The 72,089-nt window shown below is 39.3% G+C and overlaps 5 protein-coding genes across 5 annotated transcripts; 2 read left to right on the top strand and 3 right to left on the bottom strand.

Moving 5' to 3' along the window:
* Positions 1-19,175: 19,175 nt before the first annotated feature.
* On the bottom strand, positions 19,176-22,578 carry LOC134383935 (liprin-alpha-1-like). The gene is given in 3 exon segments (XM_063105465.1): positions 19,176-19,385; positions 19,387-21,387; positions 21,658-22,578. Coding segments are annotated over 3 exon segments (3,132 nt in total).
* A 716-nt stretch (positions 22,579-23,294) lies between these two features.
* LOC134384398 (testicular spindle-associated protein SHCBP1L-like) lies at positions 23,295-52,330 on the top strand. Its single transcript, XM_063105922.1, has 7 exons — positions 23,295-23,482; positions 27,179-27,367; positions 32,558-32,663; positions 48,026-48,179; positions 49,375-49,625; positions 50,476-50,598; positions 52,079-52,330. The coding sequence occupies exons 1-7, from the start codon at positions 23,295-23,297 to the stop codon at positions 52,328-52,330; spliced, it is 1,263 nt and encodes a 420-aa protein (XP_062961992.1).
* On the top strand, positions 33,925-36,289 carry LOC134383306 (protein NipSnap homolog 2-like). Its single transcript, XM_063104215.1, has 2 exons — positions 33,925-33,977; positions 35,764-36,289. Exons 1-2 carry the CDS (start codon positions 33,925-33,927, stop codon positions 36,287-36,289), a joined length of 579 nt encoding a protein of 192 aa, XP_062960285.1.
* On the bottom strand, positions 44,260-46,652 carry LOC134384734 (polyadenylate-binding protein 1-like). Its single transcript, XM_063106440.1, has one exon. The coding sequence runs from the start codon at positions 46,635-46,637 to the stop codon at positions 44,727-44,729; it is 1,911 nt and encodes a 636-aa protein (XP_062962510.1). The 5' UTR covers positions 46,638-46,652; the 3' UTR covers positions 44,260-44,726.
* A 9,847-nt stretch (positions 52,331-62,177) lies between the features above and the next one.
* LOC134384397 (ATP-dependent RNA helicase A-like) lies at positions 62,178-70,441 on the bottom strand. Its single transcript, XM_063105921.1, has 7 exons — positions 70,319-70,441; positions 69,096-69,309; positions 68,943-69,014; positions 66,175-66,404; positions 65,891-66,006; positions 64,856-65,056; positions 62,178-62,571 (listed from the first exon to the last, which is right to left on the bottom strand). The coding sequence occupies exons 1-7, from the start codon at positions 70,439-70,441 to the stop codon at positions 62,187-62,189; spliced, it is 1,341 nt and encodes a 446-aa protein (XP_062961991.1). The 3' UTR covers positions 62,178-62,186.
* Between the last annotated feature and the right edge of the window lie 1,648 nt (positions 70,442-72,089).

Here is a 72,089-nt window from a genome sequence, read left to right as displayed (position 1 = left end):
ATAAATTCAAATAAAATTACATGCAAACTTGAAAGCAAGCATATACAACATATAATAGTTTTCAGATCATTTAACTACTGTAGAGTGAAGTGAAAAAAATATGATTAAAGTCAATATAGCTAGTAGATATCACTGATGCTTGTTCTACCTTCTTAGTCCAATATTTATGAAACCCTGAAAAATCCAAAACCAATAACTAAAATGCAGAAATAATTTGGTCAAGAGTATCCCAATCAGAATTTAATTTATAGTAACAAAGAGTCTTTCACAAAGAGAGAGAGAGAGAAAGTGACAGAGAAAGAGACAAAGAAAAAAGGAAAAGAGGAGGGAAAAAGTAGGTACTTCTCACCAACCAACTAAATTAAAAAAGAAAATGCCCTTAAAGGATAAAATCAGATAATACCCAGAATGCTCTAAAAAAGTTCAGCTTTCTTTTTTTCTTTTCTTTCTTTCTTTCTTTCTTTCTTTTTTTTTTTTGGACATACCCAGACGTCCTTTTTGCTTATTCCAATTTTCGTTACTATAGATTCTTTGAATCCAGTGAAAAATAAACATAGTCACCATGTAATTCATAATATCTATAATACTTAGTTACTTACAGTGAAGGCTAAACATGAGCATTTTTTTTTGTGGGGTCTCTGAAGACATCTATTATTTGTCTTGGGTCTACTCATCACAGTAGCACATAGTTTGGAAGAAAATTATAGATGATCAAATATAGTTGTTTAATAAATTAATAAGCATACTTATTCCTGTTAAAATTTATCCTCAATGTAATTCTTTTTTCCTGCTTGTTCAAAAGTAGAGTAAACAGCCCAACTTCCCTAAAAATACAAAATACTTTTTTGGGCTCTATGTATTTGATTCATCAATAAATTTTGTTTTTGTCTTTGTATTGTGTTGTTTTTAACTGATGACACAATAAGTAGTATCATCACTTAAATGTTTTGAATTAATTTTAATGTTAGCACAATTTGAACCTAACATCTTGTGAACCTTGAAGCCAACATGTGACTTTTACATTTCCAAAGACTTACTTCTTGTAACACAGATCATATTCCAACGTGTTTTATCATAATAAAGCCTCCATTAAAAAAGTATATATAGGTTTATCCGGTAGATAATATTATCCCCAAATTTTTGTCCTAGGTGTCTTTCATAAGTATTCAATCAAATACACCTTTAGATCATAGTGAAATAAAAATGGATCTAAACAAACTAGTATTTCTGTTTGGAAACATTCTAGTAACCAATCTTCTGTGTGGAAGCAATCTAGCATCTAATCTTTAATTATGAAGAAACTGCTGTCACATCTAATCTGTTTTGTACATCTTGCCTTACTGGAACATCCGCTGCCAGTACCTAATGCATTGCTCTCCACACAATCTATACTTGAATGCTTATAAATGTAAAACATCGCAAAATGCTTCATTTAAAAAAAAAAGAAAGAAAGAAAGAAAAAAGAAATTGTATTTTCCCCACCATGTTGTTGCCATTAAGTTAAAGGTGTTGAGAAAAAAATAAGCCTAGCCTTAAGCACTGGAAATCTTTCATAATTCTCTGATAAACATGAATGAAATAAATCTCCAGTTTCATTTTTTCAGCTCTAAATTAGGTTTTAGTTCCTAATCTAATTTAACATTCTATTTCAGTAGAAATTTTCAAGATAACATTTCAACTCTCCACTTCACTTAGTCTATCAAGCCCTATCTTATCTTTTTTAGCAAACACCAGACCTATTTAAGTACATGAAAATTAAATCAAGCACAATAATCTTTTCATTTTGCTGCATGTCTGCATGACAGCATCACTCAGTAAGGACTTAGAAATTCTGGTCATGCAGTTTGTGCGCTTGTAATATGAAGTTAAACTCATATTCAGGGAATGTTTTGATATAGGGAATCTGGCTATGGTTTTAAGGACAGCTCCAAAATTAACCTTCCAAGAATATTGTAATTTCATTTATATTTCCTAAATATTCATTTATTTCTCCCTTCCCCTTTATTGAAGAAAAATACTCTATTTGTCTAAAACATGAACTCAAAATTCATATGTTGACATATGCTTTGTCTCAATTAATATGTATCAAAACTCTAAATATATTTCTTTTATTTTTCCAAGAGTTGCACACATTTGTAAATATGATTGAATTTTTTTCATTGTTTGATTTATAATTGTAGCATAATTATACTGTACACTGTACATTTGTCAATTTTATTTTAAAAGATTTTTCTCTACTCTAGTGTGTACAGTATTGATGAGAAAATAACTCTGGTGTAAGGGGTTAATTTTCCTCTCCAGCATTCCCAATACAGGTGAGTCATATTGATCTATGCTTGCTTGACTAAGCAGAGACTTCATCAGCCAGAAATTTATATCACATGCAAGTGACAGGAGGACATGAGTAGGAAATGTAAGTCATTCATTGTAGTAAAAGTAAGCTGACCAGATTGTATCGTACACACTCACCTGCTATATTTTCTGTTCCCTAGACAGCAGGAATTCTCTGCCTAATCTCAAAACCAAACTTCCAAACTCTCATTTAACTTTAGTTCCTTTTTATATTTTTTAAAATATTGTTTTTCAGAGTCAATAACTGTTGAATTTAACCAAGAAATACAAGTGATCTAGAATAAGCTGTGTTCAAATTTTTAAACAAAAAAATTCATATTTTTCACTATGAAGTGAATTTGAAATTGTGTGTCACAGCTTGATAAAACAATGACACATGTAAAAGGCCACATAAAGTGTGCTCAATTTTTGGAACATAATTTTTAAACATATTATTAGGACAATAATCAAGTTGACATGATTATAAATGAAGGAGAATAATTCTATATGTCGTGAAAATGGTTTAAAATAAAATAAAATAAATTTTAAAAATTCAACCACTTGATATATATTATAAATAGGCTTGGAATTATAATTGTAGGTTAAAAATAAAGGGAGAGTAAATGTCAGAAAGATGGTAGAATAGGAAGCTCCAGCATTTATCCTACCATAAAACGCAAACTTTGGCAACAACCCACAAACAAGAATACCTTTGGGGGAGCCCTGGGGTCTAGATGAGACATTCCAGAATCCTGGTGAAGCAAAAAATTCAAGAATAAACACATGGAAAAGGGTAAGAAAAGTAGTTTCACTTTGTGTCACCTCTCACCAAAGATGTCACAGCGTGGTACCCAGATACACCTCTCAGCCCACAATCGCTCCCATGGGGGAAAGTAAGAAGGAAGTGAGTGCCTGGATACCCCAGCCTGTGGGACACTGCTAGGAGGCCCACTTCTTTCTCACCCTACCCGAAACACTGAAGGGATTGGCATGGCTGAATCATCTGCGGGATGCTAGGAGCAAAGAGTAAGGTGGAAGTGCATAGCAATCAGCACGTGGTTCTCAACAGCAGGCCACGGATCCTGCTAACCAGCTAGCAGACTCCTTTTAGAGTCCCACCCATGAACCCCACAGAATTATCAACTGCAGATCCCCCCAGTCAACATGCACCCCCAACAACCTGTATGCCACTTCATGGAGGATGCACTCACATTCGCATGCAAGGCCCTCATGAACTCCTGCAGGCACAACAGACATCTCAACAGCTGGCGCAGATCTTAGCAAGCAGCTTGACTCTGCTGGTTTGAAAGAAGGCAGGCAATCTTGAACACTTCAGGGCACTGCCCTGGGAAAAATACATAGAGGGCTCTCAGCATAACTGAGATTGAGATTGAGAGAAGATACACAATTCTAAAACTTCCCCCCAAGAGGAGAGATGAGTGGAGTGGAAATCCATAGAAAAGGTCTGAGAGAACCCCAGAATCTCTAGTTCGGCTCACTGGTCAAAGATAATTCTCTCCCGAATTAATTAGTAAAGACTAGTGATGACTCCCTCTTCAAATGTAAAGTTAGCAATGCAGGGCTTTAGGGGACATGAAAAATCAAGGAAATATGGCTCTAACAAATATGACACTACCAAAGGAAGGAAAGAAAGTTCCAATGGCTGATCAATGTAGAGATTTATGAATTGCCTGAGACAGAATTCAAAACAATCATCTTCAAGAAGCTCAGTGAGATATAACTGACTAAAGAAATCAGAAAAACAATACATGAACAAATAATAAGTATAAAAAAGAAAGAGAAACCATAAAAAAAAAAATGAAACAATTCTGGAACTGAATAATACAATGTTTGAACAGATGTTTGAACTGAAAAATTTCATAGAGAGCTTCAACAGCAGGCTTGACCAAGCAGAACGAAGAATCAGCAAAGTCAAAGACAGATCATTTAAAATGATCCAGTTAGAGGAATAACAACAAAAAAGGATAAAGAAGAGTGCACAACATCTAAGGGACCAGCAATGTTTGCAAATCATATATCTGATAAAGGGTTAATTTCCTAAATGTATAAGGAACTCATACAACTGATTCAACATACATCCTGCTTAGAAAATGAACAAAGGACTTGAATAAACGTTTCTCCAAAGAAGACACACAAATGGCCAATAGATATATACAACACAGCATAACTAATCGTAAGGAAAGTGCAAATCAAAACCACAGTGAGATACCATCCCACACCTGTTGGCAAGGCAGTTTATCAAAACAAACAAAAAAGTTAAGAATCGGCTAGGGTGTGCAGAAAAACTCTTACACAGTGTTGTTGGGGATGTGAATTGGTACAAACATTATGAAAAACAGTATGGAAGTTTCTCAAAAAATTAAAAATAGAACTACCCTATGATCCATTAATCCCACTTCTGAGTACATATCCAAGGGATTGAAATGAGCCTCTCAAAGAGGTATCTACACTCTGTGTTCATTGCAACGTTATTCACAGTAGCCAAGATATGGTAAGAACTTAAATGTTTGTCGGTTGATGAGTGGATTAAAAAAAATGTGTGAGATGTATATGAGAATTGGAATATTATTCAGCCTTAAAATTAAGGAAACTCTGCCATTTGTGACCACATGGAGAAACCCGGGAGCATTATGTTACGTGAAATAAACCAGCCACAGACAGACAGACACTGTACAAACTCATATGTGGAAACTAAAGCATCCAAAGGAAGTATTAACAAACAACTTTGTGTACAGTATACAACAGGATGAAATACCTGAGCTTCCTAAAGTTGGGCTGAGGGTCCAGAAACCATCTATTATGCAGAGTTATGATTCTTGAAAATTCTTCAGATATGTCACTTGTGTGAAGAAGGGAATAATGTCAGATCGGGAAGGGACCCCAGAGAACATCTTGTCCACAGGGTTTCAAGCCTAATTGCACATTACTACCCCTTGGGAGGTTTTGAAAATATGTCAGTTGCCCTGGATCTATCCCAGAGATTCAGGTAATTGGTCTGGTATTGGGCCCAGTATTTTTAAAGACCTTATCAAAGATTCTAATAAGCAGCTTCATTTGAGAACCACAATTCTACACATTTCCCTTATGTTACAAGAGAAGAAACTGTGGCCCGGAGAGAATAAGTGACTTGTTCAAAGTGATCCGTCATGAGGAATGCTTCCCAGTCCTTTCGCAAGACAACACAAATAACAAAACGATGATATTTGCACACTGGGGGAAAAAATGGAAGAAGCTGCTTTAAGCTAGAGGTGACTCATCTTAGGGACAGCCCCTTCCATGCACCAGGCTCACCTTCATCCCAGGTAATTATAGTCTTCTTGGTGGGACATGCTAAAATGCAGCTCACATTTTTGAAAAGGAAAAAGTATTTAAAAAAGAAAATGGATGCATAAACTGGAGAGCCTTTGCTATGGAGTTTTTGATGGCCCTGTCACAAAAGAACACAAGAAAATACAATGTGGAACAGTACAAGATTTAGCAACTGAGTTGTGATCTTCCCCACAGGCAGCTGCTTTACATGCAATTGTAATAACGCTACTATATCAACTTCTTAAAACATTTCTTTGTACAGCAGCAACAAATTCAGAACAATCTTTTGTACAGCAGAATAGAACTGTGTGAATTTCCCAAAAATTATATTTTGAGTTCATTACTAGTGAAGACACTAGGCTTCGGGACTTTGTGATATCATGTAATTAAGGCTGAGCCACAAGCTGTTAAAAACAGACTAATTTAATAGACTGTTTACAGTATCACAAATGAGGGAAGGAGTTTTTAATGGAATGACAAAGAGAAAATCAAAGGCCAGAAAATTAAATACAAGCAACAAAGGAACCAAGATTAGGGAACATGGGGACTGAAGTGGCTCAAATGAATATTATTCAGTTAAAGGAAATGCACTGGTGTGATTTCCCTCCACTCTATTAAAAGACGTTCATCAATACATACTTTTTCTTCTATAAAGCTAAATACTTAATGAACTCATTAGGCAAGATACATTGAGAAAAGAAGAGTTTGAGGGAGTACCATTTTATATGAGCCCCAGTGCAAGGAGCTTCATACAGTAGGCAAAGAGTTTAGGACACTGCTTTTAATTTTTTTTTTTCAATAGTCATTTTTGGATGGAGGGAGAACATATGTGTTTGACTTAATAAAAAACACAGATGATGCATGCCTGGTGTGTCTTCTCCTGTGTGATCCTGTACTACTTCTCTTAACAAGAAAACCCCTTGGCCTTTTTGATGACTTAAGCATCTGGAATCTGGAGTTAGGAGATTTCACAGCATGTCAACTTTCCAAAGTCTGAAAATCCCATGTTCTGTACTTTCGGTCATTGTGTAAAAGTCCCCTAGTCCTGACTGGGCCAGGTGGGGGCTCATCTCCCGTAGTTCACAAACCAAGAGGTGCACCCAAGTCACACGTGTGTGTGCTCCAGATACAGATTCCCAGGCCCCTCCCGTGGACCATCTGACTGAATGAGGCTGCTTCTGAGGCCAAGGAATCCACGTTTCTAACAAATGCTCCAGGTGTTGAGATGTACTAGTCCCTGAGCCAGTATTTGGGAAACACGAGTCAAATCCTAGCAGCTTTCTACCCAAAGGTCAGCAGAACACAGTGATGAGGGTCCACTCAACAGCCAATGAACTAGACCAGTGGGGCTGAACCACTTGTAGGCCACTTCAGCTGCTAATTTCAACATGATTTCCTGGGTTTATTCACATAGACAAACTGTGATGGCTGAATAAAAAAGGATATATATTATATTTTTAATCCATTGTTTTAGAAATCCATATCCTGCTAAAGTGAAAATTCTAGAATGAAAATCAACGTGCCTAGTAAAACTTAAAGATCATGAAAAGGCAGAGAGGGACTTGTAATTTCCTAAAACATTTCAGTACCCTGGCTGTTTCAAGCCTTACACACAAACTCCACAAAATCCATCTGCAACACAAGACATGTCCATCTGTCTGAATGCACTCCTATCCCACCTGCTCCTAGCAGAGAGAAAGCAGCAGCGTGGGAGCTGCAGATAAGCTTACTGTTCAATGGTGCAGTAATGACATGCAAAATCCTGATTGCACTTGGCAGCAACTTTCCACTATCTTGGCGGGTCTAAACCATAATCACTGTGGTGTGTGGAGCTTGGACAGGATTATGGGGCTGGCCAGCAGCCAAGAAACCAAAAAGCAGTCTATTAGTCCAGCAAGGGACTCCTTCCTGTTGGGAATGCCACAGCCCCAAATGTCCCTAACCACATTCTTCAGAGATATTCCAGGAATTTAGCTTCCACTAAAAGGGAAAGGGAGGGAGTTGAAAGCCCCCCTGAGGGCTGTCCCCAGGCCCCGTCTGGCGGGGAGAGGAGGGACAAGGCCACCCCAAGCCGCACACCACCCTCACGAGCACCGCATTCGCACTCAGACCCGCGTGTCTTTCCCCAGCCTGAGCGCCCGACCCGCTCGGAGCAGTGCAGGCAGCGAGGGGTGTGCGCGCCCGGTGGCCCGCGTGCCCTCCCGCGGCGGCGGCGGCGGCGGCGGCTGCGGCGGCGCGGGACCCCTGCCCAGCTCACCAGATGGCCATCCTGCTCTTGGGGTAGTCCAGCCGCTCCAGACAGCCGAGGAAGTGAGGGAGCGTGTGCGCAGCGTTGCGGCGAGGACGGCCACCAGCACCGTGGGTCTCTGCAAGGGCGACTCGGGAAAAGCCACCGCCTCCTCTTCGTCGTCCTCCGAGTCCGGCTCGGCGGCGAAGCGCGCCCGGCAGCTGCCGCGGAGCAGGGCCGAGGAGAGGAGCAGCAGCGACCAGGCGAGGGTGGCGGCGGGGCGCGCAGCCATGTTCCGGGCCGGGGCGGGCGGCGGGGAGGTCCTGCGGCGAGCGCCAGGCCGGGCTGCGCGAGGGAGCGAGCGGGCTGCGAGGGGCGGCCGGGGCTGCGGCGCGCGCACAGCGGCACCGACGCGGCAGCTCCCGGGACCCTCGCGTCGCCGCTGCACCGCCCAGGCCCTGACGCGGGTGCGCACCGCGTCCCTGCCGCCGCTGGCACTCCTCTGCAGCCAGGCTCGCAGACAGTCGTGGCCGTGGGGCTGTCTGTCCCGGGCCTGCGGAAAGTTCCTCTAGTCCAGGCTCAGCTTACACAGCTGAGGTCTGTGGCTTGCCCCAGAGATGCGAGGTGTGGTCGTGTCTGCCAATGGGCGTGCGTGCGTGTGTGTGTGTGTGTGTGTGTGTGCGCGCGTGCGTGCGTGTGCGTGTGTGTGTACATAACAGTACAACCCCCCCCAAATTTATTCTGCTTTTGCAAACCGCCGTCTGAAGTCCTTCACAGTGATGCAACGGATCCAGTTTTTCATAATGCACCTACTGACTAATGAGTAGCGCTCTTAAATGGAAAGTCACCCCAGCCATTCACGGCTAAGATGAACGATGTTTTAGCTACCACGAAGGCAGAAAAAGTTTGCATTTCCTTATACACTTCTGAAATTCATTGGATATTTTTCCCATCATACAATCAATGTCACAAGACAGTTAATTTGCAAAGCCCAGTTAAAAAATAAAATCCAATTATATTAAAAAATATCCATTGCTTATAATACTCTTTCTGTGGAAAATTGGTTGAATGGAAAGTCAGGGTTATGCACATACATCCCTTTGTCTCCAGTGCCAGTAGACGGTCCCAACAGTTCCTACGTGAGGTTGGAAGTAAGCACTTTCTCTCATATCCCCTCCCCACACTGTTCCAGCACAGGGGCTTCTTTCTGGGACAACAAAACCTCTTTGACTCTCACCCTTAGTGCAGCTGTGGTCAAGACAGAACCTCTGAGGTGAGCAGAGGGCTTCTTGCAGAAAAGCTTCTCAAGGTGTCTGTGGCTCCAGCAGCCAAGAAGAGGAGGAAATAAATGCCTTTGGGACAGCTGTGACATGCTAGAAAGAGCAATGATGCTTGGAGTTGGAGCTGAATTTCCATCTCACTGTGTCACTTATTCTCTACATGACCTTGGAAACTTGACCTCTCTGAACACCTATTTCTTCCTATGTAAAAAAAATTTAAATGCCTACCTCATTTTTTCATTCAACAAACATTTATGAAATTACTAAATGCCAATTATTTGGGTGTTGAGAATCTGGATCCTTCTCCCATGGAAAAAAGGGGCAGAAGGTGGCCTGTACCCCCCCACCCCCATATAGTCCTGCTGGGCCAGAGTTGGCAGAAAGAGAGTCTCTTGGATTGTTTTACTTGCTTATTTTGTCCAGCCTAAAATCCTACAATGTAAAATTCACTTGGATTGGCAATTATGCCAATTTTGACATGCAAATACTTGAGAGAAGAATATTAGGCAATATCTTATGTCATTCCTACATATGTGTGAATTAATTAAATCAGATGTCTTAATCTCAGCACCTAAACTGAGATGCACTATAAGAAGCTTTGGTCAAGGGGACTAAATGGAATCCTCATTTGGATCATGATGACAAAGCACAAAGCAAGTCCTATGAATTTTTGATATGTGGGCTTGAGGACTCTGAGTCCTAGAAAGGGAAGGGATATGGGGGCAGCGACTAAGGCGAGAAGGGCTAAAGTTAAACTGTCTCAATTTCAAAGTTTTGTCTATGCTCTGGCTACATCCGAGAACCATATACTACAAAAATGTTTTAATTCCAAACAAATTTATAAAAATTTAAAACACACTCCTGTACCTCATTTAAAAGAAATAGAAGCGTCCCTTAAGTTGTATTCACTCATTCCTTTAGTCACTCAGTGTCTACTCTGTGCAAGGTACAGGTGCTGGAAATGCATGGGCAATTAAGATATATCCTATGAATGAATAAATACAGTAAATTGTTATATGTGTTATGGTGGGAAAAGGAGCATGAGGAAAGAAGTGAAGATGGTTAGGAAATTCATTAAAGAGATGTCTTTGAACTAAGTATTGAAAAATGAGTATCATGTATTAGGAAAAGAACAGTGGGCAGAAGGGGAGACAGAGGTTGGAATTCCAGGTAGATGGAACTGCAGAATCAAGGAATGAAGCAACATGGCACGCTTGAGAAATTACAATTAGTAGATCATGGCCGGAGGGTAGGATGGGAAGTAGAAAGAGAGAAAGCTGGAAAATTATATCATTTTATATATAATCATTTCTTTAAATCGGGCAAAAGACTTGAATAGACATTTCTCCAGAGGTGATATGCAAATGGCCATGCGCACATGAGAAATTTCTCAACGTTACTAATCATTCGGGAAATGCAAATCAAAACTACAATGAAATACCACCTCACATCCATTAGGATGGCCACTACCAAAAACCAGAAAATAACAAGTGTCAGTGAGGATGTAGATAAATTGAAACCCCGGTGCACCACTGGTGGGAATATAATACGGTAAAGCTGCTGTGGGAAAGCTGTATGGCAGTTCCTCAAAAAATTAAAAATAGAATTACCATATGATCCATTAATTCCACTTCTGGCATTGTATATATATATATAATGAAAGCAAGTTCTCAAAGAGATATTTGTACGCCCACGCTTACAGCAGCATTATCTACAATAACTAAAACATGGAAGCAACCCAAGTGTCCACCGACTTATGAAAGGATAAGCAAAATGTGGTATATACATACAATTGAATATTAATCAGTCTTATAAAGGAAGGAGATTCTGACATATGCTACAACATGTTAACCTTAAGGACATGGTGCTAAATGACATAAGCCAGTCATAAAAAGAGTAATACTGTATGATTCCACTTATAGGAAGTACTTAGAGTGGTCAAAATTGTGGAGTCAGAAAGTAGAATGGTGGTTGCCGGGGGCTGGTGGTAGGGGAAATGGGAAGTTATTTTTTAATGGTTATAGAGTCTCAGTTTTACAAGATGAAAAGAGTTATGGAGATGGATACTGGTGACTGAACTGTACACTTAAAAATGGTTAAGTGGTAAACTTTATATTTTATGTATTTTACCACAATAAAAAAATTGGAAAAATCAATTAATGCAATTTATCATGTTAACAAATTTAAAAAGAAAAACCGTATGATCATCTCAAAAGATGCAGAAAAAAAAAAATTTTTACAAGCCCAACATGCATTCTTCACAAAAAATCTCAGCTATGTAGGAATAGACGGAAACTTCCTTAACCTGCTAAAGGGCATCTACAGAAAGCCTGCAGCTAACATCATACTTAATGGAGAAAGACTAAAAGTGTTGCCCCTAAGATCAGAAACAAGACAAGAATGTCAGATCGCATCACTTCTGCTCAGTGTTATACTGGAGGTTTTAGATAGGGCAAGAAGGGAAGAAGGGAAGGAGGGAGACAGGGAGGGAGGGAGGGAAGTAGGAAGGGAAAAATAGAAGAGCAAGGAGGAACACTTAAAACAAGTTAAGTATGCTGTAAGAGATATTTTAACACGGATGTGGCGAGTTGGATTGGTCCTTCTAGGCCAAGGCTCTAAAATTCAATGATTTACTGAAGTTTATTTTACTACAGGATAAAAAAAAATGTTGAAAATTGGGGGAAAAAGAAAAAGAAAAACCACTCATAGTCCACTACCCCACCACACCACTATTAACATTATGGGCATTTCCAATGTGCGTAACTTCCGTATGGGTTTGCGCTCAGTCCTCCTCCGTGAGACTCAATATCCATGTTGACAGCAGGTGTTGAATAAATATCTAGAGACAGAGATGGGATATTTTTTGGACCATGAATTGCTTTTGATGCCTTTTCATAGATTTCATGTACAAAGCCAGGTATTATTTAAGGCTGCATATCTGCAACTGTTTATTTACATAAATTGCTAACTTACTATCCCTTTATACTCTAGATTTTAGAAAAAATTTAATATAAAATATTTAAGAAACTGGAATATATCTTATAAGCTAATGTATATGGTATATAATCCACAAACTAATATATTAGTTTAAATATTACTAATAAAATGAATGCCCATATACCCAGCACCCACCTTGAGAAACAGAACATGACCATTAACTTTGAGGCTTAAGGCCCTCTGTGTGTCCCTTCTCTTCTCAATGCTTTGCTCTACTCCCCAGAGATAAGCACTAGACTGAATTTTGTGTTAATCGGTCTCTTTATTTTGCTTAGAACTTTACCTCCTGTGATGATTAATTTTATGCATCAACTTGGCTAGGCTAGGATGCCCAGTTGTTTGGTCAAACCAGTCTAGATGTTGCTGTGAGGTATATTTCAGATGCAATTAATATTTAAATCAGTAATTTTGAATAAAGAAGGTTACCTTTCATAATGTGGGTGGACCTCATCTGATCTGTTGAAAGCCTTAAGAGAAAAGAATGCGATCCCTGAGAAGGAAGGAATTCTGCCTCCAGACTGCTGTTGGATGCAAGACTGCAACAGCAACTGTTTCCTTTGTCTCCAGCCTGCCAGCCTGCCCAGCAGATTTTGGACTTTCCAGCCCCCACAATTGCATGAGCCAATTCCTTAAAATCTTTCTCTCTCTCTCTATATATATATCCTATTGGTTCTGTTTCTCTGAAAAGCCCTGACTAATAAACCTCCTAAATATGTACTAGTTTTGCCTGCATTTGACTTTTTTGCATACATACAATTCCCCCATTTAAAGTATACAATTCAATGGTTTTTGGTAGTTATGCAAAATCACCACAATCAATTTTAGTGCATTTTTATCACCCCCGAAAGAAACCTGTCCTCATTTGCAGTCAATCCCATTTCCTCCAACTCTCCCAGCCCTAGCAAAACACTGATCTACTTTCTGTCTCTGTAGATTTCTCTGTTTTAGACATTTCATATAAATGGAATTATACATTATGTGATTCTTTGTGACCTGCTTCTTTCACTTAGAATAATGTTTTCAAGTCCATCCATGTTGTAGCATGTCAGTGCTTTATTCCCTTTTATTGCTAAATAATATTCCACTGTGTGGACATAGCACATTTGATTTATACATTCACCAGTTGATGGACATTTGGGTTATTTCCACTTTGGGGCTATTATGAATAATTCTGCTATATTCGAATTTTATATAATATAAATCATACTTAGAATATTCTTCTGTGACTAACATTTTTGACCATACATTAAGGTTTTTTGAGATTCATTCAAGTTGCTGATTGAAACTATTTTTGAAAATAATTCCTTTTATAAAACTGCACCAAAACCACTCATTTTATTCCACAACCACTAAACAGTACCTCACACTCCATTTTAAAAATACTGCTCTAGAGTATGTATCAGGGATAGAATCACAGGATCATAGGATTTGTGCATCCTTTCTTTGCTCTACTTTTCAGCAGACTCCTGGGTTTTGTTGCTAATCTGATGGGTATGTTACAGTATCTTTTTGCCTCAGTTTGCATTTTCTCACTCAACCAATGTGATTGAGCGCCAATTCATGTTTGCTGGCTATTTGTCTTTTCTTCTGTTTATTCCCATTTTTTTCCTAGGGGGTATTTTGTTTTGTTTTGTTTTCTAATTGACTTTTAGGAGTTCTGTACATAGTCTGGGTGTCTTTTCTTTCAATTATGTTTTGCAGATGCCTTCTCCAAGACTATAGCTTCCCCCCCCCCACTCTCTTTGGATCAGAAAATTTTAAATGACATATAGTCAAGTTTATCAACCTTTTTCATGTGGTTGGTTAGTTTTGTTTAAGAAATCCATCTCTATCTTGGTGTTGTAAAATATTCTTTTACATTTTCTGCTAAAAGGTTAAGAGTATTTGCCTCCACACCATGTATTGAATCATCCTTTCTTTTCTTCCCTTCCCACATCTGCAATGTCACCTCTGTCCATACTTGTATAGGTCTATTCCTTGGCTGGCTATTTTGTTCCACTGGTTTATTTACCTATACCTATACCAATGTCACATACACTTAATCACAGACCTTTATAAGAAGTTCCCTACATTTGTCCATCAGATGGGTATTGCTTATTTGGGGTCCTTCATGCCCATATTTCAGAATCAGCTTATCAGGTATTAGTGAGATTTTGTTTGGGATTGCTTGAATCTATAGATCAATTTATAGATGGATGAAATTGCCACACTTACAACATTGAATCTTTCTCTCCGGAAACATTGTCTCTCTACGTATTTAGGTCTTCTCTTATGACCTTCAGTGACATTCATAATGTTCTCCATAAAGGTCTTGCTTGTATTTGTCTTAGGTATCTTATTTTTGTTGTTTTGTTCTACATGTAAGCTTTAAAGTGAATATACTATATCCTGATTTTGTAAATGGATAATTTATATCACACTCTTAAATTTATGGAAAAAGCTGAGGGAACATCATCTGGTTCATTCTAAATTCTTTTTTATATGATGGAGATCCCTCATATATGTTCATGCATATGAATAATAAAATATAGTTTTCTAAATACTTTACTGAAAGTATTAGCATCTAATTAAAAGTATTAACATCTCATCTATTCTTGAAACACAGAGAACAGATATTTGTATGCTTTGTGTACAAACACAAGATATACATGAACATTCCTGCAATCAGTGAATGAAAAGCTGATCCAGAATGCTAGCCTACATTTTTCTGCTTGGGATCACTGTCTTATACAATACTGTGTAACAGCTTTTTTCTTTTTCTTTCTTTTTTTTTTTTTTTTGAAACACACTGAAGATTCACATCACAATTCAATGTTTGATTCTCCTTTTGAGGCTCTAACTGAATTAGTATGTCTCTGCCTAGACACTACAGATTGTTTTGTAGGAATAAAATGGTCTGACTCAGGATATCAAGTTGAGTAATCAGTACAGCAAGTGCCAGACTTCAATGAATCTGATTAAATACTGTATACTTAGGGGGGATTTTATTTGCTGTTACTTTCCTAGCTTTTTCCCTAGCCACTGTGGGTCTCCACTTTGAGAGTTACCCTGGGTTCGGGGAGGGGACCTGAACCCCATCCCCCCAATCACTGTCTTCCTGCAAGGCCAAGACTTTGGGGGCTTGAGGCTCTTTCTTTTTCCTGGGGCAGTTTCGAACCCAGTGTCCTCTCTCCTTACAGTACACACATTGATCCTTCGCCAGGGGTTCCTTTTTATTGCCTGGCACCATTTTATTGGGCTCCCTAGTCTCCCTAACTGCAGTGGCCAGAAGTTTGTGAAAATTTTTTTCTTGGCGCTTTTCTCTTTTTATTTCCTTTGCTTCTTCTGACTCTCTGTTATGATAAACCTTTTCAGCCACCTGCACTAATTCTCTTAATGACTTATCTTGCAACCCTTCCAGTCTCTGCAGTTTCTTCCTGATGTCCCTACTAGACTGGTCAATAAAAGCGACTGTCACTGTAGCCTTATGCTCTTCACTACCAGGATCATACGGGGTGAACCGAAGGAATGCCTCCATGAGTCTCTCCAGGAATGTTGATGGAGACTCATCGGGCCCCTGAGTTATCTCTCTTACCTTAGTCAAATTGGTGGGGCGTTTTACTGCCCCTCGGAGACCTGCCATGAGAGCCTGGCGGTAGACCTTCAGGTGCTCCCTACCTTCTGCCGAGTTGAAGTCCCAGTTTGTTCTGATTAACAGGAACCCTGCATCTATAACATCAGGGAGGAGGGTAGGTCCCCCATCGTCTCCTGGCACATTCTTTCGAGCTTCCAGGAGGATTCGTTGTCTCTCCTTGGTAGTGAACAGGACCTGTAGAAGCTGCTGGCAGTCATCCCAGGTGGGCTGATGAGTAAATAGGAGAGATTCTACAAGGTTAGTGAGACCCTGGGGGTTTTCAGAGAAAGGGGGATTCTGAGATTTCCAGTTGTAAAGATCAGAGGAAGAGAAAGGCCAGTACGGTAAGGGCTGGTTGCCCTCTTCATCAGGGGGCCGTAAGCCCGCAGGGGGGAGATAGGAAGAGCATCTGGAGGGCCCACTCATTCACTGCGTGTCCCCTGAGCAGGCCCTCCCTCGGATTCATTTTCTGGTGGGTCCTCCTCTGGTGGAGTGGACGGCCGGCTGCCTGTGATCGGAAAGAAGGATTGGGAGGGAGATGGGGGTCAGGAAGAAGCCAGTCCGGGCCGGTGGACGGCAGGACCTCCGCTTTCTTTTTTACTTCTTGGAGAGCAAACACAGCCATTGGACCTGTTAAGGGAACAAAGGGACGGACCCACGGAGGAGGATCCGTGACTAAATCTTCCCAGACAATGATATAACATGCATGGCCTAGGAGATTTTCAGAATTGAAAATTTTTCTTTTTACCGCTTTGATCAACGGCAGAGAGAAGGGACCTTCAGCAGGCCATCTGAGCTGGAAAGCTGGCCACTCCAAAGAACAAAGTGTTACCCATTTATTCTTTCTAACTGGCACAGACAAATCATTAGCTCTTTCCTTCACGTCATTCCAGTATTTCAGAGTCAGGCTCAAAGGGGTTGAGACAGTCTGCCCCATGTCGCCCCAGAAAATCATCAGTCCCCCCACACACACAACCAGACAGACAAAAAACAAAACACCGATGCGCCCCTGCCTCGAGCGCCACAACCAGATTATCAGAGAACTCGGGAGGGGTCTCTTTCCTAGAGATCTCCCTTGGAGCCGAACATGTTCATCTCCTGCAGAGGAATCTGGAGCGTCCTCCAGGACTCCTGTGGCTGCGGCGTGCCGGCACGTCTGCCCCACTGCTTGACCACTACAGATGGCTCCGCTTTGGAGCCTCAGAAAATCTAAAATCAGACCGGTGATTCCGTCCTGGAGCCACCGAAACCAGATTATAATAGACAGCTTACAGCCAACAACAAAAGAAACAGACACAGTCAGACAGACAACTGCGGTACCAGCTCGAGCGATCCTCCGTTCTCTAGTCTTTGGTCCCAGGGAGAGCGAGCTGATCCCAGACGAGCCCCCAAAAATGTAAGACCCATGTACCAAGCACAAATCCTACATGCCGAAGTGGCTCGCCTCACAAAGACCACAAGAACAGGACCGCTGCAATCAGCAAGAGGGATTTTATTTTTCCATCATGCTGGGATGCTTTGCCTTTCGGAAAAGCCCCCCCAGTTTACAACGCAAGCACTTTTTATACAGTTTTTCTTGAAGAGATCTTTATGACAGGATGAGTTGTCGGTTATCAGTGGCACCCTTGGATTTATGGGCAGACTCTAGCAGGCTTGTACCCCGGTAGATCTGTGGTGCCTTTAGATTTACAGGTGGCATTTAGTAGGCTGGTAACCCTGATAACAGCACTTCTTTCAATCGTATATCATCCTTGGTGCCTGGCAAGGAGGCTTTTAGATAAGGAACCAGCCTGTCCGGGGGACCATGGGGTGGGCATGCCCCTCTTGGAATGTTTAGTGTACTTGGGCCCCCTGCTGCTTAATAGCCCCTTAGAAGCTGCTTTACATTTCAACAGCCCCTTAGAAGCTGCTATACATAAAATGCCTTTAGATATGTTTCCCCATATTAGCAAGCATTTGCAGAAGCGAATTGCACAGGTTAAAGCATTTGCAGAAGCAAATTGCACAGGTTAAAGCTATACTAGCAAATTGTGCAGGTTAGAGCTATATTTTTCCATTACTAAAATCCCACAAAATCTTCTACCAGTGTTATGAAGTGTGATTCTCATTGGCTGGGAAATCAACGTGTACAGCAGATCCCATTGTGCTCGGTTCCTACCCTCTCTTTCTATTCTTCAGCTACACAGTTCTTCAAGTCTCTTTAAAATTCGTGTTTGGCTCTCTGCCACCTCAGGACCTTTGCCTCCGCTGTCGCCCCAGAGTCTTCCCCCTGCTGACGCCTCCTAACCCTTACGATCCCAGCTTTAGCTTTATTTCCTCTGGGAAGCTCTCCCTGAAGCCTTGGCCAGGTTAGCTCCCTCTGAAGTTAAATGCTTCCGTGGGGCTCAACTTCCCTATTCTGACAGTCATCACATAAATAATTAGTTTTTGTAAATATAAATAAAGAGTACTCAATAAATATCAGTTTAATTAGTGAATTAATTCTACCCAGGAGTCTGTTTTCTTAGAAGGAAAACCTTAGAAGCTGCATTAGTAGGTTGCACACGTTGCCATCTGAGCGTGTCTTCCTTCCTCTATGGGCCACTGCAGTGGGTTGGAAAAGGCTCATGCACTGTGGTTCTACATATTGCCAAGGGTGCCTGAGGTGGACAACACAGTTCTAGTTGTCCCCTCGGCTGTCTGGTTTGGACTCCTGCCCCTGGCCACCTACTCCCTGTGCTTACAAGATTTACACCTCCCCTTGAGACAGAAGTTTTGCTCTGTAACCCACCAAAGATGACTGTAAGAGGAGGTCCTGTCCTGGCTTATCTCCTTCCTGAGTTTAGATTATGTCACAATCTTAATCTTTCCATTTGGTTTCTGAAATTGCTTTTTTAGTCTTCACATACAAGAATCATCTCTTGGAGTTAATACTTTTAAAAAAATTTATTTTATTTTATTTATTTATTTTTTTCTTTTCTGTAATGGTTTACATTAAAAAATTAAACAATAATAATTACAATAAATGTATAATTTACAAAAGCCCTATATTTGTCCATAGGATTTATACATATAAGCATTACAGTACATTCATTTGAAAAACTAAAATTAGGTATAAGAACATGAATTGATATGAAAGGATATTTATAGCATGGATAGACAAGAAAAAGTAAGTAACTATATAAATGAAGAGTCATAATTTTACATAAATATAAGAAGCATTAAATTCTAAAATATTTTCTCGATGGTATTCATGAATTTTTCACTAATTAAAAACTCTGTAATAAAATATCTTAGGGTCCATATAACAAGTATTAAGAGATTAAAGATTCCATTGCATTCTAAAATGTGGTCTTTGCTGGATTCAAAATGCTGCGTAATCATCTGTAGAAGTAGTGTGGGTAAACAGCAGGAGGCTTTAGCAGGAGTAAATCCTGACTGTGGGAGAATCCAACCTCTGTGTTCCTGACACACTGCCGTCCATCTGCATGTTCTTTGGCTGCGTGGAGGGTGAAGACATAGAAGAAGTAACCTGCAAGTTTGCAGAGAGAGTCCCTGCTGATGCAGCAGCTAAGCCATGAATGTCCTTTGGTCTAAATTTTTTTCTCCATGAAGGTGCTCTCCTAAATGCTTTTATCATCGTCCTCATCAAACCTTCTGTCAGTCCCCATGAGCAAAAGGTTGTTAAATTCTCTTTGTAAGACAGCACGAGCCGGTGTATTCCGCGTTGGGATCCGTAACAATAGCGCCAGTGCGTTGAAGTCAAAGGTTTCATCTAAGGCCAGAAGGGCACCGTGAACGCCACTCCCTAAAAGATTGTTTGCATATGCTTTAAGGCCAATTGACAGGATCCAGCGAATCACTCGATCATTGCTCCAAACAAGCACATCTTTTACTTCATGCTGACTTTCTTCTCTTTTTCTTTCCAGTTCTTTTCGGTCATAGTTTAATCTTCTCAGGCACATCATTCCACACTGGAAACTGTTTCTGTGGAAACCGTCGACCATTTTCAGCTGCCCGCGGAGGTCCTTCTTGGTCAGGTGGTCCAGCATCCTGGCGTCCACCAGGCACTGCATGAAGTAGCTGCAGTACTGAGGGAGGCCCAGGCTGGGCAGCCACTCGTTCCCAATCCACTCGTGGTTCATGTCCCCATATGTGAGTGTTGTTTGCGACGTGGGAGGGGCGGACGGGCTGGTAAGAGACATGATCTCTTGGATGGCCAGCCTCAGCTTCAGCCTATGCAGGGGGTTGCTGATGCCGATCTCACGCTTCATCTCGGTGTCCGACAGGGTTGACATGATGGCCCCGCTCTTCACGTTGGCTCGGCAGGCAGCCACATACCAGGCGGGCATCCCCACCCAGAGCTCCAACCACACAACTACGGTCGGCCCATCCCACTGGGCAAAAGGCAAACCTTGTCTTCGGGCTTCATCGAGCAATTCATGCTTTTTTGGAAGTTTACGACTTTTTTCAGCCTGTCCTCCCAATTTGCTCAGTGACAAGGCATCTTGAGATGCATTATCTGTCTTTGAAACAGCAGGGTGTCGTAATGATTCTTTGCCAGCTTGACCAGGTCGGCCCTTTTCTTTCTTGCCAAACAAGCGGCCGATAGAGGACTTGATGCCCTTCTTCTTTGGGGCTTTGTGGCACGAGTCCCGGCTGCTGTTACTACTGCTGGGACTGCTCACGGGACCGTCCTGGGAGCCTGTGGAGTTTCTCACGTCCATGGCGTCCCCATCTTCACCATCAGACACATCGACATCGCTCTCAAAAGCTTGTGCTGCATTGGCTAAGACACTAGCCTGTTGGGCACGTTCCCAATCCTCTTCATTAAGAGTTTGTACCTTGGAAGGCTCATCCCGTAGAGCAGCTAGGCGGCCTTTCTGGGGGCGCCGCAACACTGCACTGGTGCTGTAGGAATCTGTGTGACTGTCTGCCACAGGGCACCTGAAATCTGGGACACTGCCAAAGTGGGGTCGGCCATGATGAAGTGAAGCACCTCTTAGTCTCATTTGGTCTAGTTCAGCCCTCAATGCTTCAATGATTAAGACCAGCTGATCCTTATCATGTTGTGTATCTTCCAATTGCTTTTTTGCATTTTCAACTTCTCCTAACAGAGAATTCTTTTCTTCTAGAGCAGCCATTCTCTCTTTCAGATGAAGCTGGAACCTCTCATTAGATGCTGAAAGAAGCTTGTCAACAGTGTCTGATAAACTTTTATTATGCTCTTCATTCATTTTTTCTCTCTGCCTTGCCTGCTGCAGTTCTTGGTTCTTTTCCTCCAGCTGCGCCTCCATCTGTCTTAACCTTTCTTCAGTGTTGCCCTGTCTCTCTTCAGCCTTCGAGAGCACTGCCACCCTCTGCGCCAGCTCCGCCTCCACCTCCGGGAGTGTCTCGGCTTTCCTCATGGTCTGCTGCAGCTTTTGCTCCACTAATTCCAGCCGTTCCTGTAACTGGCGGTTTTTATCCTCAGTCTGGCGATGCATAGAATCTTTGTTTGCAATTTCGTTTTCAAGTTTATCATTGAGGTCATGCACAGACATGGCTTCACGCTGTGCAGCGAGGGAGCATTTTTCAAGAGTAGTGATTCTCTCTTCCATGTCTTCCTTTTGGACCATGGCTTCACAAATGTCCCATTGCAATTTCGTGTTCATCTCCTCAGATTTGATCAAGTCTTCCCTGGCCGTGTAGAGATCTTCCTCCAGCTCTGCCAGGTGACTGATTCTCTCTGCCATGTCTTCCATTAGGGCCATGGCTTCACGCATGTCCCATTGCAATTTCGTGTTCATCTCCTCAGATTTGATCAAGTCTTCCCTTGCTGTGAAGAGATCTTCCTCCAGCTCTGCCACGTGACTGATTCTCTCTTCCTTGTCTTCGTTTCGGGCCTTGGCTTCACGAATGTCCCTTTGCAATTTCAAGTTCATCTCCTCAGATTTGATCAAGTCTTCCCTGGCCGTGTAGAGATCTTCCATCAGCTCTGCCACGTGACTGGAGAGGGCGGCCAGGTGCTCTTTCATTTGGCTCTGCTCCCTCAATTGCTTGTCTATGACTTCCTGGAGCTCTATTACTTTAGCAAGGTCCTCCTCGTGGCTTAACGAACCATCAGAAGATCTCTTTCCATTCGTGCTTGGGGTATTTTCTTGTTCATGGTTCATGTCAAGTGCTCCATCTGTTAGTGTTTTTTTCTGCTTATTCCATTCTTTAAGAATCATTAGCTCTTTGTGTGTGGCACCTAATTCTTCTTCTAACAAACCACACCTTTCAAGTGCTACTCGTAATCTGTCTCTCATCTTTTCATCCAGAGCTTTGTGGTGCTCAAACAACGACTTCAGTGCTTTGAGCACTTCGACTTCGCTGGACACACCTGCTGGGGACTGTGCCTGTCTCTTCACCACGGTCATCCTGAGAGACCTCTCGTGCCTAGAGACAAGGCATTCCAGATGTTCTAAAAGCAGCCTAGTGTTGTTCCTTTCTGCTTTCAGTTCAGCAATTTCTTCTTCCCTTTCAAGGAGCTCCTCCCTGCATACATTCAGTTCCTTCATAAGTGCAGCAAACTCCTGTGGAAGTGCAGTTTTGACCTGTCTCTGCAAGGAATCTCTTTCATGACCAACATCGTGTAATTTCCCCTGGGTTAATGCCAGCGTTTCTTGAGTCTCTCTAAGAGTGTCAAGAAGTCGGTCCCTTTCTTCTAGCATGGAGACCATCAACTGTTCAAAATGAGAATCTGTGTCTGCCTGTGAAGGGGAGCTGGATGCATGGCTCCCACTTCCTCCTGGGGAGCCTTCAGCTTCACTGATGGTTGGCATCACCTCATGCATCATCTGCAAATGAAAGACCCAGACTAGAATCATTAAGAGCAGAATACAGGTTCCCGTAAATCTGCAATTTCATAAGCATCTGCAGCTAATAAATGAAAGGTTCACAGCCTCTTTATTCTCAGATCTGTTACACTTTGTATGCAAATAAGTTGGGAAAGCATCCACGGGCAAATACTAAGTGCAGGAACACACACCATGAAGATACTCACAGGGACAATAACCCTGTGAAGGGGTCAAGACCAGAGGACTGCCCCTCACATAAAGAGCAAACCCAGCAGTATTTTGTTCGCAAAGCTGTACTTTTTAGTTGTTGAGAACAAGTGTGCTTCAGGTACCTATTTTTCCAACTTCCCGGTGGGGGCAGAGCAAGTCAAACACACACGCCACCCAGTCACTTTTCAGGAAAAGCATAGAAGGAGCACAGAGCCAGCAGCACTGACAGGTACAGAACCCATCAGGCATCTTATAGGAATGTGTGCAGTCAGCTCCTGGGAAGGACTGACGGCTCCCTGAATTCTTGGGCTGGATTTGGTGAGCACGAAAGGAACGGGACTCGTGAAGGGTTGGGAGAGGTTTCTCCAGTGGTTGGTCAGTCAACCTAACTTACCTCAGTTTCCAGCCCAAAGTCAAATTCCACGATGGAAATAGAGCCAGCAGGTCCGGACAGCCGGGGACAGCTAGGAGGGAAGGAAAAGTGATAGGTGAGTCAATGAGAGGCGATGAAGGGTCGCCAACACACAGACGGGGCGAGGGCAAGGGGGCTGCTCCCGAGGGTCCGGGCCACAGTCCGGGCACGGCGGACCCCCTGCGCCCCTCACAGTGAGGCTGACCCCCGGCCCAGCCGCGTCCCGCTCTCTGTGCCCGTATCAGGTGCTGCAGAAGCCGCAGCCACCACGGCACTGACGAGGCACTGACGACCGTTTCCAAGGAGCCTGCACCAGCTGGGGTTCTAGAACCCACGCTGGGTCCTGGCTCATGGGGCCGGGGGAAGGGCGGCGCATGGCCCCGAGAGCACGTCCCTTCGGCCCCGGTCACTAAGGCCGGCCTGTGGCCAGACACTGGAAGAGCCTCTTGGAGTTAATAGTATAATTTGATGTCTTTGCATTGATCTGTCCCAGGGAGGATGCCTCAGGGTGTGTGTGCATATGTGCCCACATGTGTGCACGATCTGTGCATGCGTATGCATGTGTGTGCCCACACGTGTGCATATGTGCGTGCGTGGGTGCCATACATGCGCACTCAGCATTTGTTCACGGTGATTATCATCTTCCAGCGGGCCTGGAGCCGTATGCGTTGCAGCACACTTTGTATTCTATGTCATTTTTCCTATGATAGGTAGCAAATTCTCTGAGTTGATTTCCATGAGTGCTGATTGATTTTCACCAAACCATTTTACCTCTTTCAGTCTCTGCCTTTTGTGACTTTTGGCAGGTAGTTGCAGACTTAACAATTGTCTCTCTCTCCAGGTGCCTCAAAATGTCCTTATTGTCATTGTGTCATTTGCAATCAGAACTAATCAGTCAGGTGGATGAAGGCAGGTGTTTTTATGTCTGTTCTCCAGATAGGGGTCACTGGCATTAGTGGACCTGTCCTGGTTCCGGCAGTTCACAGGTGGCACAGCTAGGATGAGAAGTCAGGTTTTCCTCCTGCAAGCGTCCTTTCCTGTTCTGTGCACAGAGAGCTGTCTGTAACACACCGTTCAGTGACAAACCCATGCTGACTCGTATGTACATGGCAGGTGTGTTTAAATATGTACACACATCCACAGAAAGGTCTAGAAGAACATTCTCCAAACTGTTGAAAAAAGGTCACAGGATGTTATTAGAATGAAGGAGGAGTAGATATTTTGCTTTTTTAGTTTATGTTCATTTGTAAGATTTACTTTTTTTGCAATAAATAATGAGTTTCATCATTTTAAAATGAATAATTATGAGCAGTGAAGGAGTAAATGGTGTGTTAGTGTCATTGGTTTCTGTCTATAATTTTGTGTTTCTCTCTGGGTGTTCTTTTCAGTTAGGAAACGCTGAGGGGTCATTAGGTTGTTTGTCTCATTGTTAGGCTGACGTTCTTATTGACCGTCACTGTGTCATGTGAATGATCATTTCTCCATGTCTGTTTTTCCATCAGTGTCATCGGGAGAGTCTCTTCTCACTGAAATATTAAGAAATGTTAAGCGAGCAGGGATATTAATTAGATTAATTCATTCCTATTTTGAGAAGTGCAAAACTTCTTCCAGAAGTCCTGGAAGAGTCAACCTGCTAGGAGCTGGCTGGGTAGCCAAGTAGTTAGAGCACAGTATTATAACACCAAAGTCAAGTGTTCCGATCCCGTACTGATCAGCTGCTTAAATAAAAGACTCAGAGAGTCAACCTGCCGTATGCAAATGTCAGGCTTTCCTGTGTTCTAGGCTGTCACTCCACCTGTGTGCACCACTGATCTGGGCTCAACGTTTGTCAGGAAGGAAGGGAACGTAGTCACAGAAAAAAAAATTTTTCTATAAAAATGAAATATTTAAATACCACTTCATCATTTTCTTCTTTAATTCATGATATTTGGTTTTGTAAAAGAAAGAAGAAACAATGATTGCTTATGTGTGGGCCCTCAAAAAATAAATGTCCATTGATTTCATTTTTACTTACGTTTTCAATTAATCCCAGAGTCCAGATTAATTTCTTCTAGCTTTCTGGAAGGGAATGAAATTTTTGTTTATAATTTTATGTAATCTGGACTAAAGATATGGAGAGTATTGAGTTATTTCTATGATTTTAATGGTTTTGTGTCATCTACTCTATTTTTATTTATTTATTTATTTATTTATTTTAAAGGTGACCGGTAAGGGAATCTTAACCCTTGACTTGGTCTTGTCAGCACCACACTCTCCCAAGTGAGCCAAGGGCCGGCCCTGTGTCATCTACTTTAGGTGTAGATAATTGAATATTATAGTTCCAAATGCCTTAATGTCTACGTTAGTGAAACAGTGATGTACACAGTAGTGAAAACAGTTATTAACACATTTATTTTCCTTCTGTTTGTACTTCAGTTCCAAAAGTTCAGCATTAAATTGGCTTTAGTTGTATTTATACCTCGATCACAGTTCTGCTCCTTGGCATGAGACCGAGACGGGAAAGTGAGACACACCTGTGAAAGCCCAGCCTAAGTCTCACATAGAGGGATAAGAACTTTTAGTTTAGTTATAGTTTTTAAATTAAATAAACAATTTGTTTGAAGTATAACTTGATAATGATAATTTTAAAATTTGCTAAAAGATTTTTCTAGCTGAAAGATTTTTGGTCAGTTAGGTCTTTAGCTACAACGAGGTGTTGTGTTTCTGTCCATAGAACATGCGCGGGTTAACACGTGGTCCCTGTCATCTTTTCTAGCCATCCTCAGTGAATGTGCCTGGGCTGTGGGGTGGGTGGCTGCTGATGAGGCTGCTATTCTTCTGCACTGGACACAGCCCAGCATGTGCCCAGTTCAGGAGTGTCCGTAGAGTCTTCTTTGAATATAAAGCATAGAATAATAATCGCACTCCAAATATGTTATCCTCTTTACCTTTCAGCTCGTTGCCTCTTCCCTTGAGTGAGGCGCTGCCCCTAACCTAAGACAACACACTTGTGTTATCAGTAACGTGTCTAGAGGGAGCTGTACACACACAAGGACTCTGTCTCTTTCACCCTGGGACCCGGGCCCTTGTTTCACCCAAAGTGAACTCTGCAGGTGACCTGTAGAGACATCAGAGGAAGTCACCTTCACGGTGGTTTTCCTTATCAAGTTTTTTCCTTTATTTTTCAGAGATGTAACTTTTCTACCCTACTGTTTCTCTATCTTCAAACACTCTCCTCATTGTAATTTGAGAAACAAAAGGATTTTTTTTATATTCAATGTTCTTTTCTCTTCATTTTTTGGTTGCTTTTTTGAAACTTAATTGATTATACATATTTGTGGGGGACAGAGTTGACTATCAATATTTGTGTATAATATGTGATGGCCAAATCAGGATAATTAGCTTATTCATCATTACAATACATAAACAAAAGCATAATTTTAAGGGGATATTTTGGTACTCATGTTGAAACCCTGGAGATCTTTGTAAAATTAAATTTATGCATTTATCTTTTCCAAACCCAGGCACTTCCTTCCATCAGATGGATTTCCAGCCTACTGGCAGGCAGTTATTTCCTAAACTGTTAGTATGGTAGATCTTGTGGTCTCTGATTTGAGCAAATCCAGAACTGGAAACCACATATCCCACTGTGTACAGATTGCTTTGAAGTTATTTCAGGATTCACGAAAGCGTCTTCTACATGTCTTTTTCTGCCCTGTATGGGTTTTTCCAAAGGTTAGGTTTCTTCTTTTTTTTTTTTTTTTGGAACCTTGTCAGTCTCCCCCCACCACTCAATCACCACTTAATAAGTGTGGTCAGCTTGTTTTAAGGTGCTTAAAATTCATTGATGTTTCCAGGAACTTTTGGATAAATTGACCACCTGTTGGCCACCTGCTCAAGTTTTCCCAGGGTCTACCCGGGACAGGCTTCTATGCCCAGGGCTTGTTTTGAGTGCCCACAGCCAGTTGGGTGCTGTGATTATCCATTTCTCATTCTCAGTGCAGTCGCTTCAATCCGGAGGGCCTGGCTTGACCAATGCGCAGAGGACTTCCAAGAACCCCCTCGCTTCCCGTGCTTACAGAAGCTGCTGGATTACCTCAAACGGATGATGCCAGGCTCTGACCCAGAGCGAAGAGCACAAAACCTTCTTGAGCAGTTTCAGAAGCAAGAAGTGGAAACTGACAGTGAGTACTGCGTTTGCTCACAGAGAAAAGCTAGATTCTGATTTCCAGCCTCCATGTGGAGGAAAGCTCTCCCTGTACTGGTTGACTAGGAAAGCTTGGGGCCCTCAGAAGACAAGCTGCTGGAGGATTGACATGGGCGTAAAATTCTCAAGGTTATTGACGTGCTAATTACAGAGCCTTACAGCTTTAGAGCAGAGAGGGTGTTTTTCAAGACCACCTAGTCTGCTCCCCATTTTATAGATGAGAAAACAGTGGAAACTGTGGCTCCGAGAAGTTAAGTAATTTCCTAGGGTTTCTTCTGTTACCAAGAAGAAGAGGGTATTTTTAAGATGTCAGTTTGACCCAAATTGATCGATAGGTTCAGTGCAACCCCAGTGAAAATCCTAGCAAACTATTTTGTAGATATTGACAAACTGTTTCTAAAATTCATATGGAAAGTCAAAAAACCTAGAATAGCCAACAAAGAGGGAGGACTCATACTACTACCCAATTTTAAGCCTTTCTGTAAAGCCATAGTAATCAAGAAAGTGTGGTCTTGGTAAAGAATAGATACACAGATGAATGGAACAGAATAGAACGTTCATATATAGTCCAGAATAGAGAGTCCACACAAATAGTTGACGATCTTTGACAAAGGCACAAAGGAAATTCAATGGAGAAATTATATTCTTTTCAGCAAATAGTGCTGGAATAACTGAACATCCATATTAAAAAGCATGAATGTAGACCTTTCACAAAAATTAACTTGAAGTGGTCCATAGACCTAAACATAAAACTGAAAACTTTAAGACTTGTGGAATAAAATATAAGAGGAAACCTAGGTGACCTTGGGTTTGGCAATGAGTTTTTAGATACAACCACAACTGTGTCATCCATGAGAGAAAAAATTAGTTGAACTTTATTGAAATTAGACCTGCTCTGCAAAACACACTTACCAGAATCAAAAGACAAGCCACGGATTGGGAGAAAATACTTGCAAGACACATATCATATAAAAGTCTTATATCTGAAATATATAAAGGTCTCTTGAAACTCAAGCATAAGATGACAACACAATTAAAAATGGGCAAAAGACTTGAACAGACATTACACCAAAGAAGATACATGGGTAGCAAATATGCATATAAAAAGACACTCAACCATTTTTCATTAGGGAATTGCAAATTAAAACATGGAGATACGACTACATACCTATTAGAATGGCTGAAATCCAAAAACTGATAAGACGAGTTCTGGTGAGGATATGGAGCAACAGGAACTCTCACTCATTGTTGGTTGAAATGCAAAATGGGTACCACCTCTTTGAAAGGCTGTTTGGCAGTTTCTTATAAAGCTAAACATAATTTAGCCATAGCACCCAGCAATTGCACTCCTAGTTGGTATTTACCTAACCTGAAAACTTATATTCACATAAAAACCTGCACAGACATAAAAAGGATCATAAAGGAATACTATGAACAATTCATGCCAACACATTAGGGAACCTAGATAAAACAGGCAAATGCCTAGAAAGATAAAATCTACCAAAACCAATTCAAGCAGAACATAAATTCTGAACGGATCTATAACAAGTAAGTTCATTGAATTAGCAAATGGAAAACTACCCACAAAGAAAAGCCAAGAACCAGATGTCTTCACGGATAAATTCTAATGAAAGTTTAAAGAAGAATTAACACTAGTTCTTCAAAAACTCTTCCAAAAAATAGAAGGAAACACTGTCCCAACTCATTCTATGAGTCTGATATTACTCTGATACCAAAACCAAGGACATCACAAGAAAACTATAGACTAATAAATGAATTTAGATGCAAAATTCTCAACAAAATACTAACAAACTGAGTCTGTTCACATACAAAAAGGACAAAACACTATGACCAAGTGGGATTTATCCCAGGAATGCAAAGTTGTTTGCATCATATCGAAGAGATACCTGTACTCCCATGTTTATTGCAGTGCCATTTACAATAGCCAAAAGTTGGAACCAGCCTAAATGCCCATCGGATGAGCGAATAAGGAAAATGTGGTATATCTACACAATAGAATATTACTCTGCTGTAAAAAGAAGAATGAAATACTACCATTTGCAGCAACATGGATGGACTCAGAGGAAATTATACTGAGTGATTATAAGCCAGGCACAGAAAGAGAAATACCACATGTTCTCACTTATATGTGGGAGCTAATAGAAATAAATAAATAAGTATACAAACAAGGTGGGGGGGGACACACAACAATCACAATAATTCCTTGAATTTGTTAAGATAAGTGAACAGATATGATGTTGATGGGGTGGTGGGTAAAGGGGAGAGAGAGTGGGGGAAAAGGAATTGGTAAAGGGACATGAAAATCAGCTACAGTGCATATTGATAAATTAAAATGAAAAAATGAAAATCAATCAATATAATACGATATTAATAGAATTTTTTAAAGTCACGTGATCATCTCAATAGACACAGTAGAAGCATTTGACAATTCAATACCCTTTCATGATAAAAACTTTGAAGAAACTTGTTATATAATGGAGTTTCCTCAACCTGTTTAAAGTCATCTATGAAAAATCCACAACTTCACACTTTGTGGGGAAAGAACGGATGTTTTCCCCCTACAATCAGGAATTAGACAAGAATGTTCCCTCTTGCCATTTATATTCAAATTGTACTGGAGGTTCTAGCTAGAGCAGTAAGGCGAGAGAAAGAAAAGGCCTCCAGATTGAAAAGGAAAAAGTAAGATTATCTCTACACAGATGACATGATCTTGTATATTAAAAATCCTATAATGAAATGCTACTCAGCAATATAAAGAAACAAACTGCTAATACACACGGTAACATGGATGGATCTCAAAAATAGGCTGAGTGAAAAAAGCCAGACCCAAGAGTGTATAGTATATTATTCCACTTTATTTATTTGTTTATTTCTTTTTGGTAGCTGGCTGGTAGACAAGTCCCATTATTCCACTTTAAAATTCCATTAAAAAATTCCAAGAAAGGTGTGGAACAACAGGAACTCTCATTCATTGCTGCTGAAAATGCAAAAGGGTACGGTCACTTTGGAAGACAGGTTGGAAGTTTCTTACTAAACTAAGCATACCCTTACCATACGATCCAGCAATCAAATTCCTTGGTATTTACCCACATGAATTGAAAACGTGTATCCATACAAAACCCCTGCACACTGATGTTTATAACAACTTTATTCATAATTGCCAAAACTTGGAATCAACCAAGATGTCCCTCAGTAGGTGAATGTGTAAATAAACTGGTATGTCCAGACAATGAAATGTTATTCAGCACTAAAAAAAAAAAAAAAAAAAAAAAGACCTAGCAAGCCATGAAAAGACATGAAAGAAGCTTAAATGCATATTACTAAATGAACAAATTTAATCTGAAAAGGCTACATAAACTGTATGGCTCCAATTATATGATATTCTGGAAAAGACAAAACTATGAAAGCAGTAAAAAGATCGGTGGTTGCCAAGGATTAGGGGAGAGGGAGGGATGAATCGTCAGATCACAGAGGATTTTTAGGGCAGTGAAACTACTCTGTGTGATACTATAATGGTGGCTACATGTCATTATATATTTGTCTAACCCCCAAGAATGGACTGTGCCAAGAGTCAACCCTAATGTAAACTAAGGACTTTGGGTGATAATGATGTGTCAGGGTAGGGTCACCAATTGTAACAAATGTACCACTCTGGTACTGGGGGTCAATAGTGGGGAAGGTTGTGTGTGTATAGGAACAACGGGTGTATGGGAATTCTATGTAACTTTTGCTCAATTTTGCTGTGAATCTAAAACTGCCCTAAAAAATAAAATCTATTTTAAAAAATTTCAAGAAAGGGAAATCTATAATGACAGAAAGCAGATCAGTGTTTACCTGGGAGTGTGTGTAAAGGATGGCTGCAATGATGCATACAGAAACTTATCAGTATGATGGAAAGGTTCTATATCTTGATTATTGTGATTTTGAGTTAAATGGGTATGAACTTTTGTGAAACCTCATGGAACAGTTAACTTAAAATGAGTATATTTGATGTAAATTATACCTTAATAAATTTAATTTTAAAAAACTCACTTATATACCTTCGATTTAAAACTAACATAGCATGATAAATTGCTATGGTTTCCTCAATATTTAGGATGCTTTACTCTTGGAGCAGCTGGTAATTTGGTACATGATGAAAAAATGCATGAGCAGTTCTTTATCTCTCAAGATCAAAACCACTTGCTTAAATGGGTATAAAAATGCTGAGTGGCTTGATTTTTAAATGTCTGAGAAAACTTGGGGAGACACTGCTAATATGTTGAACTTCAAATTTTAATAATTTGCACAGAAAATTCTTAGAAACAATTCCCTGAAATATTATGCTTTACTAAAATATTTGATAACTGAGATACAAGCTAAAAATACTGGCACTTAAAGCTGCATCCCCTTAGCATCAAGCAATAATCAAACTGTAGAGAACCCAAAAAATGATACCTAAGGAGATTGTTGGTAAATCTATACCTACTGGCAAAGGATTGTTGTCCCTTTTGGCTGATAGTAATTATGAAAGACAATAGTTAGAGTGAAATTTTTTCTCTGACTTTGCTTTGGAGACACTTAAATGATTAAGAAACGGGAAACAGGAAAAATAAAGAAAAGCGGAAAGAAGAGAAAGAAAGGAATTAATTAGAAATGCTGAGCAGCAAACAATATGAAAACAACTAAGAGAAGCCATAATAGTTCTGCTGCGAGGCTAACAGCCAGCTCCTCTATGGAAACCATATCCTTTGAAACAAAACAATCTATGAATTGAACAAAGTATCAAAAATTAGGTATGTCCCAAAACACTTTTATGCCTCAGTATCACAGACATCACCATCTCTGTTTTGTGTGAGTCTACAACTCAGTGGATTATGAAAGTATAATCAGGAAAATTTTCTACAGGAAGGTTGAGGTGGCTGAGGCAAAGGTTGTAGTAGGTTGTGTACAGATTTCCAGGTACAATCCATTACAATAACAAGATTTTAGAGTTTAAAGGTAAAAAGATCTTAATCATTACATCACTCTCAAGTTGCTCATTACTCTCAAGGAGCTTATAATTAATGAAACGTTTCTTAAAGATGCTTGGTACCAAGTTTTTATTTACTGGGTAGAAATAGAGTATTTTTCATGTTGATTTAATCACAAATAAATATTTTTAACTATAGAGTTCATGGACCTTTCTTTCCAAGAATTCTGAGGCGTAGGAAAGGAAAAAGAGACTTTGGAAAGACTATAACACATATTGTAGCAAAAGCGATGACTACTGAAATGGTAAATATACTTTATTCTTATTTGTTCATTTAAGTTTTAGCTGCACATATTCAGAAAAGAAGTTCTTGTCTGATTCATTAATGCCTTATTTTCCCCATTACATCCAGTTCAGCAATTGGCATATAATAGGTACTAAATAAATTAACGTTGACTACAATTTACTGAGTACTAAGCTTGTTGCCAGGTACTATGCTCGTTGCTATTGGGAGGCTGAGACACAGATGTAAAAAAAGATTGCATTCAGGGGAGATACAGCATTGAACGATACCCACAGTCTTGCTTCTTCATACATTCAGCCAATTTTGGAGATGTGGACAAGTAAGCAGACAATTACAATCAAAGCACAAAATGATAAATGCTATGATAAGGGTATGTATAAGGAGCACATAGAATGGCGATATAAGACAGAATTAGGAATTCTGGCAATGCTAGCTAGAAGAAATAACTCAGCCTAAACCTGAAGGATGAATATCAATTTAGCCAGCCCAAGAGCAAAAAGTGTTCTAAGCCAAGGAGTAAATATTTCTATTTCACTGGACCTCTCAGTAGCATTTCACAGCTCTCTCCTTGAAATATTGTCTTCCTTTGTTTTTTACTATACTGGTTTTTATCCTCTCTAGGTGCTTTTTTCCTCATACCCTCTAAAGTATGGGTACTTGTCTTTTTACTGCTCTATATTATCCCTAAGTGATTAATCTTCTCCCATAACTTCATTTATATATATTTGTAATCCAAAATGTACATCCACAGCCCAGACTTTTTGTTCTAAGCCCCAAGCCTACATGGCCGACTGCCTATTGCTCATCACCACTTGATTGTCTTGCAAGTACTTCAACTCAGATGTCTGCAATTAAATTCATGATCATATTCATTGACTTGCTTATATTCTGTAGTTCTCTGTTTCAGTAAATGGCACAACCATCTACCCGTTGCTAATTACAGTTTTCTGGGAGTGTTTTTCCTCCTAGCCTTCATCACCTTCGTACACTCACTTTTCTCCCTTACTTTAACCCCACATCCTTGTGTAAGCCGTATTGTTTCTTCCACCTGCTGAGCCACTGCTCTTCAGGTCTGAATTTAAATGTTATTTCCACAGAAAAAGGCTTTCTAAACCTCTCAGAACACATTAGACAGCTATATACAATTACAGCACCCTGCACTTTTCCTTACTGGCACTTCCCCATATCATGACTATATATAGTACTTTTTGTGGCTATCTATTGACTGTCTCTGTCGCTCAAATATGAGCTTCTTACGAGCAATGAATGTGTATTTACCACTCCTGGAATCACCTAGCATGATGCTTGGCACATGGTGGGTGCCCATCAGTTTTTGTTGAATCAGTAAATGAGTGTATATGTGACAAGAGAGTATGGTGCATATGAGGAACTGAAAGAAGTCCACCAAAGCTGGTCTTTAAAACCTAAGAGGACAGTGGTGAGAGATAAAGCTGGCTTATTAGACAGCTATCCTACCCATTTTTACCATTTTCACTAAAGTTTAATTTCCTTTTAATTGCTTATTGGATTAGACCATTCGATAATGTTAATTATTCTACCAATATCTTTGTAAACATCTTTTAAAACATCTTTGTAAGAAGTAAGGTATAGGTTTTGCTTTTATCCCAGCCTTATGTTGTCATTTTCACTTTACTTCTCACTTTTGCTTTCATATCTGTTCTGGCTTCATTTTCTTCACTTTCCTATTGGACAGTGAGAAATTTATTTTATTTTTATCCAGCACTTTGCTATCCTGTCTTCATTTGTGTAATTATCCCTGAACTTTAGAGGTCAGGTAAATGAGAGGAGGACTACAGAGGAGCCGGCATCATCAGCTTCTATTTTATTTAGATCTTTGGTTTTAAATTTATCTTTGAGGTTGACAAATTGGTTTGATAGTCATCATAGCTATGCACATAGCCTTTAACAATTTCCTCAGCTTGGAAGATACTTTACTCAGAATTCTTGCTCTATACTCTCCCTGTAGTAAGTTTTACCCATGCCCATCATCTTTACAAAGTGGTGTGTGGAAAGACATGGACTTTGTAGTAAGATAGCTCCAATGTTCAAATACCCTACCTGAGATCATGTGATAACTATGCAGTCTTGGGCAAGCTGCATAACGTCTCTGAACCTCAATTTCCTTATTTGCAGAGTGCTTTAAAGAGAGAGAGAAAAAAATTGTGTACTGGCCTGGTTGAGAGCATAGGCTTTAAGACCAAACTGCCTGGATTCCTGGCTTTGCCACTTACTAGTTATATGATTTTCAACTAGTTACAAGGGATCTTCAAAAAGTTCATGGAAATATTCACATTATCTTTCATTTTATTTTTTTACAAACTTTTTGAAGTACACTCATATTTAACCCATCCGTGCTTTTGTCCTCAAATGTAAAATGAAGATAATAATACTGTTCCATATTTACAGAGTTGTTGTAAAGATTAAAAACGTACGTATTTGTAATATGCTTAGAATAATGATGTAGTGGACTGAATTATGTCCCCCAAAATTCCTTGAAGCTTGAATTGTGTCCCCCAAGTTTTATGTATTAGAAACTTAGCCCCCACTGTGACTATTCAGAGAGTGAGAAATCCTATTATGGCAGTTGAAAGGTGGAGCCTTGAAGAGGTGATTGGATTGCAGGACCATAGTGTAGTGAATAGATTAAAAATGGTAGTCAGGGTAATGGTTCTGAGCGCTTTCAAAGAAGAGAGTTTGACTTCCGCTCTGTCTGCTCTCTGTGCTTCCACCTCATTGTAATGTGAGACCCCTGGGTCAGTGTCGCCAACACCAGATGGACTTTGGACTTCCCAGCCTCAGAAACTGTAAGCAATAGGACCGGGACTGCCAAGGTAGGGGGACCGAATCTCCCCAACCTGCCCCGGGTCCGGCGGGAGCAGCCCCGAGTCAAGGAAAGGACGGCGGCCGCTCAGCCAGGCTTGCGTGCCACGAGCAGCCCGGGTGACCAAAGCCACATAATGTCAATAGTTCGTTCATCCGTCCATGCCAAATGGATCGTGGGGAGAGTGTTTGGGACAGCAATGCAAAAAACTGCTAAAGTGAGAGTGACCAGGCTTGTTCTGGATCCCTATTTATTAAAGGAGATTGACATCCTCCAATAACAGACCTCGAGAAGACAGCTGGTTAAAATCCTTATTTGTCCGGAAAGTTGATCCAAGAAAGGATGCTCACTCTAATCTCCTAGCCAAAAAGGAAACAAGCAGTCTGTACAAATTACAGTTTCACAATGTTAAACCGGAATGCCTAGAAGCATACAACAAAATTTGTCAAGAGGTGTTGCCAAAGATTCATGAAGATAAACATTACCCTTGTTCTTTGGTGGGAACTTGGAACACGTGGTATGGCGAGCAGGATCAAGCTGTTCACCTCTGGAGATATGAAGGTGGCTATCCAGCCCTCACGGAAGTCATGAATAAACTCAGAAAAAATCAGGAGTTTGTGGAATTTCGTAAGGCAAGAAGCGACATGCTTCTTTCTAGGAAGAATCAGCTGCTATTGGAATTCAGTTTCTGGAATGAGCCTGTCCCACGGTCAGGACCTAACATATATGAACTCAGGTCTTACCAACTTCGACCAGGAACCATGATTGAATGGGGCAATTACTGAACTCGAGAGAATAATATGATGGATCCTCCTTCCATATCTATTACTCACCTTCAATAATTATCAACACATGGCCAATCTTATTTAGATCTAACTCCCTTGTAGTGGATTGAATTATGTCCCCCTAAAATTCACTGAAGCTTGAATTGTGTCCCCCAGGTTTTAGGTATTAGAAACTTAGCACCCACTGTGACTATTAAGAGGATGGAAAATCCTATTATGGTAATTGAAAGGTGGAGCCTTGAAGAGCTGGTTGGATTGCAGGACCATGCAGTAGTGAATGGGTTAATAATGGTGGTCAGGAGTGTGATTCTGAGGGCTTTAAAAGAAGAGGAGAGTCTGTCTCTGTCTCTGCTCTCTGCTTCCACCATCTTGCAATGTGAGGGGTCACTGTCTCCGCCACCAGATGTATTCCTTGGACTTTGGACTTCCCAGCCTCAGAAATTGTAAGCAATAGTTTTTTTTTTTCTTAAAAATTACCCAGTTCCAAGTATTTTGTTATAAGCAACAGAAACGGACTAATACATCCCCCAACCAAGATTATTTGGAATAATCCTTGACAATACACTGTTTCATCCATAAATATTTCAGTATATATCTGTAAAAGATAAGGACTCTCTTAAAAAAAAAAAAAAAAAAGCCACCAGTAATTCATGAGGTTATTTTATATACTTCTTAAATGTTATCTTTTCTGAAATGTTGCTTTTGTTCCATAAACAGAGCACCTCAGTATTATGGTTGCTTCTTTTCCTTCTTAGTTTGAGTAGCAGAATACCAATTTTTCCCCAAATTGATCTGTATGTTCAACACAATCCCTATCAAAATTTCAGCACTCATTGGTAATGCAAAGGACCCAAAATAGCCAAAACAACATCGAAAAAGATAAACGGAGTTGGAGGACTGACTACAAAGCTAGAGTAGTCAAAATAGTATAGTCCTGGCATAAGGATAGGCATACGGATCAGTGGAGTCGAATTAAAAGTGTAGAAATCAGCCCTTACATTTATAAGCAATTGATTTTTGAAAATGTGCCAAGAATTCAGTGGGGAAAGGATAGTCTTTTCAAAAAATGATCCTGGGACTACTGGATATCCTTGCAAGAAGATTAATTTGTACCCCTACCTCATATTATATATAAAAATTAACTCAAAATAATCATAGACATAAATGTAAGAGGTAAAATATAAAACTTTTAGAAGAAAACATAGGAGAAAATGTTTGTGACCTTAGGTTAGGCAAAGAGGTTTTACATATAGCACAAAAGTATGATCCACAGAAGAAAATAAAATTGATGAATTAAAATTCATCAAAATTAAAAAACTCCTTCAAAGGACATCATTTTAAAAATTTAAATGGTAACTCATAGACTTAGAGAAAATATTTGCAAATCATATATCTGATAAGCAACTTGTATCCAGAATATATAAAGAATTCTTACAGCTTAAGAATACAAACAACCCAATTAAAAAATGGGCAAAGGACTTGAATAGACAGTTCTACAAAGAAGATACACAAATGGCTGACAAGCATATGAAAAAATGCTCAACCTCTCTAATCATAAGAGAAATGCAAATCAAAACCTCAATAAGATAATGCCTCACACCCGTTAGGATGGCCACTATCAAAAGAGCAGATCAAGGATGCAGAAAAATTAGAACCTTTGCACACTGTTGTTGGGAATATGAAATGGTGCAGCCGTTATAGAAAACTGTGGAGGCTCCTCGAAAAAATTAAAAATGGAATTACAGTACGATCCAGCAGCCCCACTTTTGAGTATAATATCCAAAAGAATTCAAAGCAGGATTCTGAAAAGATGTTTGCACACCCATGTTCATCACAGCGTTGTTCACAGTAGCCAAGAGGTGGAAGCACCCAAATGTGCATTGGCAAATGAATGAATAAGTACATAGACTATTATGCATCCTTAAAAAAGAAAGAAGTTCTAGCCTGCTGGGGTGGAACCTGGTACAAAAAAAATTTTTTTTAAATAATAAAAAAAAATTTTTTTAAAGAAGTTCTGTTGCATGCTGCAACATGGATGAACCTTGAAGACATCGTGCTAAGTAAAATAAACCAGTCAGAAAAGGACAGCACATGATTCCACTCATATGAGGTATCCAACACAGTCAAAATCATAGAAATAGAAAATGGAAAGATGGTTGTCAGGGGCTAGGCGGGGGGTGGGGGAGAGGCAGTTGGTGTTTAATGGGTATACAGTTTCAGTTTTGCAAAATAAAAAAGTTCTGGAGATCTGTTACACAATAATGTGAATATACTTGATACTACTGAACTGTACACTTAAAAATGGTTGACAGTTAATTTAATGTTATTGTTTTTACCACAATAAAAAATGAGTAAATAAAATTTTTTTAAATTAAAAAAAAAAAAAAAAAGAAAAGAAACTGTAAGCAATAAATTTTGTTTTCTTTATAAATCACCCAGTTACAAGTATTTTGTTATAGGCAATGGAAACAAACGAATACAAATGCCCTGAACATAGTAAATGCTCAATTAAGAGTTGACCACCTGTTCCAGTTCCTGAACTAAAGTTAAACATTAGTAATTCTCCCAGATTTAGAGAAATAGCGGTGTCTCCACTGTTGATCACAGGCCTCTCTGCGGCTCCTTCTTTCATTCTAGAGGCAGTATAGTATGGTGGTGAAGAACACAGACTTGGAAACCTGGGTTTGACTCACAGTTTTGCTTCTTAAGATTTGTATGAGATTAAGTAAATTACATGGTTTCTCTTATTTCCTCATCTGAAAAAGAGTAATGAAGTCTATACCATAGGGTGTTAGGCTTAAGTAAAATAATTTACATAAATCTTTTAGCTAAATGCCTAGCACTTACAAACATATCAATTGCTATTGTGATTTCTATTACGCTATTCATGTCCAAATAATGTAGCCATTATTGTCAGATTTTTCCTCTAGTGCTACAAAAGGTAATAACCATGTCTGAAAATATACCCAGTACAAAGAATTCAATTTATTTCCTTCCAGTCATATTACTCTGATAGGGACACTTATCCTTCCTAGTGCCTTAAACTTGATCCTGTTCAGATATAACAAGTTAGTACAAGTTTAATGTGCTGTTAGGTTTGGTTGGCTAAAATTTATTGAGGACTTTTGCATTAAGATTTTTGCATTAGGTAGTCATAAGAAACATTAGTCTATAGTTTTCTTCCAGTGTCTTTGTCTAGCTTTATTATCAGAGAATGCTGGCCTCAGAGAATGAGTTAGAAAGTGTTCTCTCGTATTTTTTGGAAGAATTTGAGAAGAATTGGTGTTAATGGCTCTTTAAATGTTTGGTAGAGTTTACCAGTTGAGCTGTCTGGTCCTGTACTGTTGGGAGGTGTTTGATTACTGATGTAATCTCTTTACTTGTTATTTGTCTGTTCAGATTTTCTATTTCTTCTTGAATCCATTGGAGTAATTTGTGTGTTTTTAGGAATTTGTATACCTAATCCTTATTGGTGTGAGATCAGCGTATTTGCTGGTGTGCAATTGTTCATAGTATACTCTTACAATCATTTTTATTTCTTTAAAGTCAGTAGCAATGTCCGTACTTTTATTTCTGATTTTAGTTATTTGTACCTTCTTTTTGTTTGTTTGTTTGTTTGTCTTTTTCGTGACCGGCACTCAGCCAGTGAGTGCACCGGCCAGTCGTATACAGGATCCGAACCCGAGGCGGGAGTGTCGCCGCCGCGCTCCCAGCGCCGTGCGCCACGGGCTCGGCCCTGTACCTTCTTTTTTTAGTTTAGCTTGTTTTGTACATTTTGTTGATCTTTTCAAAGAACCAACTTTTGATTTCATTAGTTCTATTGTTTTTCTATTCTCTATTTTATTGATGCCTTCTGTAATCTTTATTATTTCCTTTCTTTTGCTGCCTTTGGGTTTAGTTTGCTCTTCTTTTTCCAATCCTCAAGATGTAAAGTTGGGTTGTTGATTTGAGATCTTTCTTTTTTAATGTATTTACCGCTATAAATTTTCCACTCAGCTCTGCTTCTGCTGCATCCCATAAGTTTGGATACGTTGTGTCTTTTCTTTCATTCATCTCAAAGTATTTTCAAATTTTCCTTGTGTTTTCATCTTTGATTAATTGGTTGTTTAAGAGTATGTTGTTTAATTTCTATATATTCCTGAATTTTCCAGTTTTCTTGTTGTTACTGATTTCCACTTTATTTTAACCATGGTCAGAGACGATCTATGTATTGAGACTTGTTTTGTGACCCAACATATGGTGTATCCTGTGGTATGTTCCATGTGCATTTCAGAAAAATGTGTATTCTTTTGTGTTGGGTGTGAGTCTGCATGTGTGTTAAGTCTAGTTTGATTATAGTTTTCTGTTTTCTTATTGATCTAGACGTTGTAGTTATTATTGAAAGTGTGGTATAGAAGTCCTCAACTATTATTGTGGATTGTCTACTTCTCCCTTCAATTCTGTCAATGTTTACTTCATATATTTTGGGACTGTCTTCTTCATGAATTAATTCTTTTGTCAATCTATTATGTCCTACTTTGTCTCTAACAACAATTTTTGATTGAAGTTTATTTTGTCTAATATTAATATAGCCATCTCAGCTCTCTTTTGATTACCATTTGTGTGGAATATCTTTTTCTATCATTGCACTATTAACCTATATGTGTGTTTGGATCTAAAGTGAATCTCTTGTAACATCATATAGCTAAATTATTTCTCTTTATCCTTTCTATCAGTCTCTACTTTTTAATTGGTGATCTTGATTCATTTACATTTAGACTGATTACTGATAAGGGGAAGTACTTCTGCCATTTTGCTATTTGTTTTCTACAATATCATTTTTTTGTTATTCAACTCCTTCAATACTGTCTTCTTTTGTGTTTGATGATTTTTTTTTCCGGTGTACCATTTTGATTTGTTCCTCATTTCCTTTTGTGTATATTATTTAGTTATTTTCTTGTTGGTTACCAAGGGGATTATAATTCACATTCTAAATTTATGATAATCTAGTTTGAATTGATACCAACTTAGCTTCAACAGCATATAAAAACTCTGCTCCTGTACAGCTCTGTCTCCCCTTTATGTTGTTATTGTCACAAATACATCTTCATACATTGTCTGCCCATTAATATGTATTTATAATTATTGTTTTATGCATTGTTCTTTTAAATCATACAGTAAACTAAAAGAGGAGTTACAAACCAAGAATACAATAATACTGTCTTTATATTCACCCATGTAGCTACCTTTATCAGAATTCTTTATTTCTTTATATGGCTTTGAGTTGCTGTCTATTATTCATTTCATTTCAGTCTGAAGGACTCCCTTACAAGAAATGCTTTTCTGGGAATGTCAGTTTCTTCTTCCTTTTTAAAGGATTGTTTTGCTGGATTTCTAATTCTTGGTTGACAATCCCCCCCCCCGCCCAGCACTTTATATCATCTCACTGCTTTCTGGCTTCCATGGTGTCTGATGGCAAATCAGCTATTAATATTATTAAGGCTTCCTCATATGTAATGAATTGCTTTTCTCTTGCTGCTTTTAAGATTCTTTGTCTTTGGCTTACTTTAATTGAGATGTATCTTGGTGTGTTATTTATTTGTGTTTATTCTACTTAGAGCCCATTGAGCTTCTTGAATGTGTAGATTCATGCCTTTCACAAAATTTGGGAAGATTTTAGTCATTATTTTTTCAAATATTCTTTCTGTCCCTTTTTCTCTTTCCTCTCCTTCTGAGACTCCCATAATATTCATATATATACTGGTATGCTTGATAGTGTTCCACTGGTCCCTTTGTCTCTGCTCATGCTTTTATGCCCTTTTCTTTCTGTTCCTCAGGCTGGATAATTTCTAATGTCATCCTACTATCAAGATTGCTGATTCTTTCTTTAGCCAGCTAAACTCTGCTGCTGAACCTGTACAGTAAAATTTTCATTTTATCTACTGTATTTTTCAGCTACAGAATTTCTGTTTGATTCTTTTTTATCTCTTTAATTATATTCTCTATTTGTTCATACATTGTTCTCTTGGTTTCCTCTAGTTCTTTGTCCATGGTTGCCTTTAGCTCTTTGAGCATATTTAGGACATTGATTTAACATTTTGTCTGGCAAGTCCAAAGTCTTCTCTGGGCTTGTTCAATGATAGTTTCTGAGAATTTCTTTTTTTTTTTTTTTTCTCCCTTTGAATAGTATAGGTCACAGTTTCCCGTTTTTTTTAAATATCTTGTAATTTTTTATTGAGAACTGGACATTTTGGATATTAAAATGTGTGGAAATCAAATAGTACTCTTGTCAGGGTTTGTATTGGTTGTGGGAGACTAAATTTGTTTGTTTGTTTAATGACTTTTTCAAACTACTTTTGCAAAGGCTGTATTCCTTTTTTGCATGACAAGTTAAGTCTCTGTCATGTTATCTCTGTTATATTATCTCAGAGTGACCTGATAGAGATTTTCCTAAATGCCTGCAGGTAAAAATAAAAAAAAGCTCTCCTAGTCTTTTCAGACTGGCTGAGCTGAGGCACTCTAAAGCTTAGCCAGGTTGCCTAAAAGTCTGCTTTGGCTTTTGCCTCCTGCTTGTGCAGGGCCCAAAGATCAGCCACAGGTTCAAGCCTACGGTCCTCTCAGATCTCTTGTGAGCATTTGACCAGCCCTGGGCATGTGCATTTCACTACAGATTCCCCTGTATAGGAAGTAGTCCTTTCAAGCCCTTATTCCTTCAAGAATATTCCTTCCCAGTCTCTTCCTTTGAGGGCTTTTGCTTGCCTCTTTCTCTGTCCCTTTTCCCAGGCAACTAAAGGAAGTATATGTCTTTAAATGTTCTCATCGGATGCTGCCTACAAAGCTGGTCCAGCCTGAGGGAGTGAAACAAAGGTCAGTTTCTTTGTGTCGGTTCTTCAGGGAACTGTCAGTATGCACAACCACAGTATTTAGAGAAAAAGATCCGTGTTGCACCCCACCTTATCCTCTGCAAGCACCAGCAAGCCACACCAAGAGTGCAGGCTGCCATCCCCACTGCTGCTGCTGAGATAGGAAGTGGAGGATGGTAGGCAGGTAAGAAAAAAATGCCACAGTGCTTTCTTACTGACTTTTAGCAGCCTCTTCATTAAGCACTCCCTTCTTTGCTGTGTTTGATTAGATCCTAGAGTTCTAAAGAGTTGAATCTGTCAGTGTTTGCAAAGTTAACATTGGCTTCAGTGGAAGCAATTCTTGGAGCTCTCTTTACCATTTCTGTGACCTCACCTCTTTCTTATATCTTTAACCTCTCCTCTTTATTCTTGAATACATGAGACATATTCAATTCTATTTTAAGTAACAAAACAATATGTGCCTTAAACACCACACCTCTATATCTTCCCTTGCAGAGCAAAACTACTTGAAATATTTATCTGCACTTATCTCCTTTTCTTTCACATTCATGTGTCTGCTCACTGTGATCTAGCTTCTGCCTCTAGAATACCCCTGAAAATGCTGTTGTGGTCCAGTGGGCCTTCCTGGGGCCAAATGCGGTAGGCACAATGGAGCATTACCATTTTATGTAATATTTTGAGACAAATAATACATTGAGACATATTCAGTAGGTTTGCTGATTTAGGAAAGATTAGAAGTTTCACATATATCGGGAAAAAAATGTTCAGTCTCGCATATCAAAGGAATGTAAATGGAAACAAGGCACGGTGAAGATTTTTTGTTTATCAAAGTGGCAAATTTTTTAAAAACAATTTTAATGCTTTGTATTGATGAGTTTGCAGCAAATGAACATTCTCAAACCAATTTTTAATTGATTAAACTTTTCTGGAGAGCAATTTGGCAATGTGTATCCAAGAGGCTTAAAATGTTTATACCTTTTGATTCAGTAATTCCCTGTCTATTAATTTATCCTAAAGAAATAACTAGAAGCATGCATAAGGATTTATTTTTTGTAGTATTTTCATAATATTGAAAAATTGTAAACAATCTAAATAAGAGTAAGAAAATCATGATATAAATTCTTTTTTTTTTTCACTGTTTAAGGAATTTTTATTAAAGCAAGAATTTTATAATCCAAATTATGTTTCCTTGCTCAGTTATCAATCCTGTTACCTCAAACAGAACTGACATTCTGAGCTATTCCACAGTAAAGAATTACAAAATTAAAGAAAGGAATGCTTTAAATTTTTGTACTTTGCTGAAAATTCTTTTTCTTAGGGTCTATAAAACATTAATTTGTTTTTATATTTTACTATTTTTTTGTGTGTTTTTTGTTGTTTTTAAATCAATAAGTAATCTAGGACTAGCATTATGTTTGCTAGACCTGGCATTTGCTCGGTACATAAGGTTCAAAGTTTCCTTTCCTTTTTTTTTTTTTTTTTTAAATTTATTTTATATTTTGCAATGTTTTTTTTCCATAATATTTAAGTTTTTCAATGTTTAGATATTTTTCTTCGGTGAAGCACAAGTTTCTTTTCGTGGTCCCTGATCAATTTTAAACAGTTGGAACACCAGTGGCACTGTTAACTGCTTTCTGGGCAGCCTCTTTAGCTTGGTGGGCTTGTAGTACAGCTACAGCTTCATCAACCTTAGAACGGAGAGATTCTGGAGACTCAAGCATATGAAGCAGTTCTGAATTATCAATTTCCAACAACATGCCAGTGATTTTACCAGCAAGAGTAGGGTGCATGGCTTGAATAAGAGGAAAGAGCCGTTCACCCAACATTTGCTTTTGCTCTTGAGGAGGGGCAGATGCCAACATGGAAGCAGTCAAAGGTTCCTGACCTTGTACATGAACAGCAGGCTGTTGCATGGTAACTTGTGGCTGTGCATTAAGATGTTGTTGAGGATTGCGAACTCCCGCAGCATATTTGTACTGTGGAACGGTGCGAACAGCAGGAGTAGCTGCAGCAGCAGCAGCTGCAGGACGTGGACCCAGTGTCTGTGTTGATGTGTTAGCAACACGCTGTGTCGACATGACTCGTGGAACCTGTGAAGAAGCTGGTCTCATAGTACTAAATGGTGGTCTAGGAGCGGCTGGGCGGATAGCACCGGGCATATTTTGGAATGGATGAGGTCTGGCACCCTGAGCAGTCCAGCGAGGACTTGGTCTTAGTTGAGCAATTTGGCTAGGAGGATAGTATGCAGCACGGTTCTGAGTCTGTGGGATAGCTGCCATGAAGTAACCTGAAGGAGGTGCTGGCTGGTAGGGGTTGATCACAGGGTTGGGCACAGCTCGTACACTTGCCATTCTCTGCATATACTGGTTAGTGAGGTGAGCCTGGCGTTCTTCTTTGCGCTGAGCTAAAGCTACATACAATGGCTTGGTGGCCACAATTCTACCATTCATTTCTGTAACTGCTTTAGTGGCTTCTTCTGGGGAGGAGAAACATACAAAACCAAACCCTTTGCTGCGACCACCCTCCATCATAACCTTTGCACTAGTGATTGTACCAAATGGAGAAAACTCTTTCCGGAGACGTTCATCATCAATACCATCATCAAGATTTTTCACATAAAGATTAACACCCTGGTATCTGGTGATCCTATCTTGCTCCATCTGTTCAAATTTGCGCTTAAGTTCCGTCTGCCGTTCCACTTTTTTCTGAGCTCGACCAACGTAAATTTGTTTTCCATTGAGCTCCTTTCCATTCATTTCATCCACAGCTTTCTGTGCATCTTCATGCCTTTCAAAGCTTACAAATCCAAATCCTTTGGATTTTCCACTTTCATCAGTCATTACTTTCACACTTAAGGCAGGTCCAAACTTGCCAAAGAGATCCTTAAGGCGCTCATCATCCATATCTTCTCCGAAATTCTTGATGTAAACATTGGTGAACTCTTTTGCCCTAGCTCCAAGTTCAGCTTCTCGTTCCTTACGAGACTTAAATCGTCCAACAAATACTTTGCGATCATTTAGAAGCATCCCATTCATTTTTTCAATAGCTCTTTCAGCTGCTTCCTGTGTCTCAAAATGTACAAATCCATAGCCTTTGGAACCATTTTCATCACAAACCACCTTACATGAAAGGATGTTACCAAAAGCAGAAAATGTATCATACAGTGCTTTATTATCAATGGATTTGTCCAAATTTTTAATGAATATGTTGCCTACTCCACTTTTGCGAAGTGATGGATCGCGCTGAGACCACATGATGCGAACTGGCTTGCCCTTTATAACATCAAAATTCATGGTGTGCAAAGCACGCTCCGCGTCCGCCGGCTGCTGGAAGTTCACATACGCGTAGCCCAAGGAGCGGCGGGTGATCATGTCCCTGCAGACCCGGATGGAGAGGATGGGCCCGGCCGGGCTGAACTTCTCGTAGAGCATCGCCTCGGTCACGTCGGGGTGTAGGTCCCCCACGTAGAGCGAGGCCATGGGGTAGCTTGGGGCGCTGGGGTTCATCTCGGCACGGCTGCCCGCAGGGCCACAGGCCGCGACGGCCGCAAGACGGGGTCGATCGCTGCCGCTGGTTGCCGGCTGCCGGCTGGGAGCGAGGGTGGCGGTGTCGGGTCCGGGCAGCGGGAAGGCCTCGGTCTCTTGGTTCCTTCTTGGAGCTGCTGCGGGGCCGCGGGCGGGCGGGTCGGTCTCGGCTGCTTCACCGGGTTATTTTATAAAAGAGGAAAAAAAAAAAAAAAAAGTCTCCGGCGGGGGAGACGCGGATTTTTTGTAAAATTTTTTTGGGTTTTTTAAAAGATTTTTAAAGATTTTTTTTGGATTTTTTAAATAATAAATGTGTGTTCCGAGCCCGGAGCACACACTCCGCACTCTCAGCACTAACCGCCGGGGAGAAGGGGATGATATAAATTCTGAGACATCTGTATAATTATGTAATCACTAAAAATTGGGCTTTGAAAAAATACTTAAAGACATGGGGAAATGTAATATAATGTAATTAAAAAATAAGAATTCAAAAGTATATCCAGTTTATGATATGATATATTGGTATATGAATAAATGAATATATGTGTGGGAAAAGTAATAGAAGGAAATGTCTATGTAAACAAAGGTTTTATTTAAGTAAAAGTTTACAATTTTTCCTTTCTTGTTAAACTTGCTTTCATTCTGTATGTTTTTAAATAACAAACAAGCACCACTTTTATAATAAGAAAAAAGATTTATGAATGATAATTCCCTTTCCATTGGAATAACAGAATAATAGGCTTTTTTTTCAGAATATATTTTTAGTTTCCAAATTTATACCTGAAGCTCTTCACTCTTCAGGCCACTGATAGTGAAATTGTCTCATCTTTTCTACTCCCAGTGCAGATTCTTGGTACTTTTTATTTTTAGCTCCAGAATCTTTAATATATAATATTTTATTGATTTACAAAATTGGTGTGTCAGTTTGAGTGAAAGAAAACAAATAGTGCATAGGAACAAGCGTGAGATCTGGTGTCATACAGATGTGGACCTAAAGCTCGGCTGCATCACTCCTCACTCTGTGTCCTTGGGCGACTCTTTTAATCCCCGTGAGCTTCAATTTCCTTAGGCTTCTAGCAGGGATAAATGATGACTTATCTCGAAGAACCGCTGTGAGGCTTAGTAGGTAATATGTAAAGTTCAAAGTATGATTTCTGGCAAATGGCTCATACCTAGTATTTAATAACTATACAATTATTAGTGATTGTAAAGAAAATTTCATTTCATCATTTCCTGAGTTGATGGACTGATACGTTAAGCGTTTAATGAACAAATACCGTATAGGAAAGGCTTTGGGGAAAAGCACTGATTAAAATGATATGTTTCAGTTTAACTTATTGGAGAAGGTGCACTGTTTTATGTCTTCTTAGGTGAAGGACTTATCGTCAGACACACTTCTCCAACAGCATGATGATTTGGATTTGGCTTTGGATCGCTGTTATAGTGGAGATACAGTAGTTATTTTTCCAGGAGAATATCAAGCTGCAAATCTGGCTTTATTGACTGATGACATCATTATAAAGGGTTAGCAGGGCATTCTTTGTAGGTTTTTACAGCAATGTATATTGGACTAATTTTGTATTATAAACATGCTTAATGGAATTATTGGAAATTCGAAGAGTTTATATTTCATGAGAATCCTTATGTGCTTTTTACCTATTCCGTAAGATGTGTTTATATTTTCTATTGGCTCCATCTACATTTTTACCAAAACGACTTTTTTCTTATCTATTTCTTTCTTTCTTTCTTTTTTTTTTTTTTGTGTGTGTATCGTTTTTCGTGACCGGCACTCAGCCAGTGAGTGCACTGGTCATTCCTATATAGGATCCGAACCCGCGGCGGGAGCGTCGCCACGGGCTCGGCCCTTTCTTATCTATTTCCACTGTTCTTTATATCACTTTAGTAAGAAAACCCAGATGTAAGGTTATATTAACAGCATCTCCTCAAAAGGACTAATTTACTTGCTAACTTAGAAAAGCAGCATTTAGTAAATTTCTTTTATGATCTTGACATATTTAGTAACTCTAATTCTACCCTTTTAACTTTGAAGTAAGGATATTCCCATTGTCTAGCGAAAAGAGCAGTTGACTTAAACCTTACCTATCTATTGGAAAATCAAGCAAAATGTTCACTATATTTTGATTATTTTAATAAGTAGTATTTTGCTGAGCTATATGGGTAATAAGGATCATATAAGCAATTTCAAAAATCTGTAGCCTTCTTTGAGAATCCAACCTCTCATTTTTGGGTGTGTTGTTAAGTTTAAATAATTGCTTTGACTACTATAGAGCAAAATTAGGGGTATGATTACTTAATCTAAGTTAATTCAAAAGTCTCTGCCAGTCTTTTCTAGTTATAGTAATTAATTACAGTTTTGAAACTAGGTTAGGCTATGGTATACTTTTTGTATCTTAGACATTTTGTACATGACTGCTGACTGTAAGATTTGGGGAAATATACAGCAGAATGAGTATGTTGAATAAATACCAAAGGTACATTTAGATTGATTATAAACCCACATTTTTCCATCATGGCATCAAAATATAGACAAAAAATTACATTACAGTTAAGCATCTACTTAGTTAACAATGGGATAAGTATGTAACTTGTTTAAAATATTTGAAAAGAAAACAGTAAGAGCAAGCATTATTGAATGAATAAAGGCCTTTAAACCTGGGGATTACTGACTTAATTATGTATTTTTGTCTCTATGAATCAGGAATTGGAAAGAGAGAGGAAATTATGATTACTTCTGAACCTTCTCATGACAGTTTTGTTATGTCCAGAGCTGACAATGTAAAACTAATGCATCTGTCTTTGATACAGCAAGGGACGGTTGAAGATATCGTGGTAGTGGAATCTGGTCACACGACTCTAGAAAACTGTATATTAAAATGTGAAGGAACAGGAGTGTGTGTTCTCACAGGGGCCGCTTTGACAATTACAGACAGTGAAATAACTGGTGCCCAGGTATTTCATTCTATAAAAAGTACAGCTTTATACTTTAAGTGATCTTAATATGCAAAGCGTAACAATTTCTCCATCTTTGAAAGGAATTATAATAAAACTTGGAAACTGGTAGAAATCAACAAAACGAGGATAAGTACAGCATGTCATAGTACACTTAGGAAAAGAGAACTGCCTAAGTCCAAAGTAAGGAATCATTACCTTTAAGTGTGATTTTCAAAACATCCAGAAATTAGTGGCTAGAAAACAAATCATGAGCCAGTTACTTGAAGGCTTATTTAAGAAGAAATAAGGACTTACAAGCTCTCAGACATTGCTGTAAATATTGTGCTTAGTTCTGACAGCTTTTGAATAATCAGGACATAGAAAACTTGAGTCTTCAGATAACATTCACCTAGATCATTAAAGTACCAGAGAATTGAATGAGAAAAAGGTGTAAAGGAAGAAGAAAAACAAGAGGATCTTTTAAAGAATGACTTTTTCATTTCCACTTAAAATGAGGAAATACACGTTAGCAGCACTGTGGAGGATTTACAGTAGGTACAAATTTTTATTACTGAAACAATTGCTTATAGAGGTTTTGGACTCCCTTCTAAAGAATTTGAGTGGGAGAATAAGGTAACGAACTATATGACCTCAACCTTCCTTCTAGGCCAAATGATTCTGTAACAGAGATTTCGTTTTCAACATTTGTAAACATTCTCTCTGCAATAAATTGTTGCATTTATTATCACATATATTCACGTAACTTAGTGTTTAGATTGCTAATATAGAATTACAGTTTTCAAGTGTAAAGAAAATTGTGGAGGATTTGTGTGTTTTGTAGATTGTTTTATTTGCTTTTAATTGACAGGGTGCTGGTGTTGAACTATATCCTGGGAGCACAGCCATTTTGGAAAGGAATGAAATTCATCACTATAATAATCTCAAAACCAGTGATAGTTCGAAAAGCACTTTAGGTGGAGTTAACATGAAGGTATTCTCTTTTCTTAATGTAGAATCATTGTAAGACTAGTAATTTGATAGTAAAATGTTAGTTTTAGTCTTAAAATTTAGTCTAAATGCTATCATTGATTTGGAAAATAGTATAAGTAATAATTAAAATATGGTTAAATGATGTCTGATGGGAAACAAGTTTAGCCTTATAATTTAATAATTTCAATTTAAACTTCTAGCAAATAACTTTGCACATGAGAAAGTAGATAGGTTTTGCTCTTTTAAAAATATTTTAGATTTTTCATCATCAGATCTATAATACATTTTGGAAAGTAAAGCAAATTAAGAGAATAATAATATATAAAGAAACACTTCAAGTATTACCTTCATAGTTGTGTAAAATGATTTAAGCTAACCAACTAAAACATTAATAGCAATAATTTATAGGTAAAATGTCTTCCCATTTTTTTTTTTTTTTTTTTGCTTCTGTAAATCCTTTCTAGGTCCCTCTAGGCTTGTATAGTTAATACGTTTTACGTTTATGATGTTTTCCCCTAGAACTCTACATTCTAACCAAATGAGCTAACTAGACAGCCGTTGAACTTTACATTCTACTTCTTTGTTTTATGAATGTACATTTTGTCTCCTCAAATAGATTATAAATGACTTAAGGGCAGGAATTGTATTTTATACTCAAAGTGTGAGCCATGGACCGGCAGCATTGGCATCACATGGTAGCTTGTTAGAAATGCAGAATCTTGAGCCTTACCTAACATCTAGAGTTAGAATCTGATTTTTACCAAGATCCACAGGTGATTGATATGTACATTAAGTTCGATAAGCATAGTTTATAAAATCTGACAAGGTCTGGCACCTGCCTTCTCCAAACTCATCTCCTTCCACTCCTCTTCACATGTATTGAAGCCACACTGGCTTTCTCTGTGTTCCCAGAAATTATTAACCTTATTCTGGCTATTACCTTTACTTGAAACACTTCCTGTAGATCTTAAGGTGTAGACCTCATTATTTATTTCTGAACATAATTGTCCATCTTCAAAGAAGCCGTTACTATGAAGGACACTTCACTGTGAAGAACACGCTAAACTGAGTGGTGGCTCCTCCCTACCCACTCCTGCTATCGCATTGCCCTATTTTATTTTCTCCGTATCACATATTATTATCTGAAGTTATTTATTTTCAGGTTTATCATGTTATACTAGAGGTCAGCTTCATGGAATGTATCTCTATCCAGAATCAGTTTTGTTTTGTTTTTTAATCAATAACTGATAAAAATAAATTGAAAACCTCATTTAATATTTTCTCATTAAACATTTTTGTAGTTAATATTACATTAATCAGTGCCAGAAAAATAGCACTTGTTCAAAGTTGAGAGTCTCAGATGTTTTAAAGAAACCTGTAAACTCATGAATAAGTTATAGAGTAATTTTTACATGTTCATTAGTTCATATTTTTTTTAATAAGAATTATTGTAAAACTAATTTCCTCAAATAATTTAACAGGTTCTCCCAGCACCCAAATTGAAGATGACTAACAATCATATTCACAACAGCAATGGCTATGGAGTAAGCATTCTTCAACCAACTGAGCAATTTTTTATTGTAGCAGAAGAAGCTCTCAACAAAGGGGCTGCTTCAGGAGATAAAAAAGATGATCAAATGCTTTCCAAAGTAATACAAAACCTGAATCTGGAAATGAATAATAATAAGATAGAAGCAAATGTAAAGGGGGATATCAGAATAGTCACAAGTTAAAGCATCTGGATTAATGTTAAAGTGTATATTTCAAAAATTTGTTGAATAAATAATTCTCTTATCCCACAGAAATGGTAGTTTTAATTCAATTCAAAACATAAAAAATAAACATTTGAATGCTTTCAATGAATGAGTCTTTCAACATATTTTTTAAATAATTTACTTTTTAATAGCTTTATGAGATATAATTCACATACAATAAAGTCTACCCTTTATAGTGTGCAATTCTGTGGTATTTAGTATATTTTTAATATATGGTATAACCATCATCACAATTTAATTCCAGAAACAAATATGGCTTTATACATTGTTTTTTAATACTCCTACTCCAATAGAAAGCATTAGGTGTTCTATGTAGAGAGTAGATAAAATTAGGTTTATAGACAATTCCCAGTTATCTGTACTAGTCACCAGAATAAGGTAATATGGCACTATATTAAAATAGAATTAGGTATAACTGCAAGAAACAAGGAAATCCAGAATGAGAGGTAAACATTGTAGACATGTATTTCTCACTCATATTCAGGAAGTGTGGAGGTACTCAACGCTGATAGATGTTCAGTGTTGGTCCTCAGTGCAGTTCTGGTAGGTAGGTGTTTCATGTTGTGAGAAATCCAAGTTTCTTCTGTCTTGTTTCACCATTGTATGGTTTCTGTCAAAAATCACCTCAGAGTCCAAGACAGCGATTATTGCTCAAAACATTATGTCCAAATTCTAGCTAAGCAGAAGGGATAGGACCTTTCTACAAAGTTGCACACATTATTTCAACTTTCATGCCTCTACCTAGAATCTAATCACATGGATACACCTAGCTGCAAATGAAACCAGGAAATAATCATCTTTACATGATGGCCATGTGTCCTCTAAAATAGGGGGTTAATTTCCTAAGAAACAACAAATGGTCTTTTTCACTAAGCAGAACTTATATTGACTTAAGGATGTGAAAAGAAGTAAGCACTCAGGTTCAAACACTTAAACCTTTGACTTTTACTTCTTCATGTTATGTGTAACCTAGCAAAGATGACTCTGAATTGCCATAGAGAATCTCCTGAGGCCAAGAGATGATAATTTATTTTTAAAGGCGTGGTTGTTCTACAGTGTTTCATTGAACAGCCCCCCCCCTCTTTGTTTAAAGAAGAAAATCTATAGGCAATTCCATAGGTTTTATTTAAACAACATCTTATTTAGCATGTTATAAAAGATAATTCCAGCAATTGTCCATGGGGGCATTAACAAGAACAATCTTTTTATAATGAATTTAGTGAGCGATAATAGTGGGAATTTTCCTTTCCAATCCTCTTCCTTTGCCAACTTCCTCAGTTTTTAGCTTCAGAAAGAGGTAATCGGCAAAAATAAGAATCTTTGGGGGTGAGCGGAAAGAGCAATAGCTTTGTGTGAACAAACTTCTCACTGGTCATCTGCCTCCTTTCTGCTGCAGCCACTGGTTTCTAACCAATTTCTCTTTTCCCAGGTCAACTTCAAAATACAGTGATACTGTTTTTTCCTAATCTCATATCCCTAATGCATGCACAAAGCATTTTAAAGGTTATCTAAGAATTCCGATCTTTCATATTTTTTCTTCCACCTTCCCACCCCTACTTTTCCCCCCATATCTTATAACGAAAGACTGAATTTATATGTTGTATTAGTTTTCTATTAACACATTACTACAACCTTAGAGGCTTAACATGAGTTTACTAACTCACTGTTCTGTAGATCAAAAGTCTAACATGGGTCTGGTCTCACTGGGCTAAAATCGAGGTGCTGACAGGTCTACACATTCCTTTCTGGATCCTTCCTGGGAGGATGTATTTCTTTGCTCATTTGGGTTGTTGACAGAATTTAGTTCCTTGCAATCTAGGACTGAGATCAGTTTTCTTGATGGTTGTCAGCTCAGTTCCAGTTTCTAGTGGCTGATTGCATTTCTTGGCTCATGGCCCCCTTCTACCATCTTCAAAGTCAGTAATAGTGGATCAAGCCTTTCTCCTCTGAATTCCTCTTACCTCTTCTCTGTCTTACCTCCCTGATCCACTCTTCTGCCGACCTTTTCCACTTTTTAAGGACTCATGTTATTAGATTGAGCCCACCTGGATAATACAGGTTAAATTTCCCATCTCAGGGTCCTTAATGTTAGTCACATTTGCAGAGTCCTATTGGCCATGTTAAGTATAGCACAGAATCTAGGGATTTCAACATGGGGTTTAAACGTGGGGGACCATTATTCTGCCTACTGCCTATATCTTAACCAGTATTCTAGGCCAAGGGAAGATAAATCCTAATTTTACTCCTCAAATGGGATTTAAGAAGTTTCTTCCACTAGGACCAACTATCCAATACACAGCTCATGTACACTAAAAAAAGCTTTCATACTAGACTAAATTACTCACAGTGTAAGTATAAGCACTGGATCTAAGTAACCATTATATCCCACACTGTACTATGTATTGCAAGTTAATACTGTTCAATAGTTTTTGTCAAAAAATGTAATAGGTTTCTGCCTATGCAAAACACTGAAGTGAGATTTTACAATTCAGAACTTTTAAGATTTTGTCACATGTGCTAAGGACGGAAATGTTGATTCTAGAGATGAAGACTGGACAAATTTAGGTTAGGAGAGTGGCCTTGGGAGTGGGATGAGAAGGGATGAGTTAGAACCTCTTTTTTCCTTTCTGTGATGGGCTGGCAGTGGGAGTGAAGATTTCCTGGATGCCAGTAGCAGCTGGGGTAGAGCCTCAGCTCAACAGCAGAATGGGAATCACAGTCAGTTTATGAAGTAGCAGTGAAAGTGGCAAGTGGCTGAAAGGCATACACGAGGTTTCTTTGAGTACAGAAACTGTTATGGAGTTGCCAGTCTTTGTGGGACACCCAAGTTGGGAGATGCATGCTTATTATCTCACAGATTTAACAGTCATGTCAACCAGAAAGCAGTAAATTTGAGGACAGGGACCTAATTTTCCCAAAGTATTAAAGTGAAAAATGAGAAAACTGTAAAAGGGCACCTCAAAAAGTTCATGGATTTGTATACATTATACATTCAGTGACTGGACCAAATCATTTGTTTTTAAATTGGAGTATAATAGCCAAGTTTGAAGACTGAGAACAACTTGAAATTTTAAATAAAAAGTTTGTGTACATGCCTGTTGGGAAAAATAGGAAAATGTCAGGGCCCCTCGGACGTTCAGAACCCTGCTGAGCATTTGATGTAAATATTGTCAGGTGTTCCTTGTTACAAATTAATGTGATTGCTTATGGGCACCCAGGTGTCCAGGGTTGTGGACTTAAGTATAACAGACTAACAGCTCTGATCCACAGTGCTTCTCAGAACTCCCAGAGATGCCACTAGGACAGTTGCTCCTAGATCTGAATAACACCCATTCATTTTTCTATACCCACGGCTCCCACAACCTTTTTTTTCTATTCCTAGCTCACAGACCTGCGGGTGGAGGGTTTGTGACCCAGTCTGTGCGACAGACTCGAAGGGTCTGTAAGCCCCCAGCTTCACAATGCCTTTTGGTGGAGACAGTACATAGCTTTCATCTTATTCTCAAAGAAGCCTCTCACCCCTCAAAAGCTTAAGATCGCTGACCTAGATAATATTTTAAGTTTCCTTTTCATATTCTCTAATATTCAATTGAAGCCTCAACAGCCATTTGTCTTTTTAACAAAACATGTTGCCTTTTCTACAGAACACTGATTTAACTTACACAAACTTTATAACTCAGGATATATTTTTATACTAAAAGTTATGCCATTTTTCCGGTAAAAGTTTATTATTTTACACTTTAACAGATTAACATGAAAAATGTTTTACAGCTATCCCAGTTAAGATGGGAAACACGAAACAGTGGATCATGGAACCAATTCTGTTGTTACCATTGGCTTAAATGTATTTCTAGGTTTGAAAGAAATATGGAATTTCAAAGTGTGAAGATTCCCAAAAGTGCTTATCTTTAAGAGTAATCCCAGGATGACCAGCTCATCCCAATCTGCCAGGACTTTCCCACTTTTAGCACTTTTTCTGTCTCAGGAAATCACACTGTTCTGGGCAAAGTGGGACAGTTGGTCATCCTAGTCAGTTTCCAGGATATAAAGATTCTTTTTACATCTTTCCTTAAAAGCTAAATTAATTCAGGTGACCTAAATTAACTTTGAAAGATTCAATAGCAAAATTTCCCCACATGGTCCAGCAATCTTTTAGACTACATGGACCCGAAATCAAAGGTACACAAATACAACTTTTAAAAACTTTCCTTCCTGTTTTCTGGACAGTAATTCAAATTTAGATCTTTCAGGTAAGTACGGTGTAATCAATCCAGGAACTTTTTCCCCAGTCAAAACCAAAATTCATAAGTCAGTACCAATTCAATTAGAAATTCCATTTCCGATTTTCTTTTCTATCTTCGTCCCCATTCTGCTTCCAGATTCAGAGGGAGGAAACTGGCATCAAAACGTGTGTGTGGGTATGGCAGATGATGTCTTCTTTCTAGTTGTCTGGACTGACCCTGAGGTGGTTCACATCCTCCTGAGCTGTTCCTATGGCAACAGTGGTGCTGAGGGCTTGAAGTTCAGCTTCACAGCTTGGGAGATCCCATCAAATTGTGGCTGCTTGCTCGAGGACACCATGCCCACATATTCTCTTGAACCAGAAGGCTCTGGAGCAAGGCTTCCTGGAACTGGCACAAGAGCTTTTTCTCCCAGTTAACTTTTGAGCATCTCTCTGGTACCAAAGGAAATACACAAATCCTGTCCACACCATTCTCAGCCCCAAAGCAAGCAGTTGGGTTCTCACTGCCAGAACCTGTACGCTTAGAAGTGCAGTGAAGATGCCAGCTATGCAAGCTGCCAACTGTGGACAGAGCAGGTGCAAATAAGATCCACTCTAAATCCCTGACTGAACTTGTAGCAAAGGCAGACCCAATTGTCAGTGCCACCTCTCATTATAACCCCCAACCCCAGTCTCTGTGTGGGTGAGAGAAGGGAGGTGAGACGTGCTACACCTTTCCACATATCCCCCCACCCCATTCTGTTTCCAGGCCCTTTCACTTCATCTCCTGATTGGGAGAGGTTATGTGATCAGCTCTTGTCTTTCATCTCACACCTGCTGTGATATCCTTTAAACGGACTATTGTCTGTCATAGGCAGGCTGTAGGGGGAAGGTTAATATGCTACAAGATAATAGCCCACGTAGCCTTCTGCTCCGTAAGTCCCATCATTCCTTCCAATAAATGACTTCTGGATCTTATAAGAAATTCTTGGACAATTAAGACTGACTGGATTTCTATGTACAGCTATGTCAGTCTAACTGGTACTTGATATTCCCTCCAGTGTGAACAACGAGTGTAACAAGGGCTTTCAGACACTGAGCAACAGGCAATGCAGAACTGTGATCCCTCAAATAAGGGTAAGAAATGAGATGAGTTTTCCAACTCTGTGTGGAAGCACTTTCTGGATCATGGCAGAGGGAGAAAACACCAACCACAGCACTAGAGTCTCAGTGAGTTGAAGAGACTGGAGTTTAGGCAGGACAGCTGGAACTTGTGGGCCAGAACAGAGCAGAGAGCTACACAGAGAGTTCCAAACACCTGCATAGGGACCTCCTCAGGTCTTTAGGTAAATACTAAAAGAATTTAAGAACTATGCCTGAGTGGTTCTTTCAAACTTTAGAGAATGTCATTTGACACTTTTTTGGCCATTTTTGCCCATCTTTCAACTTCTCATTTCTAACTAAAGTTGTCGGAGGGATGACTGTCAGTTACGTGAGGCACGCATTAGCGATTTCATACCTTTTATGAGAGTTTCACAAAGTGTAAAGGGCAAGAGAAAGAAGCAGGGTCCATACACGGGGCTAGCTACAGCTGTACAGAACTGCGGGTGGGGCAGGAGTGGGGGTAAGAAGGCAGCTGAGCCTCTACCTGGAGAGCAACAGGAACCTCTGGCTTAGGTCAGAAGCAGAGGGGGTGGCATTAGATTTGTACGGGAGTAACTGCAGTGTGAAGACGGAGGCAGGACTGCAGCGTGACCGGCTGAGGTTGTGGCATTTATGTCCACGCTAATGACAGCTTGACTAGAACAGAAGCAGTGGGTTAGAAAAGCACAGGTCAAAAGATGTTTTGAATTGACTGGACGTGGTGACATATTTGACTTCAAAATTTCATGGAAAAATGGAATTAAAAGATAGCAACATGGGACTTCCAGTCAAGATGGCAGAATAGATGGTCCCCAGCATCACTCTCTTCCACAAATCAACCAATTTACAATGATTAACAAGCAACAGCCAAGATGGGGACACTAGAGCTCAGGGGAAGGGGAGACCCCTATGGAGTGCATGAAGGTGGGAGAAGGCACCATGAGAGAAAGGATCGCTCCCACCATTTCGAGCCCTGGCTGCTTCAAGGCTGGAGCTGCTGAGCACATGGAGCAGGAGCTGGCAAAAGCTGCAGCTGTGCCCATTATATGAAGTTGCTTGTGGGTGGCAGGGGAGGAGGGCCTTGGTGGCCCCCAGGCCAGCTAGACCACTATCAGGGTTCCCATGGACCAACATAGGAGTGAGGAGCCAGAACAACTGAAAAAAGGAGCCACTCAGAGGCCAGTGAGTCATTGTAAAGGACCGGCACATGGCCTGTCCCATGGGAAGTGTTTGGAGTGAGGGGTGTGGGGGAGAAGGGCCCACGGAGGGACACTGGGGCACAGCCAGGACAGCTGATCTGCCCCCAATCATGACCACAGTGGAGACTGGTCAGGAATATAGAGCTGCAGGGGTGCAGTTTGCTGACAAGACTCAGGCCCAGACCAGAGTTTCCACACAACCCAGGTTTACCAGACCTCACAAGACCCAGAAGTGCATATAAGGTCAACAATTAAAACCTGAGCTGCCCAAAGCCTTCCCCAGGGAATCAGCAGCAAAGCAGCAATTTAGCTTAACTCAACTACAGGGCTCAAGTGCTGCTCCCCACAGGAAGTTCTCCCATTTTAGAAGTAAGCAAAGGACAACTAATTAGTCCCAGTGCAGAGTTTAAGTGGTAGTAACAGCAAATAATCCAACACAGAACTGAAAGAAAAAACAAAATACCCACAGACCAGAGATAGAGTTTGATATTAACCAGTAGAGGGCTCACATCACCAAAGAACACCTATAAAGCCTAGAAGGACTGGAAGTCCCCTGGGCTACCAAGCCAGGGACAGGGAGGGCTGGGGGCCTCAGCCATGCCCCCAACACCTGCAACCAGCCCAGCGATGACCACTGAGAAATGGCTGGTAGTGCCCTGGGCTCCTGAGCCTGTTGTTGGGGGACCGAGAGCCTCAGCCATGCCTCCACCAACATCTGCATCCAGCCCGGCCATGACCACTAAGCCACCACTGGAAGCCCCTTGGTTTCCCCTGAAGGAATCAGGGGGGTGCCATGGGCCTCAACCACGCCCCCTCTCCTTCCTCCTCCCACCCTATTTCCTTCCCCATTCCCATCTCCCTCTCCCCCACAACAGTTCTGCAACATCTTAGAACATAAAAAAAATAGTAGTAAACTTAAAAGAAAACGACAGCAACATGGAGGATAGAAATAAAAAGAAAGTGAGAGAGAGAGAAAGAGAGAGAGAGAGTCAAGACCATAATATGTTGAACTTTCAGAAGGAGAGAAGAAAGCTAAGCAAAGCTAAGGATACTAGAGATGAGTAGGAAGGGAGGGTTGGGGAGTGAGAAGTCAGGTGGAGGGCATGGGGAAGGATTATGATGTTATGATCAATATGCTAATAACAAAATCATTGTCTTGGTGGAGAAGGGCTCTCTGGAAAAGCTTTCCTGGCTGTTTTTCTGCTAAATCTTTGGATAACTTTCTCCAAACACTCCCCTATTAAGTAGATATTATCCTTCTTTGGCCCTCCAGAAAGTCAACAAGCAAAACGTCTTGATCATCCCCCAAAACGGTTGCCACGACCTTTGTTCTTGACCAGTGCGTTTTTGCTTTGACTGGACCACTTCCTCTTGGTAGCCATTGCCTTGATTGTGCTTTGTCTTCAAGATCTTCATCTCACTTGTTTAAAATTTCCATTGCAAGCTTTGCTCTTGTCTGCAGCTGATTTGGGCACAACAGTTTTGGTACCTATCAAGTGAAGAGTTTGCCCAACTTTAATTTTGCAGTCAGAATTGTGTAAGCTGAGCCAACTGAGATGTCTGTGCTGTTGGCTACTGTTCCTGCTTTTAATCATCCGTCCTCTTCAATGAGGGCACAAACGAGATTAATTTTTTCCTTGCAAACTGATGTTGGTATTCTGCTGCTGCAAGCTTCAGCATCATCTCACCCCCTTCAAATGAGTTATCCACTTGTAAAGTGTTGATTTCTTTAGGGCACTGTCCCCATAAACTTTCCATAAAGCATTAATGATTTCACCATTCTTCCTCCCAAGCTTCACCCTAAAGTTGTTGTTTATTCGTTCTTCAATTTCAGCAGAATTCACGTTGCTCTGACAGGGGCTCTTTTCAAACTGATGTCTTAACCTTCTTAGTGCCTCAAATTAGATCCTGTTCAGATGTCATAACAAGTAAGAATGAGTTTATTTTGGTGAAAAAAATTTTGAAATCCATGCTGTTTTTTCATAGTACATATTTTCCATGAATTTTCTGGAGACCCTTGTATATATGGCTTAAGCAACTAAGTATTTGAAACTCCTGTGATAAAAAGAAAATAGTTGAACAGGGAACAGAGAACATGGGATACAGTGGGTTGGGAGTGGGGAATGTTCTTCAATTTGAAAATTACTGAGTTTTCTTTTTCCTGTGGGATATCTAAGCAGAGATGTATGTCCAGTGAGCAGTTGTTTATATGGGTCTGATGCTCAGAAAGGAAATCTCAGTTGGAGATACAGATTTGAGTGTCTGTAAATAGACAGGAGTCACCAGCTATCAACAGTAACTGCTGAAGGGCATCTAAAGCACATATGCAGAATGAGAAGAGGGCTTTGAAAAGGACACTAAGACAAAATATAACTTGCCCAAGTTCTCCCAAGTAGCAGAGAACAGAATTAAGATATAAATGTAATTGTCTAATCCAACGCCTTTGCATTCTCCACTATATTGTGCGCTCTTATGAGAAATCAGTGAAAACTCATTGGAAACTATAAAGTGTTAGAAATGTGTAAACATTTCTACTAAAACAAAGTAGCTTAACAAATAACCTTTAAAGTATATGTTAATGTAGATAAATTTGTCAAATATCTCCCCTCTTTATGCACTGCTGAAGCTTCACTTACCTTTGTTCTTTGCCTAAATATGATCTTTATTCAAGCGTTCTGTGGATTACCTTTAATTTTTACACTGGAAACTAAATTAGCAAAGAAAATGCTGACCCTGGGTTAGGATTTTTCAAAGACAAAGTTTGGGAGGACGCCAAAATGTTCAGCCATAGGTCAAAATAGTTTCATTCATGCAGAGGTCCATGTGACTTGTGCAATGGCCAGTATTTATAGCAAGAGTAGCAATTCAATTCCAAGGGTACTTACTCTATTTCAAGTGATAAGATCGCTTGGTATATACGTAAAATCAAGAATCAACTACACGGCCAGTATTTAGTGTAATACTTTATTTTCTATTATACTAAATGAAAGCCAAGAAAATATCAAGTTAATTTTAAAGGCAAATCTTTACTCCTTAAAGCAAAAACTACAAACTGTGGTTCTTCTATATTAGTTATATTTTACATAATATAAACAAAATCACTAATGTACCTATAAGCTTGGTTTCCTTAAACTACAATGAACCACAATGGGTGGAAAATAGGTTTACGTTCTGGTGGCAAATAAACACCTTGGGAAAACACATAGCATGCATTTTTTTAAAAGTGTCTACATGCAGGCATAACCAAGCTTTAATAGCCACCACCTCCTCTTCCTTGTCCAAAGTAGCCACTTCCATAGCCTCCCCTGCCACCTCGCTGGAATCCCCCAGATCCTCTGAAGCCTCCACTAGACCCTCTGTAGTCTCCAGAGCCGCCTCTATAGCCACCTCGGGAACCTCCTCTGTAGCCTCCACCACCACCTCCACCTCCACCATATCCTCCCCGATAGGAGTTGGAGCCACCACCGTAGCCTCCATTGCCATAGCCTCCCCCACCTCTGTAGCCTCCACTACCATAACCTCCACTGCTGTAGCCACTGCCGTAGCCCCCACCACCATACCCAGAACCTCCCCTTCTGTATCCACTTCCGTTGTCATATCGAGCCATCTTGGGAGGACGTGGACCATCTCCATACCTGGGAAAAGCACAAAACCAACACTTCAGCAAAGCATTCTTGATACATCTCAAGTAGTCACCAAACACACACATTTAGTCATATTTGAAAATTTAAGGCATAAAGAGAATGAAGTCAAATGCACAAATACAAACTGAAATGAAATAAATCTGCTTTTCCAAAATAGACACAGAAAGTGACATCAATGTTTTTTTAAAATTCTTTCTGGTTCATTATCAAAGGTCTGGAGTCTTGGCAGTATGTCCACACAACACAACTTAAGGATAACCCTCTTTCGCTCAGTTCAACAATACAGTGTTGAAGAAAGCAAGTATTATTTTTTAGTATATGTGCTGCCGAAGCGAGCACGAAAGCAAGTATTATTAAATAATACCTTAGGAAGAGTTTCCCGGAGCTGGCAATAAACTATTTGATCTTTATTACCAAATATTTTCTTGCATTAACTCTGAAATATGTTTCTGAAAAATGTCTTTGGTAATCTGTTCACACCTAAATCTGTTTCATATGACAAATAAAATGAGGACTACTGAAAAATTGCAGGGATGGCCGGTTAGCTCAGTTGGTTACAGTTGGTGCTGATAACACCAAGGTCAAGAGTTCAGATTCAGATTTCTGTATCTGCCAACTGCCAAAAAAACAACCCAACAAACAAAAAAACCCAAAAAAACTGCGGAAATCTGAGTATTTTACCAACAACCCAATTCAGCATAACGTGAAGCTATTCTCAGAGACTAGCACTACAGTTCAGCAGCTGTCCACATCAGAAATATGGCTGTGATCTCTCTCTTCATCCCTTCACTGCACTGCTCCCCCATTTTAATCCATCGGTAACCAATTCTTCATGAATCGACCACGAACCTGTCTAAACCAGTCACTTCCCCCATTCAATTCTCCCTACTGTAATCTGGACTACCATCATATTTGTACACCCTAAACTTTCTTGTATTTGTCCTGTCTGTTCTAGTTTCTGGACTTTTGTCTTTCACACAAGTAGGTTATATGTGCAGCCTCTTTGCTCACCACCCCTCCTGCCAAAAATACTCTCTTTTCCTTAAATACCCACGAGCACTTCATTTGTAACTGCCTATGACACTTAGTTTCTATTTTTGTTTTTGAAGATTCCCCTTCTCAAGAATTCTTCCATACATCTGACCAACTGGGAGGTCCACAACATGGCATAAGAGCACAATTTTAGGAGCCACACTGCCTGGGTTTGAATTTGATATACCAGTTAGCAGCTGGATGACCTTGGGTCTTAAGTTATCTGCGCCTATTTACTTCATTTGTATTAAAGGGAATAATAATCTATATTAGAAAAGCACTAGGCATAGTGCCTGGAACACACTAAGTATTTTGTGTTTAATAAATAAAGTTTAAAAAGTAATTAACTCACTTATAACAAAAATGGAAAACCAGAATCCATGAAGTACCTAATAATTCTGCTATATTAAAATTATAATGGTTTACAACTAAATACAGTAAGTGATCGTTGATAAGGAGATTAAAGAGCATTTTTGGATAAATAATTTGAAAATTTTTAATACATTTGTATATTATATAGTATTATTGGAATACTTAACTTTTTAGAGTGTGACTGTGATAGTGTGGCCATGTTCTTAAAAGACAAATGAAATATATGGATGTAAAATGTAAGTGTTTGCAACTTCATCGCAAATGATTAAGCAAATGTCACAAAATGACAAAAGTTAGTGAACCTAAATAAAGACTATATGGGTGTACGCTGTACTATTCTTCTGCCTTTTCTGTAGGTATCAAATATTTCCAAATAAAAAATTACAGGCTAAAAAAAAAAAAAATGAAGAGAAAAAAGCAGAAGCAAATAAAACATTTTAAAAATTAAGAGAAATTTCATACTTCTTTCCTTTAATATATCCATGGCCTTCTATTTTCCAAAGATAAACCCTGATGCTTTTCACTTAAGGAAGAAGTAATTTAACCCCTCATCAATATTTTCTTTAGAGATGTGACTGAGGACTGTATAGGCTGTCACTTCGAAGCCATGTGACCCACTCTGGACTATGTATATACTTTTAATAAGGTCATTCTCTGTGTCTAACATGCACTGATGTAGTAGACAGGTTATTAATACAGAGACAAACAAAAGTAAATTACATTCTTTTGTTCTGAATGCGTTAGCCAGAACTAAATTCCACAGTTAGTGCTTGTCTAGAATTCTGCCTCTATCAATGAACTCTGGTATTCTAGGCCTGCATAAGATTTCTATCTTCTGCTCGGTTCAAAGAGAAGTTAATGCGGTACTTACCGTGTACTGCCAATCATAAGGTTGATACCAGCAGCCGAAGGCCTAGAGATCTGGCGAATTGTGTTCAGCATACGTTCATTTACAGGGTCCAACTGACTGAGGATATCAGGTTGTTTGGTGACTTCAACAACCAGAGCCTCCATCGCTGCTCGAAGAGCAGTGATGCAGGAAGCAGCTTCATGAGATATTTGCAGTTTGATCCTAAAACGGAGAAAAACAACTTAAAAAAAATAAGAGAGGGAATACAAGCAGAAAAAGACTTATTTCTCAATTTCACTCATGGCAATCACGCAATAAATTTAACTTCTTAACAAGTATGAATTCTTTAAACTATTGTAATAGCCTCAGACTTAGGCAAGTATTAACAGGGATGAAGAGTAACAATGGGCTGGCTGGTATCCCAGTTGGTTAGAGCACAGTGCTGGTAACACCAAGGCCCAGGGTTCAATCCCTGTACCAGCCAGCTGCCAAAAACAAAAAAAAGAAACAATAATTTGCAACAACCTCTTGCAATTCACTGCTAGTTATTGGCAGGAATCTTAAACCATTAAGTCTATCAAGCCAAATATGGCTATCAATACAGATCAGCCTCCAATAAAAGAATAAATTAAGAAACTCAGAATGCTGGAGTTTTCTAGGTTTTCAAGACTATGGCTAAACCTATTGACTGTCCACTAAGCACTATTCCATTTTTGCCAGGTGCTTATCACAAGTTTCTGACCAATGTAGAGAGTACGCAAAAGAGGTACCCAAGATCCAGTTAGATTCTAATTCCATGATGACAGTATTCACAGGGGTGGAGGCAGCTCAAATTCCTAATGCACTTGCTTCTACTGGTATAGTTAATTTAAGAATTTAGTTTATAACAAACCATACTACCAAGATTTGCCACTCTCCAAGAAAAGAGGTTATAAAGCACTACATTTGAGCCATCATATTTTGCCATGTTTGTTTCACAAATTAGATGAGCCCCTGAATTCCATCACATCTCAATTCTAAGACTTCAGTTTGGAGTTCACATCTGAAAATCCGTACCAGTCATCTACAAGCACAATCTGCCCATCGGATTGGACTTTCTTGGAGGCAAAGAGAAGTAACTGCAGAGGGGTGACTAAGGTCATGCCTTTAGCAGAGATGGCTCGGGTTCGAATCTGTGGATGGAGAAAGAAGCAAGAGGGAAACGATCGACATTCCAACTGCCAATATTGCCATATAATTACAACTATGCTTTAGACATTAAAACTCATGTTCCCAATTATTAGTAAATACAGACAACTTGTATTTTCAATGTAAACTTTTCTAAACTAATATTTTCTTACCTTTTCACCAAATACAAAGAAGGGAGACGGGTACTTCATGTCTTGGCTGCTAAAAGGACAATTAACAGATGATTTGTGGATAAGTGCATTACGCCCTTCGGTGGTGAGAATCTTTCTCTTTTCCTTATGATAGCATACGTTGGGGTACACACCAAAAGCCAGGAGAGAGATAACAACATCCAAGTTATTATCTGGTCCAGTGTTAGTAAATACTTGTGTTAGCAAACAATCTGTTGAGGAAGAAGAAGAAAAAAAAAATCAGGTAACTAGGTAATCTTCACATCACACCACTGAAGAGAATTAAGAGAAGTGACTTCTCCCCCAACCCTCATTTTCAAATAACCCATCTATAAAACTTGCTCTCTTCTCAGAATGCTTGCACCCAATTAAGTTCAAGGAGAAATTTTGCTGAATCTCCACAATCAGAAAACTAAAATGTCTCTATTCTCTTACAGACTTAACCATAACAGAAGACTGAGATGTTACTTTAAAAAATATCCCAATCAGCCATCTACTATCAGTATAATAGAATGATAGGACCACAGTCAAAGTATTTATCTGCTACTCTTTTCTTTTTCTTTTTTTTTTTTTTTTTTGGTGGCTGGCCAGTACAGTGATCTGAACCCTTGACCTATCGTAAAACTGTGCTCTAACCAACTGCCACCCTTAAATAGTTGTTGCTTGTAGAGAAGATGGAGTGAAAGTCTAAGAGGACACACACGGTAATGAAGGCTGTTTTCATCCCGAGTACACTTCATGAGTGCTACATCATCGATTAGAAACCATGAGGATGCCCACTCTCACCACTCCTATTCAACACAGTGTTCGAAGTACTAGCCAGAGCAATCAGAGAAGAGAAGGAAATAAAGGGCATCCAGATTGGAAAAGATGAAGTCAAACTGTCCCTGTTTGCAGATGACATGATCCTATATATTGAACAGCCTAAAACCTCTACAAAAAAACTCTTGGAATTGATAAATGATTTCAGCACAGTAGCAGGATACAAAATCAACACACAAAAATCAGTACCATTTCTATTCTCCAATAGTGAACATGCAGAACGAGCAATCAAGAAAGCCTGCCCATTTACAATAGCCACCCCAAAAATAAAATACTTAGGAATTGAGTTAACCAAGGAGGTGAAAAATCTCTATAATGAGAACTACAAACCACTGCTGAGAGAAATTAGAGAGGATACAAGAAGATGGAAAGATATCCCATGCTCTTGGATTGGAAGAATCAACATAGTGAAAATGTCCATACTACCCAAAGTGATATACAAATTCAATGCAATCCCCATCAAAATTCCAGACATTTTCCTCAGAAATGGAAAGAACTATCCAGACATTTACATGGAATAATAAAAGAGCACGCATAGCCAAAGCAATGCTGAGCAAAAAAAATAAAGCTGTAGGCATAACACTACCTGACTTTAAGCTATACTACAAAGCTATAATAACGAAAACAGTATGGTACTGGCATAAAAACAGACACACTGATCAATGGAATAGAATAGAGAATCCAGAAATCAACCCACACACTTACTGCCATCTGATCTTTGACAAAGGCACCAAGCCTATTCACTGGGGAAGGGACTGCCTCTTCAGCAAATGGTGCTGGGATAACTGGATATCCATATGCAGGAGAATGAAACTAGATCCATACCTCTCACCGTATACTAAAATCAACTCAAAATGGATTAAGGATTTAAATATACACCCTGAAGCAATAAAACTTCTTAAAGAAAACATAGGAGAAACACTTCAGGAAATAGGACTGGACACAGATTTCATGAATACGACCCCAAAAGCATGGGCAACCAAAGGAAAAATAAACAAATGGGATTATATCAAACTAAAAAGCTTCTGCACAGCAAAGGAAACAATTAATAGAGTTAAAAGACAACCAAAAGAGTGGGAGAAAATATTTGCAAAATATACATCTGACAAAGGATTAATATCCAGAATATATAAGGAACTCAAACAACTTTACAAGAAGAAAACAAGCAACCCAATTAAAAAATGGGCAAAAGAGCTAAGTAGGCATTCCTCTAAGGAAGATATACAAATGGCCAACAGACATATGAAAAATGCTCAACATCACTCAGCATCCGGGAAATGCAAATCAAAACCTCACTGAGATACCATCTAATCCCAGTTAGGATGGCTAAAATCCAAAAGACTCTGAACAATAAATGCTAGCGAGGTTACGGAGAAAAAGGAACTCTCATCCATTGTTGGTGGGACTGCAAAATGGTGCAGCCTCTATGGAAAATGGTATGGAGGTTCCTCAAACAATTGCAGATAGATCTACCATATGACCCAGCTATCCCACTGCTGGGAATATACCCAGAGGAATGGAAATCATTAACTTGAAGGTATAACTGTTCCCCAATGTTCATCACAGCACTCTTTACAATAGCCAAGAGTTGGAACCAGCCCAAATGTCCATCATCAAATGAGTGGATATGGAAAATGTGGTACATCTACACAATGGAATACTACTCAGCTATAAAAATGAATGAAATACTGCCATTTGCAACAACATGGATGGACCTTGAGAGAATTATATTAAGTGAAAACAAGTCAGGCACAGAAAGAGAAATACCACATGTTCTCACTTATTGGTGGGAGCTAAAAATTAATATATAAATTCACACACACACACACACACACACACACACACACACACACACACACACACACACACACACACACACACACACACACATTTACCTTCGTTATTCCAACTGGTACTGGATCAAATACTTTGCGCTGCTCCTCTCTGCTCCCCTAGAGGAATCTGAGAATGCAGAGGCAGAATCTGATAACGATGACTTCCTGTAACAATACAGAAAGGTTATGGACTAAAAATAGGGCATTCATTTGCACTCTCAAATATGTGAGAATTCAAAGACATACCAAAATGTGGATTCAATTCCAAATGCTTCTGCATAGTATAAATCAAATTCCAGCCAGGCAAAAAAACCAACACAGCTCCAGGAACATTAAGGGTTTCAATGTACTTAAGCAGAGCTTCAATGAGTTCAAAAGGAGTTTCCTTTTCATTCAACTGAGACATGCTCATCTTTGTTTCTGGACCATATTCGTCACCACAGATCAGGTTGCAATTAGCCTGCAAAAAGTAGAGACATATTTTAGATTGTCTCAATTACTACAGCTCATAAGAAAAGTCTTCTAGATTTGTTCTTTATGTTCAAATGAAATCGAATGTCATTAATAATTCTAGCTGACTAATCATATACTAACATACAGAATTTCCAAAAATATAGAATCTACATCCATATAGAATTTTTCTACTGACTAATGTTTTCTATAGGACATGACTAAAACTCAAGGACAAACTTTTAAATTTGACTCTGAAACTTCTAATGGCTCCTTCTACTGAGTATATTTCTTTCTTACGACTATTAACTCTTGGTTTTTAAAAAATATTTTCCTTACTGATCAATGAACTCCTCCTTATCATCTAATAATCTTGGGTCATCTTCATCTATCTCTGAAATAATGTAGTCTGAATTTTCCAAAAGGTCTGCCTTAGACTTAGAATCAACGATAAACCAAGACCTAGGTAATAAGAAACAAAGTTGTTACATTTGGTTGTTTTTTCCTGTTAAACTTTCTAAATTGTTATTCATCCTCGGGTCTTCTGAATTGAAATATACAATCTCAGGTTATTTTCTATCAAATTCTACATTGCTAGCTGTCTTAGCCCATTTATTCTATTCAAATTTTCAGATGCAAGATCCATTTTTATACTATCATTTGTCCACCTCTCAAGCATCACTCTTACATTTTATACAGGCTCCCAAGTACCAAGTTTTTACAGTCTTTCCTGTATTTCTAAATATGGATCTAATCAACCTTTCAGAGGATAAAAGAACTTTAAAGAAGGAAAATGTGAAAATTCAGATGAAGCATTCAAGATGAAAGATTGGTTTCTGGTGTCTTGGACCACAGAAGTCTTAAAAAATCACTCACCCCTTAACTGGATAATGAGAAACTTACTAAGTTCAGCAAGAAAAGATTCCTTTTTCTCTCCTCAATTGAGATGCGTTACAAGGCTGGTAACATTTGCAGGCTATGTCACTTACAACCTCATCATTGTAACAGTTAATATTTACCTTGGTTGGGGCAGAGCCCTGGCGCTCTTGGGAGAGTGCGGCGCTGCTCTTGGGAGCGTGCGGCGGGCGCTTCTCTGGGGAGCGCGCGGCGCTTCTCTTGGGAGAGTGGTGTTCTTCATGCATTTAAAAAAGTATCAGATGGTGCAATGACTCCCACATGCAGAGTTCTTGTAATTCCAGTTCTGAATATGCTGGGTTCAGGCTTTGTACAGAATCGGGAACCTCTAAAGTTATCTAGCTAAAACAAGAATGTTTTCAGCTGCAAAGAATTAAATTTCCAAGGCTTCTCGATGTTGGAATATTTGCCACACAGTGATTTATGATGTTAGGGCTAGACTGATGTATATCATAACGTATGCTGTTTCTACTTCTAGGTTCCCCAAACTGGCCACTATTTAGGAATCAACTTCCTATGGCAGAAGAAAACATCTCTGCCCACATTCATTCCACCTGTGCCCTTTTCTGCCTTCCTGACATTTTTACACAGGAAAAATACCATCTTTTAGAATAATAAAATCTGAATCAGATAGAAAAAAGGAAATTTTCCCTAGGGCAGATTTATTACAATCATTGAATTCAGAAGTGAAGAGAATTTAAAGTAGGGCTATTAACCATGTAGAGCTTTTACACCATGAGTCTTCATTCTTTGAAGTGTACATGAGATTATGATATCTACCTATCTATCTGTCTAAATTTACATAAGAAGGTTTAAAACTCCTCAGGAAATGATGCTTTCTTTCTTTCTTTAACCACTAATATAATGTCAAAATAGCTTCTGTTTCCTTTTCTTTAATTGAATCTCATCACTTCCCTTCTGGAAAGCCAAGTTTTATTTCTCAAGCTCTTTACCACAGTAGCGCTTTGAATTGTTGAAATCATTCTGCGTTCATTTCCACACACCCAGATGATAGGACATGGATGTCTTTTAATCTTTTCCCAGAAGTTGTAAATAGCGACACCAGATTTTAGTGGCTGGTAAAGGATTATGTAAATTGTAGTAATCTAAGACATTGGACACACTTTAAAGAAAAGGGAACTGAGTTAAAGAAAGTTGGATGTGATTCTTTAATGCCTGGGAAACTTTACAGTGGAGTGTATTAAAAAATTCTTCCCAGAGAGTTTGCAATCAATATTCATTCCAGCAAATTCAAATACCCTAAGCAGGCGATTGAAATTAATCTGAGTGGTTGTAACAAAAATGGGGAAAAGGAGGAAGGAGGGGTGAAGAACAGAGCAAAAATAAGATCCACGACTCCAAATATAGAGGAATTAAAGGTTATAATGTCAAAGGGATTTTTTTTTAAGTAAAAAAATAAGAAAGAAGTAATATGCCACATAAAAGAGCCTGAGATGGTCTTTTAAATATCCCTGCAAAAAACAAAACAAAACAAAAAAAACCAGTGCATTTAAGGGACACGGGTAGAATGCTCCTGAGCAGAAATTCATGTTCTAATAACTGAGGAAGAGTAAAACAGCATTGATGAATGGTGGCATGACTGTCTCCTAGGTTTTCTACGTGTTGGAGAAAGGTAAACAGCACACTCATCCTGCAGCCTTGCAGATGATGAAAATGACCACATTTGTCTATGTCACAGTAATAAGACGACAGAAGTACACGAAGAACTAGATCATGGTGTCACTGCTGTGACTCATGTTGTAGAGTGTTTTTACTCTGAGATCTTGTAATTTGGCATTATTTCCTTTAAACTGTGCTGTCTTGCCTGGCTGTTGCTTTATTATTGAATAAACACCCTGAGCAAGGTCCCCAAAC

This window comes from Cynocephalus volans, chromosome 8 (genome assembly GCF_027409185.1).
Source record: "Cynocephalus volans isolate mCynVol1 chromosome 8, mCynVol1.pri, whole genome shotgun sequence".
NCBI lineage: Eukaryota > Metazoa > Chordata > Mammalia > Dermoptera > Cynocephalidae > Cynocephalus > Cynocephalus volans.
Note: the sequence above shows the minus strand (reverse complement) of the source record. Positions and strands in the feature narration are given on the sequence as shown.

Bases quoted from the DNA above. Each gene is read 5' to 3' on its own strand.
- LOC134383306 (XM_063104215.1), top strand. From the start codon at position 33,925: ATGAATGTGTATTTACCACTCCTGGAATCACCTAGCATGATGCTTGGC. The intron at 33,978-35,763 runs GTGGGTGCCCAT...TATTTATTAAAG, and splicing joins AGCATGATGCTTGGCACATG to GAGATTGACATCCTCCAATA.
- LOC134384734 (XM_063106440.1), bottom strand. From the start codon at position 46,637: ATGAACCCCAGCGCCCCAAGCTACCCCATGGCCTCGCTCTACGTGGGG.
- LOC134384397 (XM_063105921.1), bottom strand. From the start codon at position 70,441: ATGCATGAAGAACACCACTCTCCCAAGAGAAGCGCCGCGCGCTCCCCA. The intron at 66,405-68,942 runs GTATTTGATCCA...CTTCCTCAACAG, and splicing joins GCAGAGAGGAGCAGCGCAAA to ATTGTTTGCTAACACAAGTA. The intron at 66,007-66,174 runs GTAAGAAAATAT...CTCCATCCACAG, and splicing joins TCTTTGTATTTGGTGAAAAG to ATTCGAACCCGAGCCATCTC.
- LOC134384398 (XM_063105922.1), top strand. From the start codon at position 23,295: ATGAAGGGTCGCCAACACACAGACGGGGCGAGGGCAAGGGGGCTGCTC. The intron at 27,368-32,557 runs GTACTGCGTTTG...TTTTAACTATAG, and splicing joins GAAGTGGAAACTGACAGTGA to AGTTCATGGACCTTTCTTTC. The intron at 48,180-49,374 runs GTTAGCAGGGCA...TCTATGAATCAG, and splicing joins TGATGACATCATTATAAAGG to GAATTGGAAAGAGAGAGGAA.